Raw genomic sequence first — 72,089 nt, forward strand, 5'->3', positions numbered from 1 at the left:
TAGGAAAGCACAGCAGGATACATCACTTTTGATCTTTGACATTTCAAAACATGGCTTGAAAAACCTAAGGCCACTTGACAACAATCTTAGAAAAACATTACTTTTTAAACTGAATCATCTAGACAGTTTAAACAGGCTAGCTGAGTTTTCCAGCGTAGAACACATTGGGATGAGTTATTTCAGATTTCCATGTACTCACAATATAATGATAGGATTCAGATTGCAAAATCACCCTTTAACAAGTTCCTGAGGTGGAGTCTTGATGAAGCAAGAATCAGAATTGAGCTGCTAATGTTATGCTACTGGTTATTGGTTCTTACCCCAAAAAGAAATATGAACCTACAGATTAACACATCTATCATCAATTTCCCTGAATTCCCCTCCAGCGATCAATCAATACATGTTTATTTTTTGGCTTTGTCTTTCAACACAGTTTTCATATATTCACATATTCAGTCCCGGCCCAAAATTGAATTCCATCTGATCAACAGAGTGTCTTCCTGGCAGCCCGCGCCATCTCTCCCCCAAAACCATTCAACAGGTCGCACTGTTCCAGGTCCTCGTAACGCCCGCTTCGCAGGAAGCAGAGCGTTGCGGTCTTACATGTTTCTTTGCAGGGCTGTGACACGTGACCTTTGTGTCTCAGCAACCAGAACTTCTGGAAGGCCTCGTCATCGTTGAGAAAAGTTTTAATGAGCCCATCCCAGTCAGAGGGGTATGCACTGGACAGGCCGTAGGCCTCGCTGGCTCTGTACAGCAGGTTCCATTTGGGGTCGGGGACCGGGAAGTGGGACAGCCCAACCCCGTGAGGCCCAGGCTTGTGGTTGGCCTCCGTCAGGTTGAGGATGTACGTTTCGTGGTCTAGCACCAGCCGAGAGCTGCCCTTGTAATTCCCGTCCATGAGGTAGACGCGATAACCTAGAAAGTAAAAGTAAATGCAAACATCCTAATTATAGTTACTGAATATCTCATCATTCATTGACAAACGCACCCTCCCGCTCACCTTTCCAATGACATTTCCATTAGGCTACAATATTTGCTAGTAAGGATAGTATCCATTTTAAGGGTAGCAAAGCTCAGGAGGTTCCATGTTCTGGCTCCTCTTGGCTTAGTGATGAAGTGCCCTTTAGCCAAGACACTACACTGTTCCCTGGGTGCTGTTCAAGAGTTTCCCCAATTCCCACAGCTCCTAATATATTGCTAAAATAAAGTGTTCCCATAATTTCTTTGAGCAGTAGTTAGGATGGGATAAATGCAGAAGTCAAATTCCAGGTATGTAATTGCCCTGTATCTGTAAGACAATTTATGAGAAAAAGGAAGCAAGGAAAAGATTCAGGTCCACCAAGGTCTCTTGCATATGAACAGGCAGTTAACGCTTTCAACTGATAATACAAGTACATTTTTACAACACTGCAAGTTGTCTGAAGACTGCAATAAGAGAGTTGTAACAAATAGAAACCGAAAGTGAAAAATGCCTCATTGTATTGTTTTATGCTGGATGTACTGTAGACCAGTGTGTTTCTCAATGGGGGTATGTGTATGTACTAAAGTGGGTATGCCAGAGAAAGTGGACAGACTGTGAACCTAATGGTGCGTTCACACGGGCAGATCAAACGGTGCAAAGGCGCATTGTGAGTTGATTTGGAGCAGCTACATGCATCATTGCGTCTTTGCAACGTCATGTTGTTGGCTTCCATTGACAATGGTTGACTGCATCTTTTACATCTGCCCGTGTGAATGCACATAACCAATTAGACCAGTTCAGTAGACAAATATTATAAACCAAAATGTTGTAGTCAGGTTTGAGGACCCCCTCTAAAACGAGATGATGCATCTCAAGGGGCTTATCCTTTAAATAAAAGCTACTTAAGTTGGATTCATAAATCAGGGGTACAGAAACAACTAGAAAAAGTGCCCTTCTGGGCACAGGTCTCCACCAGGAGGATATAGGAGTGTGTCAGTGTGTGATGTTTATGAGTAATGTAATATTAGGAGTAATATAAACATGTTTTTGTGTTTGTTTATTTTGCAACGATTTTGTTGAGGAAATGCAGAGCCAGATCACTCATAGCATCTCTGAGGATAGAATTCTGGATGAGCAGGACATGTGCAGCATTTTGTAGAAAAGGGCCACTCTTTGGAAGGCAATCTTAGCCAATCAGTGTAGAATCTGAGAAATCCAACAGACTCGTCTTGATCACATGACTACAGAGATCATGTGTACCGATTTGCGTGAGATTTGGATGAAATCTGTGCGACTAACATAAACAATGTGTTTTGCAGAAATCGGGTGGCGCTATAACCGGCAGATGTGGAGGGATGCAGGGAAAATGTTTTTCCATGGCCTCTAGGGAGTGCGCATACATAAGTTGTATACAGATTGATGCAGTTAAAAAAGTAAAAACAGGAATTGCCCTGTTATAGCGCAACCATGAGGCTGATTTGGAACAAAATGAGTGGCATGTCGTCCGCAGCCTAGTGGAAATGTGCGTGTATAATTTCACGGAAATTGCACAGTGTTTGTGATTTGTGGCATTTTGTTCGAAACGGACCAATCATGTGAGCTTTGGAAGCCAATCTTAGCCAATCAGGATGGAAGATGGGAAATGGTGCAGATCCGTGTTGATCACATGACTATGGAGATAGTGTATACCGAATTGTGTGATGTATGGATAAAATGTGTATGAGTAATCTACAGAAATGCATTTTGCCTAAATCGGCCTCATGGTGGTGCAGGCCGTTGAGGAATATTTGGGGCAGAGGTTCGTCGTTGGCATCCAGGGAGTGTGTGTGCAAAGTTTGGCATGGATCGGGCCAACGGTGCCGGAGATTAGCTGGTAACGGACGGACGGAAGAACGGACGGACGGACACACACACACACGGACGGAGTGCAAAACATACTCTCTCCCCATGCCTTTGGCCTGGTGGAGACAAAAAGCCGGTTTGAGAACCAAAGCTGTAAACAACCTTTCCAAGCCGCAATACAACCTTTGTTGCACAACTCTATGGCTTCCTTGTTGTTCGTCACTGTGAACTCACTTTCACTTCACATCTGTCCACGACCTCCCCCGCAAAACCCCTGATCTAGACCAGGTTTTCATTTCAAAGAGTGGTCCAAGGACACCCAGGGGTCCTTGATGGGGTAGTTACATTTTACTATAACTCCACTCACCTGAAATTACAGTACAAAACATGTTCAATAAATGACCTTTTTAAGCCCCTCCGATGTCTGACAGCCAAGTCTATGGATTTTTGAGTGGTGCAAACCACTCCTACAACTGGCTTTGTTAGTCTGTCTGTCTGTCTGTCTGTCTGTGCAGAAAAAATGAGCATGGTTGCTATGGTCACCCAGTTCACACGGGTGTGATTTCATTACGTCAGACATTACGTCAGACCACAGCTGATCAGTCTATATAAGACCTTACACCACTCAGTTCACACGGGTGTGATTTTTAATATTCATGAAGTCTTATTCATGCCTCCCCTGTCAATAATAAATGACTATTCTAAAACGGTGTTATTGTGTTTCACCAACACCCGTAACTTCTTCTGTATATCTTGAGTAATGTGATGTCTTCAGTATATCTGGGTCATGAGTAATATGATGTTTACACTACAGTATATCTGGGTCATGAGTCATGCTCTCACCTGGGTTGAGGTTGATATAGGTGGTGACACTGGGAGCGATGAAGGCCACGCCCACTGGCCGAGTCATCGTTGCCTCGTCGTAAAACATCTGGAACTCATCCAGGTGTGTATGGCCGAAGAACTGTCCAGTGATTGTGCTCTCATATCTGGAGCGTAGAAATGTACACAAATCACCAAGGGTTGTTTGTTGGAACATGTAAACCTTGAATTTTAATCACTTCTAGAGCTCGATAGTGTTGCGTCAACAGTGAAAACATCACATGATGCTGCTTTCAAATATTACCCAAGGTCAGCTGTTGGGGAACTGACATTTGGAAAAGCTCAACCACCCCCAAGGGAAGTAAAAAAACAACAACAACATGAATTGACCAGAAATGCTGACTGAGTGCTGATGGTGGTCTCAAGGCTGAAATATTTTCACTATGTACATAAATCTAGTTTTGCATCCAAACATCCTGCATTTTTTGTCAGTGTGCAAGCTTTGCTACTGGAATTATGCTAGCTTTTCTTGCATGTGGCTCAATCTTTTGTAGCTCATGGGTCAAGAGTGCAGACCTTTCTAGATTATAAAGCGTCGCAGTCCCCCCCCTACCAGGGCCCAGGAAATGATTCTCTGTTCATTTTCTTCATAGACTTTTCAAATAGTATTTATTTAAAGACCTTTTAAGCCTCGTACAAAGCCAACTCTTGTCGTGACAAATCATGACAACAAACACAATTTTTTGGGCCAAAAAAAGAATTAGAATGTTGTTTTTCTTCTTTGTAATTATTTGTTTGGTTCAAAATATTGTGTTTATTGTCATGATTTGTCACGACTCGAGTTGGCTTTGTCCGCGGCGTAACCGTCTTTAAATAAATACTTTTTGAAATGTCTATGTGAAAAATGCATTGGGTATCATTTCCTGGGCCTGGCGTCGTCATGACGGGGCGGGACTGCGACGCTCTATTGGCAGAACTAAAGGCGACCAAAAAAAGAAAAAGAAGCACAGAGGAAGTTGACTTTGGGGAAGTGAACCAAATACGTCCTGACAGGAAGTCATATGCTATTTATCTGAAATTAGCAAACAGTCTGCATCAGTTTGTACCAGTTTACAAGAGATCAAATCCAAAATTAAGTACCTAAAGTCAAATCCCAGTAAGCCATTGGTGATTGTTAATAAATATGTTTATTTATGCTGCAAGGAAAATCATCTTGGATAAATGAGAAACCACTGACAAAGAAGCATTGGCAAAAGAAATAATCATACAGTGCATGCCAATGGCATTCCAAACGTTCAACTGAAATCTACAACCATTAGCTTTCATAAAATCTGGGAGCCATACCACTGAGCTTTGTAGCCACTATTATTATGTGATATTTGTCCACCTGCATATTTGTTGAACGTGTGTAGTGCATTTCTGCTCAAGTCTGAGTTGTGTCCACTTGTAACATGCCTGGGCTGTTTTTGTTCTTCTTTACAGTTTGTTCTAAATAATTTCTGTAAAAAAAAAATGTATTGGAAGAAAAGAAAGTAAACTAGCTACCTGTTTATAATATGATAGTAGTTCCAGCTCCAGCTGCCCAGACAGAGCCCAGGAGGGATGTGACCAATGATGTGCACCTAAGCCAGGGGGAGAAAATAACATACTGAAGGCAAGTTCAAGTACAGTTTAACACAGATCAAGAAAAAAGGTTCAAATAATTTCATTCTCGTTCACTAAAAAGATTTGTTCCAACGATTCATTCACCACTTCCGGCTCCTCACGTAGTTTATGACAAAAGAGGACCGTCTCTCTTCAGCCAGTCGAAATGTTGCATTTTGCCACCGACTGACTGAACCTCGGAAAATGAACGACTCGAGGAACGTTTCCGTTCACACAAAAGACAGAATCATTTTGAACTAATTACCTGGCTGATGCCAGCTACAGTACAGTGGATGGCCTTCTAGTGTCATCAGTTGTGAGCTCATTATAATTACACATGAAATCAAATTAGGAAAAGAGTAAGTTCATTGGTTGATAGAGGTTGTGAGTACAAATGTAAGAAGTTGCAAAGTCAAATCTGTGGTTTAGTTTACAGGTTAGTTACAGAAATGGGGAACAGCTGAATGTCCTTATTGACTCATGTTGAAACCAGAACTATACTGTAGCGGTTTGCCAACAAAATACTCAAATCAAACCCCCACAAAAGGCGACTGCATGCGAGATACAGCAACAGAGCAGACCTGGTTAAATTAAAATTAGTGAAAGTGAAAGCCAGAATCTTAAACAATAGGTCTAGCAAAATGTACTTCCTATAATGTAACAACTCTTTGCCTCCTCTCATTGTCCAACATATTCCTTCTCACCTTTTCTCCGTTGTCCTCACTGGCCTGGAGGATGTGGACAAGCCACTGAAGCTGGTTTGCAGGATCGGTTGAGTTCACCATCAGCCAGAAATTCTCACGAGCACAAAAATTCATGTTGAGGGACACCACTCTGAGGCCAGGCTGGACCACGGTGGTATAAAACCCCCCATATCTGGAATTAACAGAAACAGTAGCTAAAGTTAATATTTAAAGTGTAAATAAAGAAGGGGAGAACTAACATTAAGGCCTCCACCACAGATTAAGTGAACTCAATTTAAAAGTGTAATTAATATTTATTAACATGAATGATCTTAAAGACAGAATTTTACTTTGTTATCCGTTGTTGTTTTACTCAGATGTATGTACGTACGTACGTACGTACGTACGTACGTACGTACATTGTTTATTTTGACTGAAGTGTAGACTTTGTGCACTCATTCGAATGAGGAAACTACATGTGCAGAGACAGTGTTAAGGAGAACGCCTATGGACCAGAGCTAAATGCAACCTAGTTCCAAAATAACCCTTTCAATTTCATCCATATTAGATTAGTCACCGGAGAGTCTTCAGGGCCTCCTGTGATAGCCATGGGGCCCATTCCTTGGCCATGGTGTCATACAGCCAGGATGTGGATTTGTTGCCATGGATAAATGGTGGAGGGAAGCTGTTCACTGGAGTACTCTCATGGTTCCCTATGGCAGGGTACACTGTTACATTGGGTCCCAGGTGCCTGGAATTGAGAGGAGTGGGTTAGCAGGTGTGGTTTACATCAGTGATTCTCTAACTTTAAGGATATGATATCCATTATACCACAGACCGCATTTGATATGATTTTTTATCCCCGAGACCCCAATATGCAAAACCCTCAAGAATCAATCTGTCCATTTGTTCCACTTGTACACTATTGGAGTTACAGATCCGTAAGGGTCCATTTGATTCCTGGTTGAGAACAAGTACTCCCGATCAATTACAAGTTACCCATGGCTTAAACATGTGACCCAATTGAGGTAAAAAACAGGTCAAACTTTGTCGTGCTATTTGAGGTTAAAATAAGTCAACTGCTCCATCATAGAAATCCTACTATAGTTGTCAATAATCAACGGCAGTCAATTTAGATTGCAGCTGGTTAAGAGTGACACAGATATATACTATCAATAAAAGGTAGAAAAAGCCCAAAACATATCTGACAAGATAGATATTGATATTAATTTGATCAGAAATTCACCTGATATTGTCCATCCATACACATACATACAATTTCATAGTTTAATATTTTCTGTAAAGTTGCATCACAGAGTCCTGCAAGCCTATGCATGAATTGAAAGAACTAATAAAAAACAGTGTAATGTTGTGTGTGTACACATTCTCTTGTGTTCTTACTTGTGAATAAGCCTGGAGATGGTTGTGAGCTCAGAAAGCTGTTGTTGTCTGGTCTGAGACCAAACGTTGTGTGCTGGAATATCACCGGTCCAGTAGACCCAGTCCCAGGGCCCAGTTCTGGCAGCATTTTCCAGAAGGTTCTCCACGGTCCATAGAGGAAGGTCACACTTACTGTATGTCCCCCAGTACCCAGCCTCTCTACGAGACCATTTAGGGGAGCCTGACTCATTACGGCAACACAGAGGGTCCTTACAGTCTGCACTGCTGCCCACTGCATACTCCTGCCAATGGAAATGACCAGAGAATTTGTTTCATTAAAGCATGTAATCCGTGATAAGCTGTGACTACTGGCACTCGGTTTACACTTGAACATTTTGGATGGAACGACTAAATGGCTTACACTAATTTAGTTGCATTGGTTGCAGCAATGAATACAGAAATGGTCACAAGTTGTTCAAAAATGAATTCAGGAGAGAAACGCAATTTCCTAAAGGTTCAGTTACATAACATTGATTCTTTTCCACACATATTAGATCCAGTATGCCATTTTGGACACAATTCACAATTTAGGAATTTAGCAGACGCTCTTAATCCAGTGATTTACAGTACTTCAAGTGATTTACAGTAAGCAAGAATAGAACAAGGTAATACAGTAAGCAAGAACACCACAAGGTAATACATCAAATGCATAGAAATAGTCACCAAGTATTATAATAACCTAACATTCGTCTAACAGCAGAATAGCTGTACAATTAAACTATACACTATAAAATGCTACAGTATGTCTACATAATCTAAATTGCATATTTTAGCCTTTGCATATGCCAGCAAGGTCGTAGAGGCTAGGGCAAGTCTTACGGAAAGTGCTGCGGGCTAAGGTGGAGTCGGTTGTTACTTTTGGAAAAGGAATGAGCTTGACAGCTTACTACAAGTTCCTTACATTTTCACTAGTATGGACTTCCTCTTCTTGTTTGCATACAAGTTAAAAAGCCATAATAACGTTAACAAAATGACGTTGAGGGGTTAGCAGTTAAACCTCACTCTACGCTCTTAGCTCGAGGTTCCAAACAGGGCTAGTTAGCAGTAAATTGAGCAACGCTGTGTCATAACACAGGCCTTTTTGACACACACACACACACACACACACACACACACACACACACACACACACACACACACACACACACACACACACACACACACACACACACACACACACACACACACACACACACACACACACACACACACACACACACACACACACACACACACACACACACACACACACACACACACACACACACACACCTTGTCCCAGTGGACATCAGTAAGGAACAGGACCCTGCTCTGAGGCGACCCAGGTTTGGGTGGAGTCGGAGGGGTAACGGGAGGCTTCGGGACCTTAGGAAAGGTGATGTTCCAGGGGGCGTAGATGTCAAATTTGCCACAGGCTGGTCCCACAAGCAAAGCACATGCTTCAGAGGGCCACAGGTACGACTCCTGCAGGGCTCGGATAAAGTCGGACCTAAACAGCTCCGTTATCTCACGGCACACTCGCTCATCAGCCAAGTGAAGACGAATACATGCTTCACATATGACGTGAATCACACGCTCTTCATTTGTATCAGTCTAGCAAAGGCAAGAAAAAAGGTGATTGTTGGGAGACATAAAGAGAAAGAAATTATTTCGGCAAAACATGAAAAGTAGGTTATACTTTGATTGACTGACATTTTTATTTCACAGTATGCAGAATGGGTACATTTCAAACGAAAGCACAAGTCAATACATACAATACTGATGATGTTTCATTTACTGATAAAAAAAACCCATTTATGGTCAAATAAAATAGTCAAGATCAGTTATCTCAGAAGCCAACTGTATTTTTTTCCTCCAATGATATGTTATTAGATTATTACAAATAATACAATAGAGTTATTAACCTTACTGATAAGGTTGAAAAGTCTTTTCATTTGATCACCATTCTGTGGTGAGTGAATGTAACCACCACTCAGAGTACACAAACGTAACATAGCCGTGGAATGTTAAAAGTGCTGCGGCTGATAGAAAAATGTCAAAGGTTATCATTTGTGGTGCATACATTGACATTTCCTCTAACTTTTAAATTTCTGCCAAGTTGAGTAGGCCTTTCTTTCAGGAGTTAGACACGTCCCATAATTTACAAAACAACTTTGATCTTTATTTGTGTCATTTAGCCTACACTATGATGAATAAAAATGATTGTATTAGACTCAGTGCATCTAGTATAAATTAACATGACAATTGTTTTACATGAGATTAGAGATAAGCATAAATACTTATAGATTAAACATATGATATCCTTACCAGGAGAGCGATATCAACAATAGTAAAAACAGCTTCGCAAACACGACAAGTGATGTTCCTCCAGTTGAACCCGACCCTGAGGCGGCTGACCTGCTCCATGAACACCACCCCACCTGAACTTGAACCAGGGCCACCCTGCAGGTCCTGCTGAACCGGGTGACAGGTCCCAGACAGAGTCAACATTAAAACGAGGGCAGCGCTTAATGTCATCATGGTGCTGCTAAGTACAGGGGGTGTCGAACAGAGCCTCATTCTTCCACAGCGACCTGCAGAGGAAAGAGCAAGATATCAGGAAGGAAACTAATCTACATAGTTGAGTTTGTAGCATCTCTCTGCTGTTTTTGAGGCATTTAGATATATTCTGCTGAGTGCTGAGTGCTGCTGTTGCTGTATGTTACACAACCAATAACTTTGTCGTACCTCCTCCTCCCTCCTTCCAGTTTAAGAAGACAAGTTGGATTCCTGTCGACGTTGAAGAGACTCGTGGAAGTGTGCCGTCGTTCGCTCTTGTTCGACGGGGTGAGGTGATAATGCAGTAAGTGTAACTGAGGAACAGGACCTCCTCTGGGTCGTTTGTTGTGGTCGTGTTGCTGCTGTGCACAGTGTTATGTAGACAGAGTGTGCTCACTGCTGTCTTGTGGGAGGAACCTATCAGCTGACGTATCACGTGATGACTCACGTCACACAAAGAAGACTTTGCAGTCCGGGGTCTGAGTTGTCCGAGTTGTTTGATTGATTGAAATATTTATTAACAGTTTGCAGAATTACAGTACATTTCAAGCACAAACTCAATACAAAGACTGTTAACTGTGAGTGGACGACCCAATTAAGCATTACACTTGTTTACAATAGGGTCCACCTGATGACAATCTATCAATTATCACCTATTCAATTAATTCAAACAAGCGCTCGCGTATACAGTATAACATGCCATGTCGGTCCTTCATGGGCATTTTTGACAAAAGAATGTATACCCCGATCAAGGGAGGTTTTTATATTCATTCATTTGTACACATTTACTTGATGTAAATATTATGTTTTGAATGGATGTTGATATATTGGCTGAACTTGGCACCATAGCACTGAATGTCTGAATCTAAGGAGAAATCTGATGGGTCTGTGAAATGAAATGAAATGAAATCTATATTTACCCAGGGTATCTGGGCTAAGCTCAAGAACTTGTTTCCAGCCAGGCCCTGCTCATAGAACACATTTCATCGTAGTGGTTGATGCCTTGTTCAAGGGCATTTCAGCGGTGGTAATTTGAACGTGTCGGACGACTGATTCGAACTGGAAACCTTCCGGTATCTAGACCGCGCCGGGTCTGTCTATGAAAATCTCTCAGTCTTGTCTTGTGCAAAATGAAACACCAACAACTACAGGTAAAACTGTAGTTGTTGGTGAAAAACTTCTGGGCACAGGTCTCCACCAGGAGGATAGGAGTGTGTGTGATGTTTGGCAAAATGTTTAGGAGTAATATAAACATGCAGAGCCAGATTACTCATAGCATCTCTGAGGATAGAATTCTGGATGAGCAGGACATGTGCAACATTTTGTACAAAACGGACTACTCCTGAAAACTTTGGAAGGCAATCTTAGCTAATCAGTGTAGAATCTGAGAAATCCAACAGGCTCGTCTTGATCACATGACTACAGAGATCATGTGTACCGATTTGCGTGAGATTTGGATGAAATCTGTGCGACTAACATAAACAATGTGTTTTGCAGAAATCGGCCTCATGGTGGCGCTATAACCGGCAGATGTGGAGGGATGCAGGGAAAATGTTTTTCCATGGCCTCTAGGGAGTGCGCATACATAAGTTGTATACAGATCGATGCAGTTATAGGTAAAAACAGGAATTGGCCTTTTATAGTGCCACCGTGAGGCTGATTTTTGAAAAAAATAGTGGCATGTGGAAATTGGACACTGTGTTTGTGATTTGTGGCATTTTGTTCGAAACGGACCAATCATGTGAGTTTGGAAGCCAATCAGGATGGAAGATGGGAAATTGTGCAGATCCGTGTTGATCAAATGACTATGGAGATAGTGTATACCGAATTGTGTGATGTATGGATAAAATGTGTACGAGTTATCTACAGAAATATGTTTTGCCTAAATCGGCCTCATGGTGGCGCTATAACAGGTCGTTGAGGAATATTTGGGGCAGAGGTTCGTCGTTGGCATCCAGGGAGTGTGTGTGCACAATTTGGCATGGATCGGGCCAACGGTGCCGGAGATTAGCTGATAACGGACGGACGGAAGGACGGACGGAAGGACGGACGGACGGACACACGGACGGAGTGCAAAACATACTCTCTCCCCATGCCTTCGGCCTGGTGGAGACAATAAAACACGTTATGACAATGAGCTGGTTGTCACGGAGTCTATTCCTATGAGGAATTTTGATTGATATATCAAAATATGATATATATGATATATATTTGATTGATATATCAATCAAAAAAGCACATTAACGATCAGCTTGACAGGAACAATTATTAATCCCAATATAAGAAATTATGAGAACACGTAAATGTCATAAATATAAACCTTTATTGCATAGATATACATGTGTTTATTGCATATTTATTCAAAACTTTGTTCTGCATACATTTCTCTGGGGTAATAATTCTTTATGAATCATTGGTTATACTGTATGTCTCCTTAGTTCCAACATCAAGCATTTTAGCAAGCGGCAACATTTCAGTGAATATTAAACACATTTCAGCCATAATGAAAGAGCAACATATGGCAAAAAACAACAATAGCCAAATGGCAAATCCAAATTTAAATTAAGGAAAGCAATACACCATGATACTTTGGTTCAGTGGCTTAAGTGGTCTTGATGGCATTTTTGGTATTTACAGTGGCACATATAAGTGATTGAAGTGAGAGTAAGGAAAGAGACAAATAAGTGGTTTGTTGATTATAACAGTGGTTCTCAACCTTTTCAGGCACGACACCCCCAAAATAATCTATTTGAACTGGGGACCCCCCACCCTGACAAGCACTTGGAATTGTAGAGTTGAGCCAGCCGCATTACATTTAGTTTGACTCGGTTCCACTGATAACTATTGTGAAAATAGCCTATCTACATGCTCACAACGCCTCATGTTATTTCACAATATTTCCCTCTTTCTTTTATTATTTTGACCAATGTTTGATGCATTAATGGTCTTTTTCGTTTCTTTATTTCTTTTCTCTTTTAGGTATCAAAAATGTCTTAAAAAATGCATTAAAGTGTCATTTCAGGATGAGAACCACTGGATTATAACACTGTTGGGGCTGGATGGACGGCTGGAGTAGTGTTCATTTGTCCTGCATCTTCTCCAGGATAGGAACAATCATGTCAAACTTTGGCCTCTTGGCAGGGTCTTCGTTCATACACAGCCTCATCAGCTTACAGATGTGTGGCGAAATGCCCGGTGGAATGGTGGGCCGCAGACCCTCTAGGGACACCTGAACAGAGGTGAGGTGTGGATTAGGATTGGGAATCAATAATCCTGTTTATCTTCTACATCATTTGCACAACGAAGGAGCAATTAAATAAGCACTTGAGGATTTTTTTAAAATGTCATTGTAGTTTTGGCATCAAGTGTTAACACCATTTAGTCAAATATAAATTATAATGGGTGAGCTAAATTAAATATTTCAAAATTGCTGATGATTGTGAAATCCAAAAATCTATATAATATGTTACAATGACGCACGCACGCATGCACACACAACACACAACACACACACACACACACACACACACACACACACACACACACACACACACACACACACACACACACACACACACACACACACACACACACAAACTTACCTTCATGCCTATCTCCATGTGTGAGAGGTCTGCGAAGGGAACTTCTCTGGTGACCAACTCCCATAGTAAAACAGAAAAGCTCCACATGTCAGCCGACCTCCTGTTAATGTCCTCCGGTCTTTTCTGGAGAGCTGCGGGTGAGGAAACGATGAGTTGATGAGGACAAGTTCAGACTCAGAGAAAAGACACAGGTCAGGTTGGTTGGTAGTTGGACTTGTTGTTCACAACTGCCTTTTGTAATGACATAGACCTGCTTTCCCATCTCTGACCAACATATCTCAAAGAGCAATTGTCATGAGATTTGCTGTGTACATTCATGCCCCCAAGAGGAAGATGCATCATCATTTTGGTTAAAATAAAAAATGTCCAGCCTGGGCCGTGGCTCAGCGGTCCAGGCACCTTGGCTGGTAATCCAGTCTGGCAGTGTGCCGCGGGTTCGACTCCCGATCCCAACAGCCTTTACTGCATGTCATCCCCCCATCTCTCCCCATTTCCTGTCAGCCTACTGTCTTTTTAAATGTCCTAGTAGCGAGTGGCACTATATCAGGCCAAACCTTCACAAACTTGTACACATTGATGAAAGTCTATATCTGAAATATCTGTGGTCAACCTACCTCTGTAAACCATTTTTAAACACATTTTTAGTTTCTTTGTTATCCTTTATTTGTGCAAATGCTGAGTTATCAAAGGTTTGAAGTTATTGGTCACACGCAATGTTTAGTCTTGAGTGCAGTGGACCATAATATTTTCATTACTTCCAAGATTTTCATCACCTTTTCTTTTCTGTTTTATTTTGACAGGACACTGAGCAGAGACAAAAACGTTTGGAGAGAGAGGGGATGACAAGCAGCAGGGAGCCTCCTTGGGTCAGATTCAATCTGAAGTCTGCTGTGGAAAGGACTATACTATAGCCTTATTATATTTATGTGGTATGTGCTCTTACTCTGTGACCCACAAACGTGCCCCAATAACATTTAAATAACATAACAGTCTTCTATCAAAGTGGGTTCTTTGTCCACAATCCTGGCAGAACAGCAACTTCTGGAGTCCTGGCTGAGAACCACTGGCCAAGAGGTTAGAAAACTGGACTCTAGTATGTCCAGAAGCCTGCTGCTTGTAATCCCTGGAGCACAATCTGCAAAATTCCATTCAGGGTAAACTAAGTGAGAAAGCAGAGAAACACTCTTCCTTCCCACAACAAGCGCCAATGTTCTTGAGAAAATATCTACACAGAACATAACCCATAGTTACTCCTGCAGAGGCAACTGCACAGACATCCATGCAAGATCCATCCATGCTCAATCACACTATTTGAGTGCATAATTTCTAAATAACATTTCAAGCAGCTTAGGGTGCAAGCCCACAGTTTTCAAACAAAAACCTCTCTGTTCTGGCCCAGACGGTTAGCTCAACCGTCTGGGCACCTAGGCTGCCGAGCCAGCCTGACGGCGTGCCGTGGGCTCGACTCCCGATCCCGACGGCCTTTGCCGCGTGTCTTCCCCCCATTTCCTGTCAGACTACTTTTAACCTATCAATAAAGGCAGAAAACACAAAAAAAAACCTCTCTGTTCTTGCAAAAGTCCTGTATCCATTCATAAGCGTAAACACAGTATGTTTGTTTTCATTCCATTACCACACGCAGCACAGACAATAAATGGAGCTTAACATACTCTAGACTAAATTATACAGTGTGTTTCTCGCTCACCAACTGTCTGACTCATATGGCCATAAGCAGTGCTTCCCAACCAGTGGGCTGTGGTCTAAAACTGTGCCATGCAGCTTTCTCAAATGGTCAGAGAGGAATAAGAGAAGAGATCATTTCGTGTGACCTGCTATTTGACTATTGTGACTTAACTAGGGGTGTAACGAACCCCTTTTGGTGTTTTACCCCTTCAGGACAGGAACCCCTTTTGAGCTTTCTTGTTGCTACAGTATGTACAGTATATTGGCAACATAACATTTTTGTAATTTTTGAATTAATATTTGAACATTTTCAGAAAACTTAGGTCAGTATTTAGAAGGTGTTTTTAGAATCGGAATAGTCCAAATGGTGAGATGGCTGAATTTGGTTTTGAATGCGAGAGGTATAGCCTTAGTGCAGGGAGGGAAGGAGGGAGGTGATGAAGAGGAGGGAATACCTTCAGGGGCCATCCATGCAGGACAGTACATACGACCAGGACATTGGAAGGAGAACTTTGCATCCGCCATGCTTATCCTGGCGGTCATGTCTTCATCAATCTGTCAAATAATGGACCATTGTTCAGGAAAGAGTATTATGAACACAATTACAATAAAATATGAAACCGCAAATAATATACAAGTAAAATAAAAATAAATATGATAAGTGTATTCAAAACTCATCTAATTCAACAGTGAATTAAGACAGCAATGCTACATAATTGAACTGTGTAATACAGTCATTTGTAATCACTTATTCTTCAACATAAAAAAGTGAAAATTACATTTACAGCATTTGCTTCGTGGTTTGGTATGTAAAAAAGAAAAGAGAGAGAAAAATAATGAAAATCAATGATATATGCTAATAGTGAGGCCCCAGAAGCGGTGTGGGCCGAGTCTTACCATGATATGCTTGCTGTTGAGGAACAGTCGTGAAACCATTGGTTCTAGAGTATGGAGGAAAGCCATGCCACTGGCAATGTCCAACGCAAACCTCACGGCTTGAGTCTGATCTACCACCAAAGCTGTGAGAGGAGAGGCCATATTTGAATGACAGGTGGAGTTGATAGAGGTGTACATTTGTCAAGTCTAGCTCTCTAACTTCGAGAGTGCAACACACACACACACACACACACACACACACACACACACACACACACACACAAAAGGTACTCACTAGTGCCCTGGTGCAGTATGCTGTGGAGGGAACCGTATGGCATGAAGTGGCTAATGATGATGGGGTGAGGCGAGGGGGGGGACTGACACGCCCCCAGTACAGGTAGAACATTGGGGTGAGAAAATATCCTAGAGAATGGAGAGAAGGATGGAAAGAGAGTCAGAGAGGACAAACCACATACCTTGCCATGAATATTTACTTTATAGTGCCTGGGAGCTTCATATGCATCCTTTTTGTATTTGATGGATATTCAATTTAACTACCATCTTCAAAGTTGAGATTGTTTTGTTTAAACAACTAATGCCAAATATGATTGCCACTCTGAGGAGGGAACAAATTGTGATGTCACTTACAGGATTACAAACCGTAGACACAAACCAACAAGAACTGACCAAACTGAAGAGCCACCGTCCGGCAGCTGATGTGTAACTACCTGAGTTTGGGATGCTCCTCGTTAAAGTCTCGGCTCTTCCTTGTGGTCCAGTCTCTCACCTGCAGCACCTTCACGACGATCTCATCCCCCTGCCAGCGACCCTGCCATAGCTACTCACAGAGAGAGAGAGAGAGAGAGAGAGAGAGAGAGAGAGAGAGAATAAATAGAGAATTACTCGTTTGTTACTAATATTATCTGTTTTATCAAATGCAAATTAACCAGTTGAAGCTGAACAAGAACAGACAGGGGGGGGACTGACCTCTCCAGACTGGTTCTCATTTATCTTGGCCAGGAGCGATAATTGCTTGTAGTCAATCCCGGCCTGCTTGTTCAGAGTTCCGTTACCTGATGAGAGTGAAAACAACATTGGTCGATCACAGATATTGATTTTGTTCATGAATGATTGCATTAAACAGAATAGCATGCTACTCACGGGGCCGTGTCCGCATGGTGCCCTTCCAGAAGGTTTCCTTGTAGGGGACTTTGGTCAAACTCAGGCCCTGTTTCTCTGCCTTTTCTAAGAACAGCGTGATGAACGTAAATTAATAATGAAGTACAAAAACAACAAACTTTACTTATATGTCCCATTTCAGTAAAACAAAACAAAAACAAAGTCAGACGATAGAAATAACCCCTGGGATGACCCTAAAAGGACCTCTGACCTTGCAAGAGCTGTTGTAGGTGGGGCTTGGCCTTGTCCATGGGTGTCTGTCCATACCTGTTACATATGCACACCTGGGATCCACAGGCCACCAGGTCCTATGGGGGAGAACAGAGATACATTTTGTCATGCCATGTTCCACAATTTTCAAAATGATAATAATAACAATAATAATATTGTATACACGCACGCAAGCACGCGCACACACACACACACACACACACACACACTATTTTGTGCGCTGCCTTACTCCAATTTTTACTATTTTGACAAACATTTTAAAACAGTAAAAATAGCCAATCTAAATCGACATTTTGTGAGCTTGTAGATCGGCTATTTAAAATATCTAAAAATGTTTTTCAAAATACAAACAAAATACATTTTGGCATGAGGGGTATAGCAAGATAGGGCCCATAGTCCCACCCCATAGAAATTAACACACACATCACTTAGTTATCTCTTCTATGATGCAGGGAATCAATCCCAGTGACAAAGGTGAATTCCCGCACACAAGATCAACTGTGCATTGATTAATTTATTTAGGGTGACACAAGGACCTTTCTCGTCTAGACAAGTTGTCTTCTTGAAAAAGGTCCTTGGGACTGCAACGCCGACTTACAGTAAAGTAAATCAATCAGTCCAGAGGTGAACTTGAATATGTTCCGGAATTTACAATTTAGCCCTGCAAGCTGCAGGCAGCGCTCTAAGGATGGCGATGGCGGTCAGTGCATCCAACACTTCACTCCCAAACAATATTGTCTTGCTATGGAATGGCCCTTATTGGTTTTCCAATACATGGCCTTTACGCTAGTGCCACCCTTGGGCCAAAATAGACACTTGTACACAAGTTATCTCCAAATCTAATGGGTGGAGTGCCATGGAACCTGCTCAACAATTTTAGTGATGCCATGACCTGTCCTCTAGCGCCATCCTCAGGCCAAAATGCCACTTTAGCACACAGAATATCTTACATTCTAATAGGCAGATTGCAGGAGGATCTCTAATTATTTTGCTGACCCCCATGGTCTGTCCTCTAACTAGCAGCACCCTTTTGCCAAAATTAGGAGCAGCACAGCATCTCTAGGACTGCTAGTGGGGCTTTAGACACTACTTGCCTTGTTTTGTGAAACAGAGAAATTATAGAAGGTAGGGTTCCCACACATTTCTTTCCAATGAATTTCCAAACCATTTCTGAAACCTTTCCAGAATATTTATCCCAATTTCCAGGCCTATATATCTAACAATCACTCAGTGCAATAACAAGTCTCTTACTCCTATGTGCAAAAACATAGAATAGAATATAGAACGGTATAATTCCATTCCAAATTTCATGTCAAATGTTTGCATGGGTTGTTGTCTTGCCGTACTACAAGAAGCACCAATAGGACCTGGCCTTATCAGGTGTGAAATACGTGCCAACACCAGCAGTCTGTTGAGCAATGAGTAGGCTTGGAGTTCGAGATGCTTTTTGCCCTGGCTGACCAGTGCCAATTCCCCCCTGTTCCCAAAATCAAATGTTTTGATACATAACTTGCAGCCAGCTCGATTTGGGTTCTCACTTTAGCCAGTCTCATTTGTATCAATTGTAAGCCACAAATTATTAAAAGCACATTTCCTCGGCATTGTGGATACTAGTTAATATTATAACAAAGAGTTCAATTGCTTACGCTTCATCACTGACGATTCACGTATTGCACTCAAGAGTTAGGTTGCACTGCACAGGTCGATGTCACGTGACAAAAGAACAGATCTACAAGCTAACTATGCATCACACTGCAGCTTGTAAATCTGTTATTTTTGTCACGTCCGGTATACATTAGGGCTGCAATCATGGAACTACGTATGTTACATATTTTCATGGAATGCTATACATGTTTTGGAAAATGTTTTTTAGAAACAAAATCAATGGCTAAAAACAATCCATAGCCAAATATTTTTTCCCAAGACCTTTTCCAGGACTGGATTTTTTTTTTGTCATTTCAAAATATTTCCCGGAATTTCATCACCCCCAGGAGGAATAAATCACTAACTCAGTGTTTGTTTTGTTTTCAGAACTGCTTGTGTTGAGCTTAATGAGAAAGTGGTCAAACCAACTACCGTTGAAGCCAAGCAGAAATATCAGAAAATAACCTAAAAACAAACAAACCCTAATTTCAACCAAGTATAGTTCATGTAGTTATTGTTGTTGGGAACAATCCTTCATCTACTGCAGTAATTCTTTCTCTCCAGCAGAGGGCCATTTCAGCCAACAATGAGAAACCAGAGTGTGTGTGTGTGTGTGTGTGTGTGTGTGTGTGTGTGTGTGTGTGTGTGTGTGTGTGTGTGTGTGTGTGTGTGTGTGTGTGTGTGTGTGTGTGTTTGTGTGTGTGTGTGTGTGTGTGTGTGTGTGTGTGTGTGTGTGTGTGTGTGTGTGTGTGTGTGTGTGTGTGTGTGCGTCACCTCTGCCACTTCGTCCTGTCCCCAGAAGCAGGCATAGTGAAGTGGCGTGTTTCCGTGTTCGTTAACAGTGTTGGGGTCTGCTTTGCACTGAATCAGCTGAAACAAAGTGTTAAAGTGTTAATATCACAAGAGTTGTTTACAATATGAAAATATCGCAATAAAAATAGAGTCTTCGTTCACAGAGGTCTGGGTGTATTTATAGTCTATGGTAGTCCCCCTGGAGTGTGCGAGCTTGCGTGCGTGTGTGTGTGTGTGTGCGTGCGTGTGTCATGCCCATGCATACCTTAGCCACTATGTCTCTGTGTCCGTGGCTGGCAGCGAGGTGTAACGGGGTATCATCACCCCTGTTCATCACATTGATACGAGCTCCTCTCATGATGAGCATGTCAACAACTCCACTCCTTCCCTCCCTGCACGCCCAATGGAGAGGACTGAAGCCATGGTCATCTCTGCAGCAGAGAGGGAGAGAGGTGCAGTAAGTGAGAGAGTTGCATAGAGAGAAAAACAGATGGAGAGGGAGAGAGAGATTTGATTTGCATGCCTCTCACAGAAACATCAAGGATAAAAAAAAACACAATAAAGTCTGTGACCATTTCCATCATGGCTTAGACAAGGCAGAGATGGGGTAAGAGAGAAGGAGAGTTAGATGGGGGAAAAGATGGGAGAGGGATGGGTTAGAGAAAGAGGGAAAGATAGATTGGAAGAAGACAGACACAACAGACAGACGAAGGAAGACAGAAGGAAAGAGAGACAGAGAGACGGGAGGAGACAGACCAGCTTAAGCGCAAAATCAACTTAAGTCCACAAGCTGGTCTTTGTTAAAAACTTCGGTCGCAACACATAAAAGGTAATGGAATGTTAAGAATGCTGTACGAGTGTACGATGAGGGGAGAGGGCAAGTAACAGCAGTGGAGGTGAAAACAAGATAGAAGCCCCCTCAGCCTCCCACCCACCCAACGTGTGCACGCAGGGGTGGGCTGTCTCACTCTGACGTCGGAGAACAGAGACCCTCTGCTTTCGGCATCACTTTACATCCCAGAGCAGATCAAATTACAAAATACTATCTGGGTAGTGTTCCCGCTCACATGGACCTCCCAGTCTCCCTCCCTCCCTCCCTCCCTACCTAGCTAGCCATCTTTATTTAGACATAAGTGCATAGTTCCTCCTTATCCTACCCCGGCACCTATTTCCATCTGACCCGGAGTCGCACAGCTCTGCGAAGACAGGCACGTCTGTTGATTTTGTGTACGCCACTCACAAACACACACTTTAAATGCATATTTGTAAGATTTGCACATACTCACACAATTGCAAATACACATAGAGTATGCTTGTGCACGTGAGCACACGCGCACACTTGCACACACGCACGCACGCAGTCGCACTCGCACACACACACACACACACACACACACACACACACACACACACACACACACACACACACACACACGTTTCATAATGCACTGGCCTAATCTTCTGTGGACCAAGCTACCACTTATGTGTGACTTCCCCCCTTTGCCTGACAGCTTTTTCCTGACAGCTGCTGGTGTTTCTCACAATCCACTGTCAAGCCACAATCTGCCCACAATGTTTGTCAATAAAACACCAGAGAATTAGGCAGAATTCTCAACCTCATTTGCCACTATGCCTCTATATTAGCCTGTATGTCTAATAATACACAGGGAATATCATTTGGTTCTTCACACTGTAGTAAAATTCTCTGCCCAGTCAGGCATCTGCACAGCCAGTTCTAGCTCTGACCGACCGCATGTGCTATAAACAGACAGGACAGGGGGGGAGAAAACTCAGGAATGACAGAGAGGAAAGTACACAGTGGAATCCTTGGCAGGCTATACATTCTTTCCCTCTGTCTGAATCTCCCTCTCTTACGCACACGTATGCGCATGTGCACACGCGTGTCCAACACCCCCCCCCCCCCCCCCCCCCCTCCTCAACACACACGCACACAAACACACACACACACACACACACACACACACACACACACACACACACACACACACACACACACAGACAAAGGCCCTTGGCTCCAGGGGGAGTTCCGGAATGGCATTCATGTTTGTCTTCGTGGTCTCAAAGTCTTGAATTCCAAGACTTTACGCTAAAAAAAGCAGAGCAGAGAGCATCACTACCATGACTATTATTTTATGCCATCAACACGTTATGTTTGTCCCCTCTAAATGAGGAGAAAACAGTTTAATTCTGCCATTCCTAAACCCGCTTTGTTGAGGCTCTTCAAAGTACCACAACAAAGTTACAGCAAAATCAACCAAAAAGAAAAGAAAAAAAACCTCAGCCCCTTCCCCGAGGCAATGATGACTGATCTCTCATTATGTTTATGAGGGAGCTTTCTAGCTAGCTAGCTAACTGGCTGACAGCGGGCCCAACCCTGCCCTGTATGGTGCTGCAGAGAGAGAGGAAATGGTCTTGGCCACTACACAGTTGGCCAGGGAGCTGCGTGGGCCTGGACGTAATGCAACGCCCAGACAAACTGCTCATATATGGCCTGGCTCAAGAATGAGACAAGCCAGGGCTGAGGATTTGCTTCGCTTTAACTTTTTTCTCGGAAGCTGAACTTTCTAGGGAGGTTGTTGCTCTGTGATCTCAACCCGAGATAACTGCAGCACACAGAGACACAATTCAGTCTTCTGTGGGTTTGGAAAACTGACTATGATAATGTGTCTTTTGGGATTTTCTGTGCTGTCTCTGGCAGTGGAGGGGAGGGGATAGAAGTCTAATTCACTTTTGTCATTAATTTGTTTAGTTTTGCCTGACAACCTCCTGTCCTGTATTACTCCCCCATTCCTTCCCTTATTTTCCTCACCCCTACTGCTTCACCCCCTCTGTTCCCCCAACGCATGAACAGATCCTACGTTTTCTATTTATGGCAATGACATCATCAGAGCACTAGCAGAGAGATGGGGAGAAAAAGTGGGGAGCTGAGTAAAGTCTGGTGACGTAACATACAGCAGAATGTGGGGATCCAGGGACCCGTGCACAATATGGAAACTATTCCACCTCCTCTATTGCGCCAGGGATCCCTCTCAACCAAGCACACGCATACACATACGTGCGTGAGCACGCACACGCATGCATGCACGCACACGCATGCATGCACGCACGCGCGCACGCACACACACACACGCACACACACACACGCACGCACGCACCCACGCGTGCACACACACACACACACACACACACACACACACACACACACACACACACACACACACACACACACACACACACACACACAATTTAACCACCATACCAAATGTGGTACGACACATAGCAAGTCATCAGTCTCTCTCTCTCTCTCTCTCTCTCTCTCCTCTGTGTTAGTTTATTCTACAAAGTAACACTGTAGACTTGGCTGTGCTCTGAAGTCTGTTCAGTTCAGTAATGCTCCGGAAAAGCAAAGTTTCTTGGTCTACCATCCATACAATTTGCACGTTTAACACAATACCAATAAGGTCACCTGACACCTGAATTACATCCAGGCCATCCGATCCAGGGTTGCACTGTGCATATTGCCATAATTGTTACTGGTTGTTAAAAGTACATATAGAAAAAGTCCAATTAAAAGTAGGCTGGAAACCTGTCGTGTTTCAAAACACATTTTCAACTATGATACATTACTTGGATTCTTCTTATGGTGTGGCGTGGCTCAGTGGCAGCCCGGCAGGCTAGCCGTCTATCAGAGGGTCTGTCCAACTGTCTATTTGGAAGTGTGAGTCTGTTCACCTGGAGCTTATCACACAAAGCGCTAGACCAATCTGTGCCAAATTTCTGTTCAATGTTTTTCACATATATGTTTATACTTAAAAAAAATAAAATAAAATGTTATAATAGATTTCAAAGAAACTGAAACCTTTCCATGTCATAGGCGACTGATGTTAGTTTGCCACGCCATTCCCATGTGGATCCACATCGCGATTTTTGTCAAAAGAAAAGGTGTCATGTTTAGTTGTTATACAGTTGAAACAAATGGCCAATTTTTTTCCTAAACTATCAAGTATGGTGTCAGCAAATAATAATTAAAATCAGTGCCCATCATGTTCATTGCTATTGTGTAGCTGTCAACATCCTCTCCCTTATAGACAGTTATCGCATAATGGAGTACGAATGATGCGTGTGTGTGTGTGTGTGTGTGTGTGTGTGTGTGTGTGTGTGTGTGTGTGTGTGTGTGTGTGTGTGTGTGTGTGTGTGTGTGTGTCTACTAGTGTGTATCTACTAGTCTAGTACACTCACTAGGGCAGTCTCGTGACTAATGTCATTTTACTTGATGATTAATTATCATACAAATAATCATGATTAATGATTTCATTGTGTTTTTGGCATTGAACAAAAAAAATCTGTTTGACTTTTAGGCTTCGTGAGCAAATCGTCCGCAGGACAGATCTTCCAATAAGCTGATATTATGTAATAATTGGGACAGGCGTATTTTATGCTCACCCCAAGTTGAGGTCATTTTCTGTGTTATCCAACCACAGACGAACAGCCACAGAGTTGCCCTCTCTGCACTGTGTAAAGATGTCATCCATGGTGGTATGTTTTCCCTTATGGCTTTCCTTTTGGACTCCCTCTCCTCCTTCTCCACCTCCCTCTCTCGAGATCAGGGGCAAGCAGCCTGAAGAGATAAAAGATAATGTGTTATACATGAGTAATTAGACCACTTGAAGCAGAAGAAAGCTACCTCGGTAGATTTTACATACATCTCTCTTGGCTGCAAGGCTCTGTTGGGGGCTTAATGGAATTGGATGAATTTACAATTAGGCTGAGTAGTAGGTTGATATCGTGTGTGTGTGTGTGTGTGTGTGTGTGTGTGTGTGTGTGTGTGTGTGTGTGTGTGTGTGTGTGTGTGTGTGTGTGTGTGCGTGCGTGCGTGCGTGCGTGTGTGTGTGTGTGTGTGTGTGTGTGTGTGTGTGTGTGTGTGTGTGTGTGTGTGTGTGCGTGAGAGAGAGAGAGATAGAGATCTATCATCTATCTAGGGCTTGTATTTGTCATCTTAAGTCTGTGAAAAGTTGGTATGTTGTTATAGAGTAGCAATTACTCTATCCAACTGAACGGGTAATGCCGTTTATCCTAACCCCCCAGTGAGTGTGTCGATCTACAGTAACAATATGAACGAATAAACACATTAAATAAACATTGTGTGCGTTAATCCCTCCGGTTGGGGAGGCCTATACTGTTATACAGGAAAACTTTATGAAATCATTCTGTCGTCCAGACCAACACTCGTCCACTCGAACATCATCAACCAAATTAAGTCATACGTAGAAACAAAACAAAATGCAATTTCTTTAAAGACTTACCAGTGCCAAAGCAGTGAGGATCGGCTTTCTCCGATAAAAATCGCCCGCCCGTCTCCCGAAATTCTTTTGAGAAGAAGACTGCTGTGTCCACGCCCCACTCCTCTTGTTTGATGTAAGCTACTAGTGAGGGAGAACTTGGCCGTTCTACTAGCCTCGGTCCCAGGCTTACTTGCCGTTCTACGGGAGACCAGCGGCCCGTCAATACAGTCATCTTAACACGCTCGTCATAGCTTACCACATAAGCATATAACTTCCGGTTGGTGGACTTCAAAACAACAACGAAGTTGACTAGGGTTTCTTGATGAAGAAATTATTATATATATTTTTAAAAAAAAACACTGTAGAACTTATTAGTAATGTGTTAATAAATAATAATAATCAGTTTGCCATATCAACATTACATTTCATTTCCCAAATATTTTAATGTTCACTCACAATAACCCACCTACTGTATCTCCCAGACTCCCTCCCAGTCCCCAGTCAGAGTTCAGACTAGAGTCTGAATGAATGTAGAAAAGTGTATGTGAAGGAGCTCAGGTAATCTGCAATTATGAGGGGACTTCATTTAATTGACTATATATTGTATTAAAAAAATGTCTTTTGCATTGGTTAATCAAATACATATATAGGTACGTAATGAAAGATTTTGTTTTGTTACAAATGTGTGTATTTCAGACAGAACATGCCTGAGAACTGGAAGAGAGGTAAAACGTTTGATATATTCAAGGCTTTATATTGGTAGGCCTACAAATGTGGCTCCATCACAAATAGGATGAATCCACCTGTGTGAACTGAGTGGTGCAAGGTCTTATATAGCCTGATCAGCTGTGGTCTGACGTAATGTCAGTGACCATAGTAACCATGCTCATTTTTGCACGGACATGTACATAGGTACACAAACATAGATACAGACAAAGCTGGTTATTGGAGTGGTTTGCACCACTCAAAAAACATCACAATACACAATACATCAGAAGATCAGGAAAAGAAAAACAAAAGGTATAGCCTACATGTGAATTACATAGGCCAGACAAATTTCAAAACGATCTAAAAACAGTTACATACTGTGGGGGTCTGTTAGCTCTGGTCCATAGCTAACGCATGAACCAGAGGGGTCTGTATGCTCACCAAGGTTTTAAAACGACTCAAGGGTACCAATGTGGTCAATTTTAATGTCGTTTGCCGGTCATGTATTAGGGCCACAGAAGCCAAAAGCAGATCTACCAAGTTCAGAGATAATGGTACCTTGAATTTGGGGAGCCTACATTTGCATTCAAATAAGCTGTGAAAAACATGTCTAAACTGCACTTGACTTGACAGGCACCCCTTTACAGTTACAATATAATATGAAAGTCACTATAACCTAACTAATTTCTATCTCAGTACTAGGCAATGTAAATGGACATTGTAAAGCATTAAGCAAGCATTTGGCAGTGGCACATAACTGGCAGTGGTTCACAGGGGTGGTTTGCTGGTGTTATAATTAAAATATAATCAACACACACAAAACACATTTCTCTGAACTTCTTTGACCTTTCACCAAACAAATACCTGCAGTAGCCATGGCCTAGCCCTATAATCTAGATCATTTAATTTCCCATTTTCCTTTCAAACCATGTGAGAAGGTCAAATTAACATTTAGGCCTACTTGTTTTTTACTGTGCTAAATGTGAGAAATCTCACTCCACAATCACGACATTGTTAAATGGCCACTTTATATGTTGTAGTAAACCTAAACATCTTATTTTGAAGTCCATCGTCAACCAGGTACGACTTGACGAGCGTGTTTTAACTAGTCTTCCTATAGCCTGGATGGTCGGTCTCGTTGTGATTGGGCAACCACTGACGCCCAAATAACTGTACAGTAAACATTCATGACAGCATCGGAAACAGCAAAAAATAATGACAGAGCTTAATGACGGTGACGGAGATGAATATTCACATAAACATTTCAAAGTATGTAGCCTACTGAACATAGAATAGATAGAACAGTAGAACACACCTGACCTCAGAGAGATATATTAAAGGAGACCAATTAAAATAACTTTGAGTTGCATTTCTATGTATGAAAAGTGCTGTAAAAAAGTATGTGCTGTAAGATATCGCATATCAATAATAATGTAGCTTATGTATAATAGCCATTGACAATAGGTCTAATATTTAATTTAATCAATGATTGACCGTGTATGATGGTGCACTCATTGGGCCCATGTAAGGTACCTTCTCCCTCATTCGTATATCGGATTCCATCTGGAAGATATGTATTTAACTAAAACAATATTAACTATAGTTATTGCCAACTGTTGCTTAACAACCACAACGAGCCAATTACAGCCCGACGATCTCTGGCATATGGGATCTAGATTTAGACTGCTGAAATGTATAGAAGATGCAATACTGTCACCTGCTGGACATAATAGCTGCTGACAATTAAAACCTCCACAAGGTAGGTCATACTGAGATCATCTCAATTTATTGGAACCATAAAACATCATGTATGAATCATTCCATCTGTAAACTGACCATGAACCCTTCCTGACAAACATGTAGATTAGCTTGTATAAAATACACATTTGTATAAATTCAATGTTATGCTTTGAAATAGCCTTTTATTTTATGTCAGTCTTCAAATGCCTTTTCATGTCTTATGTGAATTGCCTTTGTATGACGCTATACAAATACTCGCCTTCTTGCATATCATTAGTTGTAATCATATCATATTGTAATCTTGTGCCATCAAGACACTTGAGCAAGACACTGAACCCCTAATTGCTCCCGATAAGCAGGTTGGTGCCTTGCATGGTTTCCCCCACCATCGGTGTATGAATGTGTGAGTGGGTGAATGTAATGCACAATCATTGTAAAGCGCTTTGGATAAAGGCACTATATAAATGCATCATTTACCATCAAAGACATGTTTCAAAATCATCTTTGCTAAGTTTCAACACCTGCACAGAAATCTTTGTTGGTGATACTGCTGCTGATGTATGCAGTAATTGCAGTTGTTGCAGTAACACTGCAGTTTATATTCACACTCAATTCAAAGATAACAGGATGACACATTTTGAGCAGTGAGATAAAATTACACATGTATATGCATAATATACATTTTGGTTCAGTCCTGTCATTCAGTAGTTTTTCGAATTTAAGCTGTGCATGTTATCCTCTCTGACAGCGATTGTGTTGACGACGTATGGGGTCCAATTCAGCAGCCACAAGACTGCCAAACACACCGTTTAATAATACCGGAACACAACATTCTAAATTCCCCTCCCACACTCCTCGAGGATTATAGTTTCAGTGTATTCTATCTTAAAGGAGCAGAAATGTTTTGAGCCAAGACATGTGATATCTTTCACCATGCAAACAAGGTTGCCTAAAATACGAACTTCGTACAAGCATTGGTGATCGTCTCTAAATGTGGCAACAAATATGCATTGTGCTATTTGTGCCATTGGCAAAATGTTGGCTTGCTCCCTGGGCAATATTCACTATCTCAACTTTGCTGTGGGATTTACAGTATGGCCAAACACATTCTGCATTCAACACTAAGAACAAAATTGACCACTTGGACCTTGCACAATGATAATTTTGTACTGATGTAAAAGATTACAATATGCAGTAATGAAGAGCGAATTGTGCTGTTGTAAACATATCACAACATATTTTTGAAGCCAGGCCTTCATGTAATTTCAATCCATTTATTCTTGTTATGCATTATTTATATTTTTAAGCAACGTTGAGTTAATGTCTCAGATAGGATCACTGTAGAATAGATGGTGTTACGAGTCCGACAGTGTTTATTCCTGTCTCTCTGGCTGATCTGTCCATCCATATAGTCTGCAAACAGACACATTGACTTTGGCAGGTGTAGGTGAATTGATTGGTGCAGCACCAATCATGTGAAGGAAAACAAGACTAGTGGATGAGGCTGATGCTCCACCTCTTCTGCCTCGGAGAGGGGCAGGGCAGGCAGAGGGACAGGATATAAAGCACTGACCTAAAGCCCTCAAACATTTATAATATTAAATGTTGGCCTTGACGATCCAGGGGGCTCTATTCATTGTATTTAAGTGCAGACATCTTGTTGGCAAATTACTGTGATCAATCTATGAGCTATGGCATTACACCATGTTGTAGAGGAAAAATACAGCCAGGGACCTGCCTGCTTCATACATAGTACAGCAGCAGTATCCCAGCCTTTTCTGGATCAGGGCCCACTCGAAAATCAGCATGGTCAGATGAGTTTTCACTTGCATTTTTAGAGGAAGAATGCCATGAAAATGTTTTTAAATAGATATTTTAATATATTATATTGCCATTCAAATTTGCCAATTATTTGGAGGCCCACTTGCAATATCCTCAGTCCACAGGCTGGGAACTACTACCGTATACTACAGTGATGATCGCTACTTGTCTGCTGCTGGTGGAACCTCTTGGGGTCTCTCTGTGACCGTTACGCTCTCTGTGGCTTTAGACATTATAGGAACCGCTATTGTTGACACAGGTGATGCAACAGGTGTTGGCAGCGTAAGCGTAGGCTGAACAGATGCGGGGGGAACCGAGCTTCCAGATTCAATCTGCACTCCGCCCAAGAGAGGAGGCAGCTTGGTGACATTTGGAGGTGTTTCTAAAGGAAGGAATGCTGTGACCCCTGGTGCACTCACATTTTCTCTAGTAAGTGCTGAATGATTAACTGTGTCCATTACAGGTGTCAGCAGCGTGGCCGCAGCCATGTTGCTCTCTATAACCGGTTGGACTGCAGTGGTGGATGCAGAACCAACAGGACCCAGCTCAATGGAAACATCTAATGGTGTCGATGTTAAAAGTGGACCAGCCACCTCTGGAATCACAGTGGCTTCACCTAAAACAAAGGAACTTGGAGGAGACACTTCAGGCATATGAGCTAGTTGTCCGGTTGCATCGGCTAATTGAACCAGCCCCACGTCAGTCACAGATGGAGAGATTAATGCAGGCGTTTCTGAGGACGGAGATGGTGTGATGATCGGGATTTGAGGTGCTGGTGAGCTTTCAGCGGCAGGGGGCACGCTAGCCGCCGCACCACCACCCAACTCCTCCCCCAATGCTGGAGCTGGAGCTGCCGCCTCTGCCGCCTTGGCATTCTCCGCAGCCTTGGCCTCCATCTCGTCCATCCGCCGCTGAACCATCTTGGGCATCAGCTGCACGTAGGTCCCCATCAGGCGGTGGTTGGATCGGATCAGCTTCCCAGCACAGCTATCCACACATCGCTCCTGGGAAACGATTATGTTGATATCAATCGTTTTAGATTGAGCTACCATACTGACTGTAGAGTAACATTTCAATAATTCATTATATCCATCTATAACTCAGAATCAGAAAGAAATTTAACCAAAATGGTTACATGTAATTTGATTACATTTTGTACACTGTTATATTAATATAACAATGAGGATTTGAATGCATTATTGATATATTGTAATCATCAATTGTATTTAATAGTACCCACCTCGTTCAAGGTGAGGCTTCTGTAGTTAAAGTTGCTGGTGCATCGCTGGAAGCAAATTTCTGTCATGCGGTTGTAAACCATCAGGAAATCCCGTAACTAAGAGAGAAGACCATTGCAGCAGTGAAATTGAATGCATCAACAACTCGACCATAATTCAGTACAGTTTGCTGCTGTAGAGGTTACTGCACGACTAGATATTCACACAGATTACTTACGTTTCTCAGCTGTCCAACTTCATTCAGCTCCATTAGGGCTACTTCAAACGTTATCGACTGGTGAGCTTAATTTACTAACGTAAGACAGCAATTGTCTCCAGTATATAAACCTACCGTCTTTTATCGAAATTTAACGAAGAAAGTACAGCCGACGCTACAAAATGTAACTTACAGGACAACTAATGTAATGTAAAGGTATTCTTGTAGTAGATTGATATAACATGACTTTCACATGGACGCCGCCATCTTTCTTCGAAACAGTGGAGCAGTCGGAGTCGGACACGCCTCCAGCTTCCGCGTGACGTGTATGTTTAAGCCACGCCTAAACTGTAGCTTGATCATACTTCGTCGCACGACGGTGTCGCGCGGCGAAAATAACATACGCATATCTATGAACATACGTGCCACAGGCTTCATCCGTTTTATTTTTTCTAAACCTTCCTTCGATGTGAAAGGAGTCACATAATTATGATTTATTCCATTCTCTGCCTCCAGTGTAATCATCACCACAGAAAAGATGTTCCCTTTGTATGTAGTCAATACAAATACTGATTTTCTTTGGCCGATGATTGGTTTAATAGAGTGGTTTTCAACCAGTGGTCCGGGGACCACCAGTGGGCCTTGAGGGGGTTCCAGGTGGTCCCCAGCTAAATGATGGAGAGTTGATAACCAAATGGACCCTAGTAGACCTTAACTCTTGAGAGCGTAAAATGAATCCATTTGGTTTCATTTTACGCTCTCAAGAGTTACATTATTGTTAAACATCTGCATTACTGCAATTAGAGAAGTGTTATTTTGATCAACGTTTGCCAACTGCATGGAATTGTGTGTCAACGATAACAAAATATTCTTTCGTTTTGGGTCTGAGAAGTGAGAAGCTGTAGGAAAAAGCTTTCGCACACCTAAGAAATCATGCGTATGCACAGGTGCGTATACTCTAAGGTGCGTATAGGCCAGTGGGCAGTGGAGTGGACATCAATGAAAGGAATGAAAATACACCCGCAATCTGCTCGGTACCCGAGTAGACCTATTGTCTTTTAATAATGCAACGTTTCGGTCCCTCCGGACCTTCTGAGAAGCTAAATCTCATCAACTGGTGGTCCGTGGATCAAATGCCGAATAAATAATGGGCCTGGGGATGAAAAAGGTTGAAAACCACTGGTCTATAGGCTATGATCCTAGATGACTTGCTTAATGCTTACTGTAAATTGCTCTGGAGAGCGTCTGCTAAATGCCTAAATTGTAACAAATAAATACATTAATAATTATAATAATTAATAATAGGCCTAATAATAATAATAATAATAAAGACAAAAAACCTTTTTAACCAATTTTAGTATAGGTTTGAATATATTGTGAGATAATGTCTGTATAGTTATTTAACCAGAATAACTATACAAACAGCATGTCCCATAACAACAACAACAACAACAACAACCTGAAACAACCTTCTCAATTACATCTCTTGTGTAACATCTCTTATTTACCCTGCCCTGGTACATGAATTCACTTTATTCACAATTATAAAGACATACATTTATTGATCCCCATAAATCCAGGTGTCATAGCAGCAACAGCAGTAGCATACAAAAATCTGGATAGTTACATGTCCGAGTAGAGACATATGAGATCAAAATAGGATACAAATCTAAAAAAGAAAAAAAAAGATGCAACCACATTTATCTAATACAAAAGTGGCCTATCAAGGCTTGGCAGTCGCCCACAGCCATGCAACATAACCTATGACATGTCAGGTTGTAAACCAGGCACACCTAAACAGCAGAAGTTCCCATATAGTTCTGGGGTGAGTAATGTGATGTTCAACAAGGTGGGAATTTCCTTCCACTGAACCTTTATACCCACAAGCAGGCACTTAAACCCCAGTATTCGTATTGGGGTAAAAGTTTTCTATTTTCAGCGATGTATTTGTAAGGGTAGTTTTAAGGCACCATACTTTTCAATTTTACTCAGTTTGTTAGTGAATTTATTCCTTTACATCCAAATGTAAGTGTGTAAAACGAAGTATTGTTTATATGGGATGGTGTGAGAGCTGTTGATTGTTATGTGTTTGTCACTTTCATTGTTTGTGTGTTGTGCCTGAGGACCCTCTCGAAAACAAGATGATGCTTCTCAAGGGATTTATCCTCCAATCAAAATTTGAAATGAAATTATTTGGCTACATTTAGCTTACTTACTAAATGTACATTCTGATTCTTGCATTCTCTCAGAGAGGCTTCAAGTAGTTTAAAAATACTTTCTATTGAACAAGCTCAAATAATTTAATATTTTAGACATATCAATTACATTATGATTATTTAAAACATGGAAATACTATTACTTGAGTACAGTGTTGGCTACTCTACCCACCCACTGGGTCATGATGCAGGCAAAATCAAGCAAAATCGGATGCTGTAGTTGAAAAAATAAATGTAATGTACACCAACTGTCAGCATGTTCTCAGGCTCATGCCTGATTTATAATGTACTTTGTCATACAATGGTGTTGCACGCCAAACATTGCAGATCTACAACCTTGTGGCACGTTGTGAGCTTGTAGATCACCTTATGTTTGGCATGCGACACCGCCGTGCAACAGAGTTTAAATTAAGCATTAATCTAGCAGGCTATTGTCATGGTCAAAGCTGCCGATGAAAGGGTCATCATGGGTCATCTCCACTATCTGTGTCTCTCCTTCCGCAACATGACTGCCAATCGAGCAGCCCATCCCTCCCTCGTGCTCCATTCTTTCCCATTCTCCCATCCCGTCCCAACCCCTCGGTTCCATCACTACCCTCTCTCGATCCCTCTCCTCCGTGGCCTCCAGGGCCAGCTGTTGGCTGTTGAGGTAGATGCTGTTACTCGAACCACAACCCCCATCACAGGGGGTTGTGGTATTGACTAGCGGCTGGCAGAGCAGGCCCTGGGTCCAGGTCTGGGTCTGGCCTTGCTGGGAGCAGTGCTTGTGCTTCCTGCGTTTCTGAGCCATGTTCAGATTGATTGAGGCGTAGTTGATATCAGGCTCCACAGGCTGGCATAGGTTGGTGGTAGAGATGGAGAAAGGCTTAATCAGTGAGAGTTGTTTCCATGTGAAAAGTGACACTGTTTTGGTATATATACAGTATGTTATAATTTGCCTTATATTATTATTTATATTGACTTACTTTGTGCATGAAAATACTAAGAGAATTCACAGATTGCAGACATGCTGTTAAAAATAGAAATATAGCAATGGCAATATAAACATCCTGCAGCACAACCCTGATGTTGCAACAATAGCAGGGTTCCTTTTCAGTAGCTCATAGCATCCTGTGGCTTGTAGACTCTCATGCATTTCAGAATGGGGGGAGTTTATTTTTAGACTCACTCAAACATATTTATGGTGTCATTGACCACAGTCTGTAGCTTGTACAGCTATTTTAGCTTAACATTTACACCAGAATAGGGATGCTAGATTTCATGTGGTTAAGTGTTTCATCAGACTTACACATCACAGTGAACCTAAATATTACATAACATGCTTTTAGAGCTTAGTTGTACTGTATGTGGTAGCTGCCATGCACAGCAAAATCCTGTGTTCATTCAATGCTGTGTGTAAAAAACTAAAAATGGACTTACTAAGTTCATTAAACTGAGGATAGGCTTCTTCGCAATGTGCAGGTCTTAACTAACCTTTGTGATGTTGTTTTGTCTCTTGGTCATCATCTCATGGCACACATCATCAAAATCTGAACAAGTAAACACACAATGTTGTGATGCCATTCAGTTGTGTACAAAATTAATTGGATTTCATCAATTAGCCACACATAAATTCACTATTGTGGTATTAACAACCTCACTAGGAATATTGAATAGCTTAGCCTATAATACATTCTAAATGTACTGTGGCATTTGAAACGATTAACCCTTCTGACATCCACAAAGGTACTATAGTCAGACTATTACTAGTACTAGTACTGCTATACACAGAAAAGGATGGGCTCACTTCCTACATTTTATGATTTTACCATGAATTCATCAGTAGGCCTACAGTAGTTTTGTTTTTTTAAAGTGCAATGGGCAACTAAAGATCTCAAGGCACACCTGCTGTTTTCATAGCAGAAATAGCCGATCTACAAGCTCTGCTAGTTTAGCTATTTTTTAATTTAGAATGTAATACATTTACCTACTGATAGCAAGTGAAATACATGATTCATAACATTTTGTATAGTTAGTTACAGTACATATAGCCATAATGATGGCTATAAATCAAAAGGCACATCTGGACTTGTACCACGGCACACTGTTTAGGAACCACCGAATTGTATTGAATGAATGTGCTCACCTCCACGCTTGAGCTTATCTTACCATAAATACAGTACATTAGTATGTTAAATGAATAAAGCTATGTGGGCTCACCTCCTACGTTTTTGCTGATATAAATACATTAGTATGTGTTGAATGAATAAAGGCATGTGCTCACTCGCCTGCTACGTTCATGACGTTGGTGCTGATCTTTCCATAAATACATTGGCATGGTAAATGAACGAAGGTATGGGCTTCTTACCTCCTACATTTGTGTTGATATTTCCATAAATAGGATTTTCCTGCTCAACGTGGTGATTATCATGATCATGAAAATGATCAGAAAGTTCCTCAGCCTCAGCCAAGATGGTACTAGAAATAGTTGATTTATACAGGTATTGTTAATATAACAAATTGAATGTTTTCAATTATGTCTGAATGAATAATGGTCTGACTTTATAAAAATTCAGTACAGTTTCATGTACAGTATCACTTGTGTGGTGGTTGTGCTCTATGAAATCTTTACCTTTGTCTTTGATGTGCCTGCTCATTAGTCACTGTAAAAAAAAATGTAAAATGTGAAATTAGCTAGAAACTGTGGTCGACTGGTGGTCAGAATTAATTAGGTAATAAGTCATTTAATAATGTCAATAATAACTGATCTCCTTCGTAAAAATGATACTTTGTTGTACACCCTGTTGTACACCCTTATCTTTGGAAAACGTGAAGTATACATTAGGCTTAAGAAATACTTGAAATCACTCAATGGTCATAAAATAAACCAATCAGGAGATCAGCTCAGAGGAAAGTGTGTGTAATTTGTTATACCTTTGCGTGTGGCATTCCTGCGTCTTAGGAAGCAGAGGAAGACATTGAGAAATGTAGACAGGAGTAGGGTCAGAGCAGTCAGGGCCAGGCCCAGCCAGACACCTGTGCATTGTTCTGTATGGAACAATAAACTGTAAAGTAAGATGCTCTGAACCAGTGATTCTCAACCTGTTTATTTTCAAGGACACCCATGTTGATGTGCGTTAGGCCACGGACTACAATAGAGGGTGTGCGCATGCATAAAGTGAATGGAAAATCGAGTGGCAAATTAGTGACAGGCAAAGTGAGTTTAACATTGTTTAAAGTCATTTAATGCAATTAGATAGGACTTTTTCTGTTTGAATGTATGGACTGTCAAGGCCAGAAAGTCGTTTTTTGCCACTCAGTAGGCATTCCTGCATAACTTCCAGGTTTAATGATGATGTCACGCGCATACCTTCTATTAGGCAAATAATGTATTATCTCTACACTGTATAATCAGTTTTTATATATTTGACAAATGGACCAAATGGACCTTCAAACATCCATTTGGACTAGCTATCAGAGTTACAAAACCATAAGGGTCCATTTGGACACCTGGTGGTCCTCAGACCTAGGGTTGAGTTGCTCTAAACAGCACTGATGTTATTACATACCGGCATTCATGAGTTAAGTGTTCTTAAGTGTAAGAACAGCTGTAATGCAGAGTCAAATAGACCTTGGCTTTAGTGAATCCTTGTATTGCCAAATAACATCGTTCTGGAGGGATTTGTACGGTGCATACCCTTTTCAACAGCAGAACAAGCTTTGCTTACAAATACAATCAACCAACATCCAATCCAAAAGCTTCTGAGCCCAAGAATTTTAATCCCTATCTGAGTGGATCAGATTTGAATCTTGGGTGTTATTATTTGATTATTCAAATTTATTGGACAGATTGGATATAAAAGTGATACAATGGCTTTTTACTACCCAAAATCCCGGATTAATTCGGAATTGGGATTAAAAGTATTGAACTCTTTGGGAATGATTTGACAATGGGAGACAAGAGCTTAACCAAAATGGTTTTGTTTCTACAGATATCTGTCTCTGTTAAGACAGTGGCTTATAGTGTGAGTTGGGCTCACAGTCTAACCAGAGGGTTTGAATTCCTTCCAAGAGAGAATCAGAACAACATACATTAATTGTGTCTAGCAGAGTCAGAGTGTCAGGCTCTGAACAATATATTTACATTTTAACTGACACTCTTATCCAGAGTGACCTACAACAAACACAACCACAGGAGCAAACCTTACCTACATAACAAGCAACCCAAATCAACAACCTATATGTTTTACTCATTAATATGTCAAGATAAAAATAGCATTCAGAAAACAAACAAAATGGCAACAATAATACAGAACCACCTGGGGTTCTTCTAGCTGAAAAAAGAAGAGAAGAAACCCCTCAAATACATTTTGAGTCATTGCGGCTGATTTAGAAGGATTTTAAATTGTACGGTATATCAATCAACTGTGAATTAATTTAATTAAAATTTAGTCTCTAGGCCTACTACACCCTCAGAGTATAACTTGCGGGGAGAAATTATTTTCTCAGTAGTCCCAGTAGCCAAAGATTCACAACAAATTTGCAACCAATTTGTAACCAATTCTGGAAAGGTTGGCTCATGGGATTAGCTCTATTCAACTCAGTCTGTACAGTACATGTCAAGGTAGCAGGTGTCTATAGTTATACTTTTAATATGTTCTTTTTACTTATATAGCAATATTAACTGTAAGAAAACTATAATGACATTCTGAACTTACCCATCTTAGTCATGCTGAGTATTACAGGGTATTATCTGACTGACTCTGTTCTCTCAGGCATCACAGTGTTGAATGTTATTACACTATATGTTTACCCTACCTTCTCTCTCTGTCTCTTTCTGTACTTCTTTGAACTGTGTGTGTGTGTGTGTGTGTGTGTGTGTGTGTGTGTGTGTGTGTGTGTGTGTGTGTGTGTGTGTGTGTGTGTGTGTGTGTGTGTGTGTGTGTGTGTGTGTGTGCACGCGCGTGTGCGTGTGTGTGCTCCTTTTCAGTTACAAACAGGAAATAAAGTAACCTTGTTCTGATGCAAGGGATGATAACCATCTAAAGATGAGTTTTTGTCACCTTTACAACATAAGGTTTATGTGTGCTGTCATAAGTCATTCATGTAAGTCAGTGCATTTCATATAGTCCTGCTTTAAGGTGTTTATTATATTTTTTCCAGTTTATAATTTTGTGTTTCTATGTTAAATATAAAAGATATCTCATAAATGCATTTTTTCCATTTAAAAGGACAAACAATATCACCCACGATGTAAGACTACATTTGCTGTTATAGTATAGTTGTGGACTTGTGGTGTGCGCATGCACTGCCATCCATTTGAGTTAGAGCGATTTTTATAGTTAATTGTGATTGTTAACATGCTTGGTGTAAATGGCTCTTTGGGATAGGATAAATACATACATGAAATAAATGTATGTACGGTATTATGTATGCTTTATTAATTTTCATTCTCAAAGCAAATAAACAGTAAACACTAACATAAATTATGGAACGTGTCCGATGATAGTATATACTTCAGTAAAAATTCTTACATACAGAAATAGAGGAGTACAAGTGCATGGCAAAACCATTCACAGTTACTGTAGGATAACCTTTTTCGTGTTTTTCCATTTCCGACCACAACAGCGAAAGCAGGATGTCTTGGTGCATGCAACAGGTCATATTTTTGTTTCAGATTGAGATATTGAAGCGTATGCAAAAGACAAAATGTGCATGAAATATAGGAAAAAAACTGGTTGCAGTCAGTAAGACAAACACTAGAATAAAATATAGAAAGAAAGAAAGAAAGAAAGAAAGAGCAAAAGGTGTACGTGTTGACTAGTCTTCCCGTGTGGCTTGTGGTTCCTGCCCAGTGTGATGTTATGTAAAGGTGTGTAAACTGGAAGTCTTTGCTCTGCTTTGAGATTAGGCCACAGCCGTGACATTTGTCACTCTAACGACAGAAATGACAGAGTTACCGTGTGGGGGTCCCTCTACTCTACTGTACTGTACTGTCACTGTACTGTCACACCCGAAATCACGTAATGGCTGCTAAAAACTCAGCTTCCCATCATGCACCTGTGCACAGTGTGAAGCTCAACAGCGCCACTTTGTCACCAGGCTGTTGGTACCCTAAACAGACAGACATATAGGGACCCTAAACAGACAGACAGACAGACAGACAGACAGACAGACAGACAGACAGAGCTGTTCATTGGAGTGGCTGCACCACTCAAAAGGTTTGTCTCACTGCTGTAGTCTGTTGGTTGAGTGTCTCATTTTGCACGCGCGTACGCACACACACACACACACACACACACACACACACACACACACACACACACACACACACACACGCATAGGGAAACCAACCATAATTATAATCAAAGATTTTGATTATACACTGCATGGAATCAATGCCTAATGAAGCAATCACTGCTTGTGATTAATCAGCAGCCATTGCCCGTGTAGGATAATACAAACTTGTGTTAATTAATTGGCTCTCAGGGTCGGCATCGCGGCTTCACACTGTTGTAGTGATAACATCAGTCACTCACTGCCACTCACTGGAAACTCCTGTGGTATTAAAGATGTGTGATAAGATCCAAAATGGAAGCACGCACATCTCAGAAAAAGTTGAACAAAAAATATACATACAGAAAGAAGGTAGGATGTCCACACACCGTCCCAGTAGTTTTATTAATAAGGATAGCCTATCCTTAGCCTATAGCCTATCCTATCCTTAATAATAAAACTACTGGGAGCTTAAGACCGGTGTGCGGACATCCTACCTTCTTTCTGTATTATGATGTGTACCTTGTTGGAGGGGGAGGGGGCTTGAATGGAAGTGGTTGGTCCATCCTAGGGAATAGAACACAATATAAAACAATAAAATAATTACTCACCCACACACGCAGGCGTTCCCACATAACTTCCGGGTATGATGATGATGTCACGTGATGTGCATACCCTCTATTAGATTAAATGGATTAGTTTTGATGAATGTGGCACTCCATAACTTCCTGCTGTTGTCCACTGTAAACCTATGTGAGTGTAAACTCAGCGTGTATATGAATGAATGAATGAATGAATGAATGAAGAATGAAGAATGAATGAATGAATGAATGAATGAAGAATGAATGAATGAATGAAGAATGAATGAAGAATGAATGAATGAATGAATGAATGAATGAATGCCTCCTAGACAGTGGCCCATTCCTCTGTGGCCCTGCTGTATCTATGTACAACACATAGATAACAACAGAGCAAAGCAAAACAAAACATACAGTACGGTACATTTCCCCTACTGGCTTTTTTTCTATAAGGCTTTTTTCCTCAGGTCAAATTTGGACCTATGACGGTCCATTTCTCTCAGAGTTTTGCAGTGTACACCTTATCAATGCTGCAAAGTCTTCAAAAAAAGAAAAAGAGATCAGAGCATGAAATGTGGAGGAGAGGAATTCCACAAAAGCCATGTTTTGACCTCACAGTCTTTATCGGGCTAAGAACATGATGAAAACCGTGAGAGGTCGACTCAAAACATATTTCTTCGAGGGGTGCTAGCCCCTCCTATATACAGGTTCAATGTTTGTTTTTAGTTCAATGTCTGTTTTAAAAAAGCCATTGACAATGAAGAGACATTAATGTTTGTTTTGTCCCTAACACAAACATTAAATCCCATTAACAATAAAGAGAATGTAATGTTTGTTTTGACACCGTTTGTTTTACGGTGATGTAATCATCATTACATCACCTAATCATAGCAACATGAGTTAGACTTTACTATATTAGAGTTAGATTAATTGAAGTTACACGTAAAACATACCTGCATGTATTAAGTTTGAGTCGTTGTATTGTCAGGTAAAAATAATGATACCAAAATGGCTATTGATGATATATTCGGTGAGTAAAAGGTACTGTGATCGGTGCAATCATAATGCGATCGAGTTGTTTGGGTATGTACTATGTAGCCTATGTATGTCAGGGTAAAAATAAAAAGATGATAAGAGCGCCCCTCACTTCACACGGGTGTGATTTTTAAGTCTATATATTCCCATTGATTTTAGAAGCACCATACACTTTCAAGATGTTTTTAATCTCCTGTGAGCACCCGCCACCCGGTTAGCTTCAAAAGGTCTTTGTGCAGTGAATCCTGCAATCATGACTATATTGTTACTACTACTGTGTTATATAGCTTTCCTTAAACGTTCACTTATGCAATCACTATCACTTATGCAACATCGCCTCAAGCACTGGGGGGATACTGGGGAGGCACTGGGCAGGCACTGGGGAGGTACGGGGTGGACACTGGGGAGGCACTGGGGAGGCACTGGGGGGGGACTGGGCAGACACTGGGGAGGCACTGGGGAGGCACTGGGGAGGCACTGGGCAGGCACTGGGGAGGCACTGGGCAGGCACTGGGGAGGCACTGGGGAGGTACGGGGTGGACACTGGGGGGACACTGGGGAGGCACTGGGCAGGCACTGGGGAGGTACGGGGTGGACACTGGGGGGACACTGGGGAGGCACTGGGCAGATACTGGGGAGGCACTGGGGGGACACTGGGGAGGTACGGGGTGGACACTGGGGGGACACTGGGGAGGCACTGGGCAGGCACTGGGGAGGTACGGGGTGGACACTGGGGGGACACTGGGGAGGCACTGGGCAGATACTGGGGAGGCACTGGGGGGACACTGGGCAGACACTGGGGAGGCACTGGGGGGACACTGGGCAGACACTGGGGAGGCACTGGGGGGACACTGGGGAGGCACTGGGGGGACACTGGGCAGACACTGGGGAGGCACTGGGGGGACACTGGGAAAATACTTGGAACTGAGAGTGCACGTGAAAATACTTGGAACTGAGAGAGTGCACGTGAAAATACTTGGAACTGAGAAAGTGCACGTGAAAATACTTGGAACTGAGAAAGTGCACGTGAAAATACTTGGAACTGAGAAAGTGCACGTGAAAATACTTGGAACTGAGAAGGTGCACGTGAAAATACTTGGAACTGAGTGTGCATGTGAAAATACTTGGAACTGAGAAAGTGCACGTGAAAATACTTGGAACTGAGAAGGTGCACGTGAAAATACTTGGAACTGAGAAAGTGCACGTGAAAATACTTGGAACTGAGAAAGTGCACGTGAAAATACTCGGAACTGAGAGAGTGCACGTGAAAATACTTGGAACTGAGAAAGTGCACGTGAAAATACTTGGAACTGAGAAGGTGCACGTGAAATAGTCAGTGGAGGAGGTGAAACGGTCAGTGTGTGGCGCTGACCAGGGGCGTATCCACACCTGGTCCTACCTGGGCCTAGGCCCAGGTATTTCTGAACTTGGCCCAGCCACAAAAAAATATATATATGATGACAGTATCGTCATCACATAACATAATGTAAATGCAATCACTGCATTCAATTTAGCAAAACACGGCAGTGGGTGTATTATTATTCATCTTTTCCTATTTGGATCCGAAGCCACTGGCACTGCCTAGTTTGTCCATCTGTACCTGCATAGATAGATTGATTGGTCATGCCTGCCTGATGCCTGTCATCATGTGCTTGTTTCTAGAATGCGGCAGATTTGTTTTTCTTCACACCAGAAACTTGCGTCTTTGTTTATGATTAAATATAAATGAGAAGCCTCTCTGAGCGTATCCTAAATGTTAGCCTCACAATGTCAAATGTCTATTGCAAAGTTTTTGGAAAGAAAGGAAGTCAGCAGTCCCTAGAGGAGCTACAGTTGTATCCTGATGTCTAAAGCTTTACTGGGCAACTCCACAACAGCGTCCGCCCTTGATTATGGATTACTACATGATTGAAGACATCAAAGGTCATAATTGAATTGCTGAATTGCTGAATTGCTGAATTGCTGAATTGCTGAATGGATTTCCATTGATTGTGCCCATGTTGTCTGCTGCTATGCTATGGGGTGCTGGTGCTATCTTGCTAATTTGTAATTTGGAAGTGAGTTGAAAGAAACTAGCTGTTGTTACACTCTGCAGTCTTCAATAGTCAACACTACTACTTCAATACTAGTAGGCTGCCTGGGAGAGTGTGCATGTTGTTGTTTTTTGGTTGTTGATGAGCGCTCCTATGTCCAGCTGAGGGTTTGTGTAAACACAAACATTGTGTAAACACAAACATTGAAGACGAAGGTGTGATTTTAGTTACATTTGGGAATGTGATGGGATGAAGTGTCTTGTAGCAGCCTGACTTACACCTGTCAATCTCTAAGACACCTGACTTAATATTTTTAGGAAATTGAAGGCAAAAATGAGTATTAATGAATTAAAAAATAGTATTAATTAATTAATTAATGCCAAAAATGTGCGCAGTTTGCCCAGGCAGATTTTCCCAGTCCAAGGTAATAATTAATTCCTGCATACGCCACTGGCGCTGACGTTCACCTCAGAGAAAGTACGGTGCCCGTGCCTGGAGAGAAGGTATATGATTGACACCTGAGCAGTGGTGTAAAAAGTACTACATATATTTACTCAAGTACAAGTATCAAGGTTTCATGGTTTCAAGGTTTCTTTATTTTGTCTCCCGGAGGAGAAATCTGTCTTGGACCCCAAGGACCTGCCCTGCAGCATACAGATACAATACAATACAATACAATACACAATACAAGACAACAAAGGCACACAGTGACCCGTACAACATTTAAGTATCACACACCAACATATCTAGTGCAAAAAAGGGGAAGAACATCACCTCAAAACCTTCAACCCCTACCCTGTCTGCCCTCTGCAAGGATTGACAGAGGGACAAAGGAATGCTTGTACCTATTATATTTGCACGCATGGACCTCGTACCTCCTATCTGATGGCATTAGCCGATACTCAGGGTATAGTACATGGGAGGGGTCAGACACAATTTTCTTAACCTGTCCAATGGTGGCCTGCTCAAAGATGACCTGGGGGGTGATCGAAGGTGTAGACATACCCATGATCTTCTCTGCCATTTTGGCTAATCTAAGGAACTCAGATTTGTACTTTAAAGTTAGGTTTCCAAACCAACTGGTGATACCATACCTTAGAATTGACTAGTCTACTAGCTCTATAGAAGATCAGCATTATGTTTCTACCAAAAAGTCTGAGCCTCCGGAGAAAATGAAGGCGCGGTATCAATACCGCACATGTAGAAATACTGTACTCATTACTGTACTCATATGCAGAATGTATAAAACACATTTTGAAAATAGCAGATCTACTGTATAAGCACACAACACGCCGCGATTGTGTGCTTGTAGATCAGCTATTTTCAAATAGCCAAAGTTCAAATAGGGCTGAATAAGTGGTTAATGTATGTTTTGTAATAATAATCATATTCTCCTATAAGAAAAATTACCTACAAAATATACAGTAGTACAGAAAATGTTTTTCTTTACGCTACTGCACCTGAGGTTGTAACATCAATGCACAATGTGATGAAACACATTGTGAGCTTGTAGATTGGCTATTTTCTGTGAAATAAGTGCTGATATTGTTTTTCATATTAATTTAACAAAAAAATATTATGTTAAAATAGGGCCTAGTTTGTAGGGGATATACATCTCTAACTTGTCCAACAGATGTCCCCCACAACCCATGTTAGAGCCATGAGGTACTATTGAAACTGTTGCTCACATCATGGCAGAAACCTCAATGTTGTAAGTATCGGTGTCACGTCACCCCTGTCTGTGAATTCTTGTGCGTGGGGATTCCAGTCACAGCAATCAACACTGTCACTGACTTGTCACACCAGTGATTGGGAATTTGGGATTGGCAATCACTGAACACCAGCCACACCCTAGTATAAAACAGTGTCAGGCAGCTTGCACTTTGCAGGAGTGAGTGAAGTTTGAAGTGACATAATTGGCCTCGGGTGGCCAGACTAGGCTATCACTGCATCTGCCGAGGCCATTTCTTTTTTTTTTGCACTGGTTCCCAGAGGTGACTTGTGAAGTTGTGACTGGTGTGCACATAACTGTCTGGAGCTGCTGCAGGTCTGTTCAACAATTGCTTATTGCTCACATTCCAAATTCTAACTTGATATTGAACACACTAAAACTAGTTGTAATGCTGGCTTTTAGAATTCCACCACCTATGCACTGCTGGTTGAAGCTAACTGAGATTGCTGAATTGGTGAGTGACATGATGTTCAAATGTTTGTTGTTTGAAATGTTTGTTCTGATTTGATTAATTTTGTTGGAATGTAGATTTATTTAAGATGTAATGCTTGTAAGCTATTTTGTGTTATCAGTGATGTTGTAGATCAGCTGTTTAGGTTATTTTGTAAGATTAATTTGGCCTTTTAACACATCCAGGACAGGTTTTTTCCATGCCATGAAGATTACCATGATGGTGAGCTAACCACAACCCAACCCAGAGTGACTTAAACAATCTACAACTCTTTTGTCCTGCCAGGGTGGGTAGGCCAAAACTGCAGCAGCAGCCATGCACCACGTCACCCAATTATCCCATATCTCACACACCTACACTGCCCCTCACATTACCCTCTGACTTTGACCATGACCATTAATTAACCTTGGCTGCCTCAAGGAGGATTGGAATGACTGCAGCTGCTAAAGGATTGAGCCTTTGATTTGGTTATTTTTGGTTATTGGCTATTTAATACATGTATACATATTATGTTTGTTATATAGGCTCATATTAATTATATAATAATGCATGATATAGGATGGTAATGTTATATTTAATATAATATAGTATTGTAATATATTTATAATATTGTGGCATTTTAATATAATGTTGTAATCTAGAGGTATACATATTTCATTTAATATAATATTGCATGATGGTGTCATATGGTAATGTTATATATAATAAATATATTTATAATTTGCTATTATAATATAATGTAATCTATAGAGGTCTTACAGTTGATGGTTACAGCAGCACAGCTAGTCAGAACATGATAAACCTTCGTAGCACTCGGAGAGGTTTGCAAATCATGGAAGCCATATGTCTTCCCAACACAACAGTTGTCGTGCAGAATGTCTTTGCATATGCCCAATCTTTGCCTCGGTTGGAAAACCATTGAAACCCATCTGGAGTGATGGGTCCTGCACTGTTGACAGTGGCAGACCAGACTGCGAGGCCTTCATCACGGTCCTGCAGAGATACTGGAGCCAGAGGGAGCACTCACACCTCTGTGGCAGACCAGACTGTGAGGCCTTCATCACGGTCCTGCAGAGATACTGGAGCCAGAGGGAGCACTCACACCTCTGTGGCAGACAACACGGCATGGATTGGACACTCGATGATGGAAGGACTTTGTCTGGTCTGGAGATGAGTTTCTTTTATCAGAGCTGGAGTTGATGTTGCTGGTCTTTCTGTTGAGCTTTTCTAATGTCTTCCCCTGAAATGTCATCCTTCTCTTCAGCTTAAGAGCTGTCCTTTTATTAGAATGACCCAACTTTGGTAGTGATGACTGATGAATATATGTTGAACTATTGCCACTGTATTTTTCGCAATACATTATGCCATATCTGCACTACTGTTTCTTGGGTCATGTTTATCATGGATTTTGCAAGTTCTGTACTGCAGGTCGTAGTATTAATTGTAAAATGCTATTGGACATGGTATATGAACAGAACACATATAATGGAGATATAGTTCACGTTTTATTCTGTCTGTTTGTTTTTTTTGTAAAATGTTATGTATTTAACAAACCCCAACGGTGTCTGGTGCTCATCATGGCAGTGGAGAACAGATGACATCTGATTATTCTGATACATTCAGCAGTGTCCTATCTGGGGTCGAAGGTGAACAGGTTTTCTAAGAGTCATTAAACACCATTCCATTTAATACTGACTCTGTTCAATGCTTGCCTTCAGAAAAATATATTCTCCATAGAATATTGGGCTATTTCTTTCATTTAATCCACCCAGGTGTGTACTGTAGATGGGTGAGGGATTGTCACAACATGTTCAGATGAGTATGAATGTTGCCATTTCAGTTGCCTTGGTAATCAGTTATGTTTATGAGATAAAACAAGTCCGATGTACAACATTAATCAAATGAGACAGCAACTGGAACAATCGTACACAGACACTCCTAAAGGACCTCAGTGGAAGTAGGGGGCGTGATCAGGAACACTATAATTTGCTTCCATTTCTACTTCTGAATGCAGTACTAGTCCAATACTAGCAATTATACTTTATCTCCACTAAACATATAGCTACACTCGTGTCTACATATTTCAACTTATTTTCGATTTTTCATAAATCAATGCCTTACTTCGTCATACTACAGTGACACACAAGTAACAAATTGTAAAAGCTATTTAAGTGAATCTGACTAGTGTCTCAGTCTGTGTTTTTATAAATAATAAATGAACAGCTTGTCACAAAATAATACGATCCTTTGGGACGCATCAATTATTTTTTCCATTTCCTGAAAATATTGTTTTGGTTTTTTTTTTTTTCACATGCAAGGTTCCAACCGACAGCGATGTTACTGTATCTGTGGTGTCAGGAAGTGGTTAGACATGCAGGCAATGTCTGGTGGCTTGTTTCTCAGTAATGATCAAAATGTGTCAACAGCATCCTGCATATGGTGCTGAAGTTGAAGTTACAGGGTACAAAGAAGCAACGGTGTTAATTTAACTGTGAAAACATTTACACATACATATACATATACATTTACATATATGTTTATTGGTAGAAAGTTTCAACAAGTTAAACAGTTTGAACATGCCATTTAATTTTAAATTTTCTCTCTCACCCCATCCCTCCCCCCCTACAGTTATCGTCATCATTTTTACAGTACAGACACATAAAAGAACAGTCCAATCAAACAACCATGCATATTTGACCAAGTGTAAACAATAGGACACAAAAAAAATTAAACACAGATGACAAAAACAATATAAATAACAAATCAAAAAATAAATAAAATAATTACAATTATGATTTGGGTTATTCGAGTTCAAGAGATAGTCACAAGTTATGTTAGTAAAATTTGAGTTGAATCAGAATGTTGTCATACATCACCCCCTATAAATGATATACTCCTTTATAGACAATTCTATCAGAGAAATCATGAGAAAGCAAAAACAAACGCATAGTATTGACTCAATTAGTCTGTCGGAAGTACTCTCAGATTCTCAAAATAGGTAATAAATGGTTGTCAGCTAGAAAATAACCTTTCTACCTCTAATTGTAAACTTTATTTTTTCCAATTTTAAAAACCCCATAATATCCTTAAGCCACATAGCTATAGAAGGAGGAGTTGGGGATTTCCATCCCAACAATATTCTACGTCTTGCTATCAGTGTGGCAAATGCCACCAAATTAGACTGTTTTTTGGTTAGAAGTTCAAAATCTGATGTTACCCCAAAAATAGCTATCTGGGGTGACGACTCCAAACGAACCTCAAATATTTTAGTCCTATAGTTTACCAGCTTGGAGCAAGACCAGAACATGTGTGTGTGATTAGCTGGTGAGAGAGCACACCTATCACTATTTATCATCAATTTCAGGATATATTGTGTCAAGTTTAGATTTGCAGTAATGTCTATGAAAGACTTTGAATTGAATAAGGCCTAGTCTAGCACATTGATGTGTTAACTCGATCAATAGCCCCATCCCACCATTCATCAAGAAAGGTTTCACCCAACTCTGTCTCCCAGACTCCCACTTATTCCATAACTTGTCCATAAGGAGGATGTTTAATCTCATAAGAGATTGATAAATCACTGAAATATGGCCCCTTTGTCCAGGATGCAGTATTAGAAGGTTGTCCCATGGTTTATTCGCTGGTTTCTCAGGGTAGGAGGGATATTGATTTTTAACAAAGTCTCTAATTTGAAAGTATTGGAAAAGATTATTATGGGATAAATCACATTTGGTACGAATCTTTTCAAAACTACTGAATATATATTCTTCTCATAGAGAAGACTGTTTGAAAGCTGAGTCTGACATAGAGGGAAGGAATAGGTGATTGCCAAGTATGGGACAATATATAGAGCCATCTTTAAATTTAAAGTGGGAGTGTAACTGTGACCAAATCTTAATGGTGGCAATCACTACTGGGTGGACCCGTTAAATTAACACCAATAATCTTTGTGTTTTCAATTCTTACTTTGCTTTCTTTGAAAGAGTTCTTTCACGTATTTGTTTAATTTAACAAACCTATTTTAGAAAGTTGTCAATCTTCCAGCTTATAAGATTCAGCCTCTCTTTGGAATTTTCTCCAATTTAGGCTTTTTGCAGTGAGACAGGCAAATGACAGTGAAAGTAAAATTCACCTGTCTCTAAACTTGTGTTTCTGGCCAGAACGGTAATGTTGAACACTGTATAAAAGAGGTAATTTCCTGTTTGGACAGTCAGTGTGTAACTCCCTGCCTCTGTCTGCATCACCAACCCTCCACAGCTGTAAAGAGTCTTTCTGTGAAAGAGGGCTCTTGTCCTGAAGGTCAAAGCACAGACATGTTGACAGGTGTTTAGGAACTTTAATGTTCTGAGAAGTCAACAAACCTTTTCTGACACCCACTGAATGGAAATTACTCTTTACCTTTAGCAAAGAGTGATACTCAGCAGTAGGGACATGCCTACTAGGGATGCCATGATGATTTGTGCACCAAATGAAATGAGAGGTTGAGAGAGAACAGGATGAGGTGGCAAGAGAAGGAGAAAGCAGGGGGAGAGAGATGGGTAATGTCAAAGAAATAAAGCGAGAGAAAAGGGGTGGGAAGAGAGATCGGAAAAGACGAAGATATAGAGATCACGTGTGCAAAATGTCATTTGTACACCTCATAGATCCAAATGATTAAATGAACACTTAGTACAACTCTGTAGATAAGCCTCCGTACCTTAGTCCAATTGTAGCGAGCATCGAAGGTAGTGTCCACTGAATCCACAATCTTTTTTTTGTATGATTATATTTTTGGGCTTTTTTCTGCCTTTTATTCGATAGTGTTGTACACTACAGTATGGTGACAGGAAATGGGGAGAGAGATGGGGGGTCGTCGGGATCGGGAGTCGAACCCGCAACACGCCATCAGGCTGGCTTAGCATGTGCCCGGACCGCTACACTAGCCGCCCAGGCCGTCACACTCAATTGTAACACCTAATTGAAACAAATGTGAGAGAGCGATAATGTTTAATTTAAACGGACTGCAGGGTAATCTGCTTTAAGATTGTTATATAAGGTTAATTACATTTGTTTGAAGAAAGGGGGTTCTACAGCACATCAACCAAGTAAAGTTTGGCAGGTCCGGTGCATCACAGGAGCAGGACAATGGCAACAGATGTAGAAAGGAACTCACTGTAGCAACTCAGATTAATTTACTGCCCTTTTTATTCAGATGCAAAGTACAATGAAATAGCACTAGCCGGTCCCATTTCACACTAGAAAAAACAAACATAACAGACTAAAGAAACCCAACAAACCTTGAATTCAATTACCATGGAAATTGATAGAAACTATTATTTCCATGTTGAGACTGTCATGGCAACATCCTAATGCTGCAATAAGAAATACAATGAAATGGTTGCAGCACGAATTTGTAGTCAAAAAGTATGGGATTCTGACAGGACATTTACATATCTGTGTGAACCCCATGCTGGGAAATGCATATCTATTGAGAGCTATATGGCAGTCTGTCACACAGACATGTTTACATGAATGTTCAGTATCAAGACATCAAACTTATTCATACTTTCAGTATCATTCAGCACTGGAAGGGAATATAATTTCTCTATGCCCTAGGCTTAGTTGATCCCCTTGAATTCCACAAAACATACTTCAATCCTTTGTTTATAGCTGCCTGATACGAAACGGCACAGTAACAGTTTGTTGCCTACAGGCGGCACAAATCGAAGTTTATCAAATTTGTTGGATCATTTACAAAGTTTGTGTACAGTACTCTGAGGTAAGTTTAGGTTAGTTTAAAGTATATACTTTATTAATCACTATAGGGTAAAGGTTCCTCTGGAGTTGACACAACTCAATGAGCAACCAATGAGCAGTACCTGGGGACCAGCTCCAACTCCAAGTTCAATGCTTTACTCAAGGGTGCAGCGACATGGTGAGAGTAATCTACTGTATGTCCTGTTCCTTATTGCAAATGAGAACTGATCTTCAATTAACTTACTTGGTTAAATAAAGGCCAATTGGGGGCTCACTAAGACGAGCAAACTAATGTTATCCTTGGATAACATATTAATATTATTTTTCCTTTATTCTGCCCGTTTTGTGAAACCTACAGTATCTATTCCTCCATACGTTTGCTAGAAACTCCATTCCAACTCTGAAATACTCAGCTTATTGCTTAGGAAATAGGAATCATGTCAGCTATTATTCATATGATCTTTTGTACCTTTTGAACTTTTAATCACCAGACAAATCCCATTCATTTGAACAGAAATATCCATTTAACGATAGTGGAGCCCGATCATAAAAATCACACCTGTGTGAACTGAGTGGTGCAACTCCCCTCTCAACCCTGCCCCCCCCCCCCCCCCTCTCTCTCTCTCTCTCTCTCATAATATGACATATAATAATATAAACAGAGAGAGAGAGATAGTGCTTCACTGTTGCCTATTTCTGGCACAACAGCGCCACTTTTGCCCCTACTGCTACTCATAGTCACACACATACAGTAGGTTAACACGAGTCACATAGGTTAACACGGACATTGCTGTTCCTTGGAGTGGTTGCACCACTTAAAAAATGTTGACATTAGTAAAATCTCTACAAAAATAATATTTACACTACAGATATTCTATTCAACAAAATGCTCATACGTTTCTCTACACTCTAATCCACTAATCAAATCCCAATAATGAACTGCACGTACACATTTTCCAAGTCATTTTCTACGCATAGTGCACTCAAAAGGTATCTTTAATATTTGATCATACCCATGCAGGACCTGAATGGAAACTAGATTTTTTTGGACTAAGTGTTTGGACTAAGTGTTTACATTTCTGCCAATAAAGTATTCAATCAATCAATCATAGCAATTAACCCCTGTTTTATTTAAGTAGTGTTATACCTTTAAAACCAGGGAAGCATCTGTCATTTTACATATTGCAATGTATACAGGATTTTTCTTTTCTTTTTTTTGTTAGGATGTAGAATGCGTTTTTAAAATCGTCCTCGGGTTTAGATGATAGTTTATTGGCCACAAAGAAAGCAGCTTTCCCATGTTTTCACTATATTTCTACTTTTTTTTCTAATTTATTTTCATCTGAGAGAATGTGCCAAAATCAAGGCATTGAAAAATCAACATTTGATCTTAAAACCACGTCCTCACCTTCTGAACCATGAACAAATCCTTGTGACAACTATGTCCTCTTACCTTTTACATTTAGCTTTGTCTCCGTACAGTACTAAGGGGGCAGTGAGGAAAACATGGAGATGTCACACAGATATACTCCGCTGTCATGTTCCTCCACTGCTCCCAGGTGTAGAATGGAGCCTCTCACTCTGCTAGGGACACTGACATTTGGTCATCATTCACTAACTGGAAACTGACATTGGGCCAGTGCAGGTGGGTTCCCAGTGCAGTACTGTACACAAGTATCTTATTATTGTATCACAAATTTGTAGTCAAACAGTATGGGATTTTGACAGGACTCCACACTGTGGAGCCCTGCCAAATCAATCACAGAGAGAAAGCAGAGTGAAAAAGACAAAATAATAATTAAGTAATCTCAATATCAATCATGCCCCAGACCAGCTCATCTCCTCATAACCCAATATTCACATCAATGCTGTTGAGTGAAAATGTAATCTTTGCTTGTACTTGAACTTTCAACCTTTATTACCTTGCTTGATGTATGCAAAGAACAGGAGAGAGAATGCAGTCCAAAATATAGTCCTAGCCATGTCTATTTGTCTGCTCCACAGACCAACACAGTAACTTATAGGTTTTAGTAAGGGACTTACAAAAGATAGAGTATACAGGACGACACACGGCACATAAAACCAGATACTTTGATGTTTGAGAAACAGAGAGTGTGTGTGTGTGAGAGAGAGAGAGAGAGAGAGAGAGAACAGGATGGACTAGCTTCACAGGAAGCCACAGAGAGCTGGTGTGAGACAGCAGCAGGGTTAATATTCAGTTAGTTAATTCAGTGTAATATCAAGTGAACTGATCGATAGTCCAAGTTCATTGAGATTTGGAAACAAGCACAAATTCAAGATCCATTGATTTATGGACTGTCAAACGCGAATGAGATGTAATTAAATGGTCTGACTTCAGAAAAGGATTCTATTCATTATGCAATGAAAACAAAATGGGAAAACAATCAATTCGAGCACACACCCACATAATCTGTGCCACTATTTTAGATTATGATAATACGGTAATACTACTATTAACCACTTTAAATAGCACTTTTCAGAACATGCAGTGCTGACCATCAGATAATAATATAATAGAAAAACAAAAGTAAAGATAAACAACAACAACAACAACAACACAATGCTTTATGTAGAAGGGAGTTCCAACCGTGCGTCTAGCCTATGGCAGGCCAGTCTGGTGCATCTCAGAGGCAGGACAAGTTACAGGAGGAAAGGAGGCACTGGAGCAACTCAGACAGTTTATATTACCGGTAAACCCTTTTTTTATTATCAGGGTGCAAGTAAAAAAGCGACAACGTTTCGATGTTTCAGTTACATCTTCGTCAGGTCAATGCTTTATAAGATAAGAGCAACAAGTAATTTGGTCTAAAGATGAGAGATAAAACTTGCCTGTCTTATTAACAGCACCATCTGTTGGTTAAGGTGTACGGTACCTTTCTGAGCTCAGTCCTGAAAGAAAGGTTTAATGGGCTTACTGACACTAAACTCACTCAACTCATTACATTCATTATTTCGAATCGTATTAGTGTCCAGAGAATGCAGTCCAAAATATAGTCCTAGCCATGTCTATTTGTCTGCTCCACAGACCAACACAGTAACTAATACGGTAATACTACTATTAACCACTTTAAATAGCACTTTTCAGAACATGCAGTGCTGACCATCAGATAATAATATAATAGAAAAACAAAAGTAAAGATAAACAACAACAACAACAACAACACAATGCTTTATGTAGAAGGGAGTTCCAACCGTGCGTCTAGCCTATGGCAGGCCAGTCTGGTGCATCTCAGAGGCAGGACAAGTTACAGGAGGAAAGGAGGCACTGGAGCAACTCAGACAGTTTATATTACCGGTAAACCCTTTTTTTATTATCAGGGTGCAAGTAAAAAAGCGACAACGTTTCGATGTTTCAGTTACATCTTCGTCAGGTCAATGCTTTATAAGATAAGAGCAACAAGTAATTTGGTCTAAAGATGAGAGATAAAACTTGCCTGTCTTATTAACAGCACCATCTGTTGGTTAAGGTGTACGGTACCTTTCTGAGCTCAGTCCTGAAAGAAAGGTTTAATGGGCTTACTGACACTAAACTCACTCAACTCATTACATTCATTATTTCGAATCATAATCTACCTTTGCAGTGATCAGAAGCAGGTTTGCATAGTATTATTTATGCTGCTATTAGGCTGCTGCATTATACTTAGCTATAGCCAGTGGTGGACGGTAACTTACTTCAGTAGGCCTACTGTATGTTTCTGAGTATCTGTAATTTACATACGAGTATTAGTATTTTTGGGGAAAAAAGTAGGGATGCCTGTATCGGCCACATATCGGTATCGGCCGATATTTGCCGTTATCTGTCAATATCGATATCGGCAAATAAAACTGACATTAACCGATGGCAGTAGCCGATATTTATCTGTTATTGATAAGCATACATTTTGCGTTGGCTATGTTGGTGTGTTGGTTATCTGCATCTTACCTGTAGATTCTGAACATGTATTTCTTGTATTGAAGATGTATTTGTTTCGGCCCAAAAGGGGGACATAAAAACAACAAAAACTAAATATGTATATGTATCGGTATAGTATCGGCTATAGACTAAATAGTTTTTTCAAACTTCCATATCGGTGCATCCCTAATCTAAAAGGGTTAAAAGCAGGTGCGTAGGCAAAAATCAGTATAGTGAAAATTGCTCACAAAATGTGGTGAAGCTTGTAGATCTGCTATTTTCATTTTGATTGAGATTTGTGAAAATGTAAGGATGCACTTTTGGACACAAGTATCTTCATAAGCAAGTATTCCAGTACTTTAACTTGAAGTACAAATTTGACAGAGCAGTAATATTTGACCAGGATTAGCTATACTTTGACTCAAGTACTGGGATTAAGTACTTTGTCCACCACTGGCTATATAGCTCTGGGCCGTGCCATAGCCTTAGGAGAACTCCTAACACTATGGACCAGAGCTACACTGGCTATAGGGAAGTAGCCTGGCTAATAAGCCAGACTCAAATCACACTGTCGTGTGGCAATTTTTTTTTCCCAACGGCTGATTCGGTCTGGCTTATTAGCCAGGCTAATAGGGAAGCACTTTGAATAAAGCTTCATGTTGTGTAGGTATAGTGGTCAGTAAATCATACCTCATAGTACGGTAGGTGCAGTAAGAGCACTGCATGGCCACCATGTGGATATGGTCAATACATGTTCAAATTTAGTATGTAATATACAGTTATAGTTTTTGGGAAGAAAATGTTTTCACACTAGTAACCTACATGTTAACTTTGTGTACATACACTGTAGGTTAAAAAGGATAGGGACTCAGGGGAGTTAAGAATTCAGAATCTCAATAATATATAATAGCCTATGACAAGAAAGACATACTGAAGTCTATATATTGACAAGAAAGAGACCGAGGAGAAAGTGGTACAATCAGCTGGGGTATTAAGGCCACTGTGGCCTTCTGTTTATTTACTGGAATACGCCATTTTACAGTAGCATATACCTTTTTCTAAACAAGCAACAATGAAAATGGAAAACACAATCTTCTCCATGCAGGATAGCTGTACCAAAAGGCCCAATGTTGCTCAAGAGCTTTCCTCTTGCAGGGCTGGCAAAGACATATTAGTCCTCTGGTCCAATTAATCAAAGCTGTGGAATCATATAGTAACAACCACTTAGTAATATCTGCAGAATTGTAAACTGTAACCATGGAGGTTTACACAGAATCAGTGTAAAACAAGTTCTTATTACAGGCACATGTAATTCCATGTGCAAATTTAGCTATTGACACTTGAGTTTAGGCACTTATTATTTATGCAATATTTCTGTGCCATGTGATGTAATATTACAATTTACAATTTAGGCATTTAGCAGACGTTCTTAATCCAGAGCGATTTACATTAAGCAAGAACAAAAAGCATGGGAATACATCACATATATAAACAGCATTTATCAAGAAACATGCGTAAGCTAAGAACGTAACTAGAACATATCTATATATAATGACACTATACATATAAGCTATACATATATATTATACTATCCTGTACTGTTATTGTGCTGTCTACATGACATGCTATAAGTCTGTTTCAAATGCTATCTAAGTCTAAAAAAGTGCTGTCTAAGGGGGTAGGATAAGTGCTATGGGCCATGGTGGAGTCTGAAAAGGTGGGTTTTCAAACTACGGCGGAAGATCGGGAGTGATGCTGCAGTTCTGATTGCAACGGGAAGTGCGTTCCACAGTTTTGGGGCCAGAAGGGAGAAGAGTTTGGGATGTGTGGAGCGTTGTCCCGGCGTTTTTAGTGAGGGTACTTCCAGCTTCCCTGCGTTGGCTGATCTGAGTGCTCGGGAGGGTTTGTAGTGTTCAATCATGCTTGCAAGATATGGGGGAGCCATACCTTTGGTTGCTTTAAATGCCAGCATCAGAGTTTTGTATTCTGTGCGGGCAGCGACCGGGAGCCAGTGCAGGGAGCGGAGCAGGGGGGAGACATGTGAGAATTTTGGCTGGTTGAAGACCAAGCGAGCTGCGGCATTTTGGATCAGTTGGAGAGGCTTAAGTGCACATGCCGGTACGCATGTGCACTTATGTTTCATCTCTTGCCAAACTAATGCATTGGCTATAGGCTTTGTACCTTGAAGGGCTTCACCGGAGAGAACAGGGTTTTCTGATGCTTTTGGGCAGAGAGAAGCAGGTGCAACTAGAAAAAGTGCCCTTCTGGGCACAGGTCTCCACTAGGAGGATGTTTTGTGTGTGTGTGTGTGTGTGTGTGACGCGGCTTGGCCTGTTGTAGCGCCACCATGAGGCTGATTTGGCAAACTGTCAAGTGGCATTTCTTCCTCAGCCTAGTGGAAGAGTGTAGGGCGAGTGGCGAGGTCGCTACTACAGCAAGCCGAGAGAAAATAGACCAGCTGTGCTTACACAGCAGCTGGTAAAAAAAGGGTTAAAATTGTCAGGGCTAACAGCAGCTAACAGACGGAAACAGCAGCGGGACAAATATAAGGAAGACACTGGACTCTGCCTTACATTTGTCTTGCTGCTGTTTCCCACTTCTGTGACACACCGGACCGGACCTGCCTTCATCTGGCTGAGGCATGGTGGAATTCCATTATTTCTTCTCCAACCGGAGGAGTGCCTTTGCGAGCATGCCTATCTGACTGCCTATTCTGGGTAATAATAATAATAATAATAAAACTTTATTTGTATAGCACCTTTCATGACATGAAATGCAGCTCAAAGTGCTTTACAGAGCAATGGAGAAAAAAAGAAAGTAGTGCAGGGGGGCCCTGAAAGATACAGTAATTGGTCCCCATGAGTCTTGACACGAGTACGAATTGGGCTTAGATAACTGGCAATTTCAAAGTATAGACTGAGTGAAATGATGCATGCCTCTGCCAGTGCTTTGTGGTAAAATGAAAGCCTTTTGCATCTTTGTTACATAGTATCCCATCCTCTTTGGGGGATGTTACACACAGGTAGGCCTATATGTGCTCACTTTCTGCCATCAAACACATAGGCTACTGCCTGTACCTCTATCTCTTTTTTCTTGTTAAGTTATATTTTGGGGGGTTTATCTGAGCCTTAATGACAGACACAGTGTAGGTGGTCAATAAAACACAGAATAAGAATTAATTATATTATTATCGCCCCCAGGGGGGACCACTCTCCCCACTCCCCACACAAGAGGCAACTCGCCTCTTGAGGCTCAAGTCCGATTCAACGGACTCTGTCCAACTGTTCCGAGGTCGCTGGATTTGACTGGGTCGATTTGGTGGCCAGAAATACGTGGGTCCAAACATTCTGAGGTCCCGGATTCAACCCGGGTGGGTGTGTTTCAGAGTGTTCTTGTATTCATAGGGACTAGATCGTCTGAATGTAAAAATTCATAACAAATATTTATTTTGACAGTTGCTGATTTACTAGAACCAACTTCAACTTTAAGTTGAATCAGGGACCGGGTCAAATTCTTCTGCCCTTTTGTTGTCCCGGAAAACTTTGCTGAAGGACTGAAGTGTTATTCTCTGTGTGCGTCCATTGATCCATCCAAAACTTGTTTACAGCGACAGTAACCTTTCTTTCAACCTTCCCTTGTTCTCTTTGTTGTTCTATTCAATGACGTATGTCCTGGAAAATGGCACCTTGAGTACATTTATGAGCGTCTAGACTCTGGGCACAAATGCTTTCTGCTGAACACAACAATGAAGCAATAGAAAACGCTTTGCAATATCAAACTTCTCCAACATTTCAAACTTGTGGGAGAAACAGAGAGAAACGGGAGAGATGAACTGAGGATGGATGGTTGTATGGATAAAATGAAAAGATAATCATTGGCTTCAGCTTCACAAAAAGGTTAAAACTAATAGAATAACAAAAACAAGTTGAAATTTGTTTTAGTTTTAGCTTAGCTGAAATAAAACAAGGATTTACAATGTTAAACACAGAAATGGTATTGTGTGCTAACAATATAAACTAAAATCCCAGAAGATAGCCTACCATTTTGTGCCAGTTTTAACTGTGAATACATTTTATAAATGGTGTTATTATTACACAGTACCTTTTCTGACCTTTTTGAATCTCGTCCCTGGCAAATACCTCATATTATATAAAACAAAAAAGGATAAAAAACTAAACTAAAACAAAGAATTTTCACAAAATAAAAACTAAACTATAGCAAACCCGCTAAAACTTATTGAAATGGATAAAGATACCATCAAAAGGAAATAAAAATGAATGAAAATTAAAAAACCTTCATAACGTTGTTTTACACCCAACCACATTGTTTATAAGCGACATGATGGGTTACATGGTAACGGTAGCTGATGGATTGACTCCTGTGTATACCAAACGTTTCTCCAAATGTATTGCAGCTCTTGTCCATATAGCCTGTAATATGTACTTAGACTTAGAACCGCAGAATGTGATCTTGTGATCTTTTCTCCTCAGTTCCTCTAGTCAATGGCAATTAAGTGATTTTCCCTAGAAACTAATGCTCTGAATGGCTTGTTCGTGTGTGTGTGTCATTTTGTTTACACATTTTTGGTTCTTGGTTGCATATACACTGACACCACGCTAGACAGGAACGTCCAAAAACATCACACCCCGGAATTTTCTATGGCTGCCAATGCAACTTGGTCCAATCCTTAATCACATACGGACAAACATCTATGCCGATGCTATCTAACTTGCGGAGGTAGCGTGCCTTGTCCACGGGCAACAGATCTTTCAACGTATGGCATTGCAAATACGTTTGATAATCGCTACTCTGCTCAATATTGTTTTGAAAATGCCGCAAATTGCATTGCAGTGAACGAGCAAAAATCACAACTTCCCCCGTTTGTGGGCGGAGTCACAGTTTGAGGCGCTGTTTACGCGCCGTGGTGTCAGTGTATTTTCATGGTTGTACTTTTTCCATTCCTACAAATGTGTATTGGAGTGCAAAGTCAGTAAATATTTTGAGTAGATCCTCAAAACATGTACTTACATAATACGTATGGTACAGTGCTCAAGTGCATGTAGCAGATGTGACTTAACTTTATTACCAGTGGCGTGCACAGACATTTTGAGGGGCAGGTGCTCAAGTGAAAAAAGGGCACCTTGTGCAGCGTGTGGAACCGGCCGGTTGCCTTAATAGTGTGAGATTTATAGATTTTGGGGCCTAAATAATATATTAGAAGCTTTTTTTTTATCAAGAATTGATCAATGTCACCATGGTCCACATACTGTACAGTGTACACTGTATACAAAAAAAATAAAAAAATACGTTTTTTTGTTTTTTTGTTTTTATCAAGGGCACATTGCCAAAAGGGCAGGGGGTGCTCTAGCACCCCTTAGTGTCTATCTGTGCATGCCACTGTTTATTACTGTTCACCACCGTGACGACCTAGGTGGCCTTTTGTCCATTGTTGTTGACCCAGCTTCTTCTAACACACAACTTGACCTTTGACTAATTATGACAGTGTGCGGCCTCACTTCTTGGAGGAAACATTATTCTGTCACAAACGTGACCTTATGGCAGGGAATGTACAGTACCAGGAGGTTCCTCAGGTGCTCCAGGTTATACTAACTAGCCAGTTAACCCATTTTGACCTGAGATCAGATTCTAAAAATGTCTTCTAAATCCTGACCGTTTTCTGAAAACGCTATGCTTCTATGTCAGTCGTTCTTCGATTTTTCAAAAATAGCAGACCTACAAGCTATGAGCTTGTAGATCTGCTATTTTTCAATAGCTAAAGCATAACATAATGCTAACACCCGCCCAACCCGCCCAAAATGGGTTAAAGCAACAGATCCAAAACGAAGCAGTTAAACTTTACTGTGTAACATGAAAATACTTTCTATACTTACATTAATTAAATATTAAGATTTATGTTGCACTAATTAAATGCAATTACATCAAGTAAAACAGAAATGAATGTTTCAGACTTGTGTTGTGGTAACCTACTTTTTACAAAGCTATTATAACAGGAAGCATGTAGCTATCTTTCCCAATTGTGGAAACAATAGGTGGTTTGAAATAATAGAGGTTGTGAAACAAGTCATGAAGTCATAGTTCAATCAGTTAATGTCTTTAGTCATATGGGGGGAATTATTCAGTGGGGAGTGATTTGAGGTAGAGAGACGTTAGACTTTATTGTCCCACAAGGGTAAATTAATTTCCACAGCACTGTATTACAACAGCACGCATGACAGCAGCAATACAATAGCAATAACAAAGACAGAAAGCAGTACACATTCACCTTTAAGCAAATAACAAAGACAGAAAGAACAAAATAATAGTAGAACTGATCATCTCACCGGCTCTTTGTGGGTCCGAGTGTCCCGGTACGCTCCTCTGCCCTTGGACTTTGTCTTTGTTTTGGGACTTATTACTTGTATTTGTGTTCTGTACCTTATTTTGTAGTAGTGTTCTGTGATTTCCAGTCTGCCTTGTTTGCTGTCACCTGCCTTGCCTTTCTGTTGCCTGTTAGCCTATCCCAGTGTTGATTGTGTGTTTCAGTTCACCTGTGTGTAGTTAGTCTTGTCTATATATATGCCCCAGTGTTTTCAGTTCCTTGTCAGTTCGTCGTCGTATATGATGTGGTCAGTTCCTTGTGTATTTTGTAGTTATTTTCTAGTCTTAGTTATTTCCCAGTTGTTCCATGTACTTTGTTCCTTGTGATTTTTCCATGTGGGTTTTTGAGAATTAAACCTCTTGAACATTCAATTCTCTGCCTGGCCTGGTCGTTCTGCATTTGAGTCCTATACCTCCGTGTCCACATCGTGACACCGAGGTCGTTATGGTAACGGGTCATATAACTGAAGACTGTATTCTGTTTTAACCAAATGAACCCTAGCGTCCCTGACAGAACAGGGGCTCCCTGTGCTAACAATATAAACTAAAATCCCAGAAGATAGCCTAGCATTTTGTGCCAGTTTTAACTGTGAATACATTTTATAAATGGTGTTATTATTACACAGTACCTTTGCGAAAATCACAACTTCCCCCGTTTATGGGCGGAGTCACAGTTTGAGGCGCTGTTTACGCGCCGTGGTGTCAGTGTATTTTCATGGTTGTACTTTTTCCATTCCTACAAATGTGTATTGGAGTGCAAAGTCAGTAAATATTTTGAGTAGATCCTCAAAACATGTACTTACGTAATACGTATGGTACAGTGCTCAAGTGCATGTAGCAGATGTGACTTAAAGGACCACTTCACCACTTTTCAACATCTCTTCATATAATTGGTCCTCACTAATGTTCATGATAAAACACCACCATTTTTTCCTACTCAGTCTGTGTCTCATAGGAGGGCTTTGGGCAGTTCGGACACCCGTCCACCAGTGACATCATCATTAGGCAGATTCCTTTTTTTAAATATTTGTTTTCAAATATATTTAGATTTGTATTATCGTGGCTTCAACTTTTGCATTGCAACTTTTCAGGAAAAGAAAGCCTGCCGTTTCTATTAGCTTGGATTCACCATCGATGATGTCACTGGTGGACGGGTTTCTGAACTGCCCACAGCCTTCCTATGAGACACAGACTGAGTAGGAAAAAATGGTGGTATTTTATCATGAACATTAGTTAGGATCAATTATAGGAAGAGAAGTTGAAAAGTGGTGAAGTGGTCCTTTAACTTTATTACTGTTCACCACCGGTGACGACCTAGGTGGCCTTTTGTCCATTGTTGTTGACCCAGCTTCTTCTAACACACAACTTGACCTTTGACCTTTCAATAATTATGACAGTGTGCGGCCTTACTTCTTGGAGGAAACATTATTCTGTCACAAACGTGACCTTATGGCAGTGAATGTACAGTACCAGGAGGTTCCTCAGGTGCTCCAGGTTATACTAACTAGCCAGTTAACCCATTTTGACCTGAGATCAGATTCTAAAAATGTCTTCTAAATCCTGACCGTTTTCTGAAAACGCTATGCTTCTATGTCAGTCGTTCTTCGATTTTTCAAAAATAGCAGACCTACAAGCTATGAGCTTGTAGATCTGCTATTTTTCAATAGCTAAAGCATAACATAATGCTAACACCCGCCCAACCCGCCCAAAATGGGTTAAAGCAACAGATCCAAAACGAAGCAGTTAAACTTTACTGTGTAACATGAAAATACTTTCTATACTTACATTAATTAAATATTAAGATTTATGTTGCACTAATTAAATGCAATTACATCAAGTAAAACAGAAATGAATGTTTCAGACTTGTGTTGTGGTAACCTACTTTTTACAAAGCTATTATAACAGGAAGCATGTAGCTATCTTTCCCAATGTGGAAACAATAGGTGGTTTGAAATAATAGAGGTTGTGAAACAAGTCATGAAGTCATAGTTCAATCAGTTAATGTCTTTAGTCATATGGGGGGAATTATTCAGTGGGGAGTGATTTGAGGTAGAGAGACGTTAGACTTTATTGTCCCACAAGGGTAAATTAATTTCCACAGCACTGTATTACAACAGCACGCATGACAGCAGCAATACAATAGCAATAACAAAGACAGAAAGCAGTACACATTCACCTTTAAGCAAATAACAAAGACAGAAAGAACAAAATAATAGTAGAACTGATCATCTCACCGGCTCTTTGTGAGTCCGAGTGTCCCGGTACGCTCCTCTGCCCTGGGACTTTGTCTGTGTTTTGGGACTTATTACTTGTATTTGTGTTCTGTACCTTATTTTGTAGTAGTGTTCTGTGATTTCCAGTCTGCCTTGTTTGCTGTCACCTGCTTTGCCTTTCTGTTGCCTGTTAGCCTATCCCAGTGTTGATTGTGTGTTTCAGTTCACCTGTGTGTAGTTAGTCTTGTCTATATATATGCCCCAGTGTTTTCAGTTCCTTGTCAGTTCGTCGTTGTATATGATGTGGTCAGTTCCTTGTGTATTTTGTAGTTATTTCCTAGTCTTAGTTATTTCCCAGTTGTTCCATGTACTTTGTTCCTTGTGATTTTTCCATGTGGGTTTTTGAGAATTAAACCTCTTGAACATTCAATTCTCTGCCTGGCCTGGTCGTTCTGCATTTGAGTCCTATACCTCCGTGTCCACATCGTGACACCGAGGTCGTTATGGTAACGGGTCATATAACTGAAGACTGTATTCTGTTTTAACCAAATGAACCCTAGCGTCCCTGACAGAACAGGGGCTCCCTGTTCTGGATCAAACATACAGAAAAAAAGGCAAATCTTCAAGCCCATAATGTGGCGGATTGCAGTGCATTCTAGAGCGGGGGAAAAGGCCTACAAGTTGTAAATGAGCTGCGTGAAAAGAGGAGTTAACGGGCAATTATGGGCACTAGATTTGCCCGTAAACCTCAAGTTTAGCGGGCATATACAGTAATATACGGTAATATACAGGTGTGATGCTACAATTCGGGAGTTTACCGGAGTTTGTTGGAAAGTTTAACGGGAGTTTCCTGTAATATACACATCCGACATCCGTATTCCATGTTTTTTGCGCAGTGCGCAGTTCGTTTGGATGAGGGCTAGGAGTACAGAAAATACAAACCAAAGAATGCAATTCTGAGGTTTATTCTTCTTCTTTCAAGAACAAAATAATGTTAAAAAATAGTCATTAAAAAAATAGTCAATAAAAATACCAAAAAACAGGCCTACATGCTTTTATCAAGCACCAGTCTAGAGTTATTCGGACTCCAACTGACTGTTTTTAAGGGTACTCTCTCAAATCTGGGCCTCTGCTTATGTAGACATATATAACACTAGTCATTTAGTTTTATTGTACAGCTATTCTACTGTTCGTCAGATGTTAGGTCCTTAGCTTGCTTATGATCCTTGATGACTATTTCTATGCATTTGATGTATTACCATACCGTGTTGTTCTTATTGTAAGTCGCTCTGGATTCAGATGGATTGACATTTCTAAATTGCTTAGTGGGCCCCAACCAACTGTCTTAAAGGCTGATTCCACTCATTTTCAACATTTTACTATTTTTTTCAGACCTCCAGTTCTAGGAAACAGAATGGGGGAGCTTTTTTATTATTTCCACACAACAGCTATAAGGTATATTAATGACATAGTAAAATGTTGAAAATGAGTGGAATGCCCCTTTGAGGACACTACACTACATTCACCTACTGTAGTGTACATTGACTAGTGAAAATAAACAAAGAAAACATTTCCCAAACCTTACAGAAATCATCTTAATCCACAAGGTAAGTATTAATCATGTTTTTTTTCAGCCATAATATATTTTACACAGAAAAATTCACACACGCCTGGCAAGTGGTATATCCCAATTCCCATACCCACCCTATATAAGGAGAACTGTGGTTATATGATCCTCAGACCAGGAAGACGATCATATGGCAAGTATGTTTGCTCGGTAATGCTATGATGAGATTTAAACGGTTGAGATGAATAAAGGTGTTTGTAGAATTAAATTAATATGAAATTAATGTTAAAATGGATTGAACTGGGTCAAGATGTAAATACCAACTCTGATTAACAACGTAACATAGTATTGCAGCAAATATGTTTGGTGCTGACCATGTGGGCTGTACAAAAGGTAATGCCATGGAGATCTGAAACTAAAGTGAAAGTGAATATGCTGCAGCATGAAATGAGTAGTATATGGTAAACAGAAAATAATGAATACCGGTAGGTTGACATATGAGAATGAGAATCATAATTGAACAGGTGAGCCTATAAAAGGTAAAGTTGGAAAGGCAGTCTGTCTTTACCAAATAAGTGTATATAGGGTTTAAGTAGTTAATTCATCAATTCTTTAATGTGTCAACTTTTACTAAAAATGGATAGCCTGCTAAGTTAAACTTGCCTGCAATAAAATCTTAAAAAGTATAATTTCATCTCTCTGGCGGCCGCGGACGAACGTTTAGGTCTTGGCATGCTGAAGAATCTGAAATGTTTATCTTACAAACAAGCTCTTGCGCTCAGTGACCCAGATTCTGAGTTATAATTTAGTGAGGTGCCTTATAAATACTCAAATGACTTAGACATGCTGGAGTTACCTAACCTTTCCTTTCATATGAAATGGCTCTATAGTATTAGAGCCATTCAATCTTTTGTTCCAAGGCTTGTGCTGTAAATGCAGGCCCGCTGGGAGTTTTTGCCACATCACTAATCCAATCTAGAGCCTCGGGTTTACACTGCTTTACATGAATCAATCCAGTATAAACTGTGTACTCAGGTGTGTACTCTAGTCTTTTCCATTTGCCTTCCATTTATCTAATAATAGAACAGATCCGACTCCTCGCCTCAAAACTCATGAGATCTGTGCGACTGTGGCTCAGGAGGTAGAGCAGGTCGTCCAATGATCCATGGGTCGGCGGTTCGAATCGCGGCTCCTCCTGTCTACATGTCGAAGTGTCCTTGAGCAAGACACTGAACCCCAAATTGTTCCCGATGTGCTGGTTGGTACCTTGCATGGCTTCCGCCGCAATCGGTGTATGAATGTGTGTGTGAATGGGTGAATGTAATGCACAATCTATGTAAAGCGCCTTGGATAAAGGCGCTATAAATGCACCATTTACCATTTATCATAAAATCCTTTTCCTTTATTGCTATATAGTGTACCAAATTAGAATATCTTTCTTTTTATGTATTTTGTGTAGAGACCAAAGAAGAATCAACATCCTTCTAGTGGCAAATGCACTCCCCGCCCCCCCCAAAATTTATCTAGCCGCTGTTCTTTTGCTTCCCTCTGTGAACCTGTTTACTTTGGAAATCTTTACATTGATCTTCATCTTCTTAGAATCCATCTTGTAAATGACATTGTCTGTAGAAACAAGGCTCTCTGCAGGTGTCAGTATGGATTCTACTGATGAGAACATACACTTGCTTACGAACGCACGCACGCACGCTGCACGCACGCTGCACGCACGCACGCACGCACGCTGCACGCACGCACAAACGCGCGCGCGCACACACACACACACACACACACACACACACACACACACACACACACACACACACACACACACACACACACACACACACACACACACACACACACACACACACACACACACACACACACTCACACACTCACACACACACACACACACACACCTGCCAAGTTACATATGTTAGAGTGCTAGAGTGTTCAGTACGTGATATGCGATGATATCAGTTAACCTATAATTTAGCTTGCATAAGTGTGCAGAATAATCTCATCATGACATGTTTATATACACCATCGGAATGGAAAGGGTCAAATGCAATGAGAGTTGTACCATTTCCAGAGTGCAAGCTGTCCTGCCATACACACAGGGTGGTAATTTCATGGAGGTCATGAAGGCCATGGCTATTGCTCCCCCCTCAGTTTTGCCTTATATCCCTCAAAATATGATATTACCTGAGTAATGGCAAGGTTTCCATGAGCCATTGTGTACATGTTGCCTGGCCAATAATATTTAATTTATAATTTCACATTCGTGTGTAGGAAATGTATGTGTGTGCATGAGGTAAAGTAGTGTAAATGTGCATCAAGCAGATCTGCACACTGCAAGATGGAAGGAAAAAAAGAAAGACTAGAAAAAGTGCCCTTCTGGGCACAGGTCTCCACCAGGAGGATAGGAGTGTGTGTGATGTTTGGCAAAATGTTTAGGAGTAATATAATCATGTTTTGTGTGTGTGTGTGTGTGTGTGTGTGTGTGTGTGTGTGTGTGTGTGTGTGTGTGTGTGTGTGTGTGTGTGTGTGTGTGTGTGTGTGTGTGTGTGTGTGTGTGTGTGACACAGCTTGGTCTGTTGTAGCGCCACCATGAGGCTGATTTGAAAACTGTCAAGTGGCATTTTTTCCTCAGCCTAGTGGGAATATGCATGCACAGTTTCACCGAAATCGGACGCTGCGTTGAGTAGTTGTGGCGATTTGTACAAGCGGGCTACTCCTGAAAAGTTTAGAAGCCAATCGTAGGCAATGAAGGTGGATTACATGACTATGGAGAGCATGTGTACCGATTTGCGTGAAATTTGGATAACATCTGAAGGAGTAATATTAGAAAATGTGTTTTACATATGTCGGCCTCCTGGTGGCGCTATAAAGAGCAGATGTGAAAAATTCCAGGCAAAGGTTTTTCCTTGGCCTCTAGGGAGTTGGCATACAAAGTTATCCACAAATCCGTGCAGTTGGAGGTAAAAACACTTTTCGGCCAGTTATAGCGCCACCATGAGGCTGAGTTGAAAATGTTCACGTGGCATTTCTTCCTCGGCCTAGTGGGAATGTGCGTGCGCTATTTCACGGAAATCACACGATGTGTTCATGATTTGCAGCATTTTGTTTGAAACTGAACACTCCTGCGAACTTTGGAAGCCAATCTTAGCCAATCAGGATGGAGTCTGGGAAATCTGAAAGACGCGTTTGGTTGAATGGCTCTAGAGAGACTGTGTACCAATTTGCGTGATGTTTGGACAAAATCTGTAGGTGTACTGTCCAAAAACTTGTTTTGCACAAAGCGGCCTCCTGGTGGCGCTATAACAGGCCGTTCTGGAAATTTTGGGGCAGAGGTTCATCGTTGGCATCCAGGGAGTGTGTGTGCAAAATGTGGCATCGACCGGGTTAACAGTGCCGGAGATTAGCTGTTCACAGACGGACACACGGACTGACACACGGACGGACGGACGGACACACGGACGGACGGACGGAGTGCAAAACATACTCTCTCCCCATGCCTTCGGCCTGGTGGAGACAAATATTGAAAAAGGAAATCAAGGAGGGCTTCCAGCTTCAATGGCAAGTTATGCAAGTATGCTACAGCTGAGCTTCCTTTTCAGGGAGGGATGAATAGAAGAGATTAAAATGGGAATAAGAGAATGAAAGATATCTCCCCCTCTTCAGCGCAAATTGTTCACTTTTAAATGGGGAGAGAGGGAAATAATGACTCACATTAAGACCTGCATCAGAAGTACTCGATCAGTCCAACTGTGTTTAATTTCACGTTCACTAACTCGACTTATTAACACTTCTCTTGGCTTAGGCACGCGTGTACTAAAATGACAGCACCTTGAACACAACAAGCAGGTGGTCATGCTCATAATTTTTTTTAATCACTCTCTAAGGGGGCAGAAATGACGGTCATCACTTTCAGCTGATGCCATTAGTTTTGACATTTTCACATTGAATTTATCAAATGCAAGGTTGGAGGTTTAGCCAGTTAATTAATTGCCTTTGGATTTACAGTTCCGTATTGTGTAAGCATGCCTGATTCCATCAACATCCTGCAAGAGAAACCTTTCTATTTTCACTTGCATGATTTACCTCCCAAAACGTATTCACATCAAAAGCTACCACTAATGGATCTACACGTACCGTAAGTCCCTAGCCAAAACACAGTACAACAATACTGACGTAGACTACTGTATCATGCCGGATTAAGAGTTGAACTTGAACATCAAACAGAATTTAACCAATGCATATAAATAGTGGAGCAACAAACATTTTATGTGACTACTAGCCTGCTTATAAGAGAGATCTCAAATTAAAACAGCCATAGGCCTATACAAAACAAGTTGAATGTAATATGTAAAATAAAAAATAGAAAAAAATCAGAGATACAGAGAACTGCACTGCAGCTCACTGGTAGAGAGCCATAGTCACCTACAGTAGCAACCTAAGGAATACAACCTGTAATTACTTTTTAACACGTACAGATGTAATGGAAATACAATTTAGGTTCCTATGATGTTATTCACTATCAAGGACCACACCACCAATGAGGACATTTAACAGACTTTATTAAGAAAGATGCATGACACGATGAAGGAACGAACGATGAACAGAACGAAGATGACCCGCGACGGGTCGTCTGGCCATCCAGCTGGACGTCGGGTAATTTAAGGCTTCGGGGATCCGCCGTGCTCCCGGGCACAACGAACCCCCCTTAGGGAGATGTTAGAGGGAGTAGGATGAGAATTAGGGTGGGGGGAGGGATGACAAAAGTGAGAACGGAGGGAGAACCGGGGATTGGATGGGCTTTATATACAGGTGGAGGTGACCCGATTGGAGGTGGCTTGATAGAAGGTGGAGGTAGCTGCGTTGGAGGTGTGGTCCTGCTCCTGAACTTCTATATGAGCTCCATTTAGTGTGGTTGCCAGAGGAAACCAGACTATAGTAATTGTTCGACTTTATTCCGTATGAACTTTTTAGGGTCCCTGTGATGTCATGTGGGTAAATACATCATCATCATACATCATCATTATACTGTTTAGCGAGCTAAGTGTGGTCGGTGGCTTTAAGAGTAGTCTGAAAGCAGCAATAAGGCCAGGCAGCTAGGTTAAGTACTGTAGCTGTTCCTCTGCTTACAAAACAGAAGACCCAGACAGAAAGACGTGTGTGTGTGTGTGTGTGTGTGTGTGTGTGTGTGTGTGTGTGTGTGTGTGTGTGTGTGTGTGTGTGTGTGTGTGTGTGTGTGTGTGTGTGTGTGTGTGTGTGTGTGTGTGTGTGTGTGTGTGTGTGTGTGTGTGTGTGTGTGTGTGTGTGTGTGTGTCCGTGTGAACAGCCAATCTCCAGCACTGTTGGCGAGAAAGCCACTATCTATTCCATCCTGATTGGCTAGCTATAGGATTGACTTCCAAACTTTTAAAGTGGCCCGTTTTGAACAAACTTTTTGAGCAATTCATGAATGCAGCGTCCGATTACTGTGAAATGTTGAAAGCACATTCGTAGTAAGCCAAGGAAGAAATTAAAGCATATTTCTTTCCAAATCAGCCTCATGGTGGCGCTATAAGAGCCATGTTGGCCTATAATCAAAATTCTTTTCCCTTTGGATTTTTTGGATCGTGCTACTCTCCCAATAGCCTGTTCATGAATGCAGCGCCACCCCAATTTCACATTGGCCTCATGGTAGTCACTGGCCAGTAACTCTTTAACAGTTTGACTCCATAAAACGCGTTACCCGCTATTTAATCAAATATTCTACGCTGCCGAGATTGTTTTATTACCTTTTAGAGCATACGCTGAAGTATTTGCAGCTTTCAACGACGAAAGTCAGTCGACATGTTTTGATCATCAGCAACAGCGGCCATTACAATGCGCTACAGGATCCGCCTCCATGAGGCATTGTAGTCCAAACAAACCCCCCGTCCACTTACATTGAGCTCAATTTCCCAGAAGCCCTAGCAGCCCAGATGATGACTTCTGGTTTCGTCATCATAACGCGACGGCCTCGTCATCAGGTCCCGGATAAATCCGCTGAGCGGCCGTCAAACTGTTAAGCATAGGTTGTACAATTAAAATCATTTCCTCCCTGGATTCCTTGGGTCATCACTCTTCATACTTGCTTTTTCAGACTGCTGTGAGCCTGTGACTGCCTGTGCTCCGAAGAGCACACTTTTAGTTATATTTAATTCCCATCAGAGGGAGGGAGACATTTACACTCCCCTTCGGACCTGTTTCTTTAATGAGACAGCTGTGTGGACTTGGGTAGTTTTCTGGTATCCTGGCAATTAAAGCAGAAGTGTATTCCCTAGGGTGATGTCTTTGCCATCATCTATGTTGTTTGTATAGCATTCAGTACTATAGGTTAACACGTTTGTGATGGTCTCCAGTCATGTTCAAACGATAATTAGGCCTGGGTACACAACAGTGTGCACCTATACCATTGTGTTTTGCTTTTTATCTTATCATAGAACCTGTCAGCGGTGACATGAAACAGGAGTGAAGATGCACACGCATACCACATGGGTGCTCACAGGAGAAATAGCAGGCAAAAACACACCAGTTAAACAGCAGCGTTTTGTTTGTTTTGTTTTATCTTTCGAAAGCTGCCAGAGACAGCAAATTGGGATATCAAAGGAGATTACATATTGCAGTTTTACGATGTCACACTACCACCCACATCAAGCCGCAACAATTGCTGTCCTTTGTCAGGCAGGAGGCCAGACAATTATAGAGCAGTGTTTTTCAAAGAGAGGTTCGGGGACCCTTAGGGGGGAAAAACATTAATTATAGCATAACAATCTGCTACATTTAAAGCTTAAATCCATATGATGCATAGAGACCAATTTCTACCTCTCATGCAAAACAGAAGCACTACTACCATCTCCAACCACTGTGCTGTTAGTTATCTTGAATTAGCATGCTATACCTAACTTTTTATTCATTAAATAAGGCTTGCAACTTTACATTAACACAGAGGACCGTGTAGACTAGTAAATAACGTACTGTCCGTAGTACAGTTTAAATAAAGAGT

At 41.1% G+C, this 72,089-nt stretch overlaps 3 protein-coding genes and 1 long non-coding RNA gene across 5 annotated transcripts; 1 reads left to right on the forward strand and 3 right to left on the reverse strand.

Moving 5' to 3' along the window:
- Positions 1–383: 383 nt before the first annotated feature.
- On the reverse strand, positions 384–10,341 carry smpd1 (sphingomyelin phosphodiesterase 1). The gene is made up of 9 exons (XM_079508586.1): positions 10,123–10,341; positions 9,703–9,968; positions 8,668–8,988; positions 7,357–7,637; positions 6,533–6,706; positions 5,977–6,148; positions 5,174–5,250; positions 3,650–3,795; positions 384–918 (listed from the first exon to the last, which is right to left on the reverse strand). Exons 2-9 carry the CDS (start codon positions 9,952–9,954, stop codon positions 485–487), a joined length of 1,857 nt encoding a protein of 618 aa, XP_079364712.1. The 5' UTR covers positions 9,955–9,968; positions 10,123–10,341; the 3' UTR covers positions 384–484.
- Positions 10,342–12,237: 1,896 nt separating this feature from the next.
- Positions 12,238–25,391, reverse strand: ilk (integrin-linked kinase). The gene is made up of 13 exons (XM_079507533.1): positions 25,265–25,391; positions 24,405–24,579; positions 20,206–20,371; positions 19,923–20,018; positions 17,485–17,581; positions 17,256–17,339; positions 17,082–17,167; positions 16,823–16,932; positions 16,390–16,517; positions 16,116–16,237; positions 15,674–15,773; positions 13,536–13,666; positions 12,238–13,162 (listed from the first exon to the last, which is right to left on the reverse strand). The coding sequence occupies exons 2-13, from the start codon at positions 24,491–24,493 to the stop codon at positions 13,013–13,015; spliced, it is 1,359 nt and encodes a 452-aa protein (XP_079363659.1). The 5' UTR covers positions 24,494–24,579; positions 25,265–25,391; the 3' UTR covers positions 12,238–13,012.
- A 3,560-nt stretch (positions 25,392–28,951) lies between these two features.
- On the reverse strand, positions 28,952–31,253 carry timm10b (translocase of inner mitochondrial membrane 10 homolog B (yeast)). Its single transcript, XM_079507402.1, has 3 exons — positions 30,968–31,253; positions 30,753–30,848; positions 28,952–30,516 (listed from the first exon to the last, which is right to left on the reverse strand). Exons 1-3 carry the CDS (start codon positions 30,998–31,000, stop codon positions 29,674–29,676), a joined length of 972 nt encoding a protein of 323 aa, XP_079363528.1. The 5' UTR covers positions 31,001–31,253; the 3' UTR covers positions 28,952–29,673.
- Positions 31,254–44,955: 13,702 nt separating this feature from the next.
- On the forward strand, positions 44,956–46,935 carry LOC306928012. Of its 2 annotated transcripts, XR_013790628.1 has the most exons (4): positions 44,956–45,110; positions 45,198–45,249; positions 45,432–45,532; positions 46,110–46,935. It is a non-coding gene; the product is annotated as an uncharacterized lncRNA (long non-coding RNA). The 2 variants fall into 2 exon arrangements; XR_013790627.1 differs by having other exon boundaries at positions 45,432–46,935.
- The last annotated feature ends 25,154 nt before the right edge of the window (positions 46,936–72,089 follow it).

The sequence above is a fragment of the Electrona antarctica genome (genome assembly GCF_951216825.1).
Source record: "Electrona antarctica genome assembly, chromosome: 8".
Lineage (NCBI taxonomy): Eukaryota > Metazoa > Chordata > Actinopteri > Myctophiformes > Myctophidae > Electrona > Electrona antarctica.

Excerpts from the sequence above, each read along its gene's own strand:
- smpd1 (XM_079508586.1), bottom strand. The coding sequence starts at position 9,954 with ATGAGGCTCTGTTCGACACCCCCTGTACTTAGCAGCACCATGATGACA. Across the intron at positions 8,989-9,702 it reads TTGTTGATATCGCTCTCCTG|ACTGATACAAATGAAGAGCG; the intron begins GTAAGGATATCA and ends TGCCTTTGCTAG. Across the intron at positions 6,707-7,356 it reads ATCTCCAGGCTTATTCACAA|GCACCTGGGACCCAATGTAA; the intron begins GTAAGAACACAA and ends TCTCAATTCCAG.
- ilk (XM_079507533.1), bottom strand. The coding sequence starts at position 24,493 with ATGGATGACATCTTTACACAGTGCAGAGAGGGCAACTCTGTGGCTGTT. Across the intron at positions 15,774-16,115 it reads TCAACAGCAAGCATATCATG|ATTGATGAAGACATGACCGC; the intron begins GTAAGACTCGGC and ends ATTATTTGACAG. Across the intron at positions 13,667-15,673 it reads TGCATGGATGGCCCCTGAAG|CTCTCCAGAAAAGACCGGAG; the intron begins GTATTCCCTCCT and ends CCTCACCCGCAG.
- timm10b (XM_079507402.1), bottom strand. The coding sequence starts at position 31,000 with ATGGAGCTGAATGAAGTTGGACAGCTGAGAAAC. Across the intron at positions 30,849-30,967 it reads AAGTTGGACAGCTGAGAAAC|TTACGGGATTTCCTGATGGT; the intron begins GTAAGTAATCTG and ends CTTCTCTCTTAG. Across the intron at positions 30,517-30,752 it reads GAAGCCTCACCTTGAACGAG|GAGCGATGTGTGGATAGCTG; the intron begins GTGGGTACTATT and ends ATCGTTTCCCAG.